General features: G+C 44.2%; 1 protein-coding gene across 2 annotated transcripts; it reads right to left on the bottom strand.

The window, feature by feature from the left end:
* Positions 1 to 22,787: 22,787 nt before the first annotated feature.
* RPIA (ribose 5-phosphate isomerase A) lies at positions 22,788 to 55,252 on the bottom strand. 2 transcript variants are annotated; one of them, XM_061211233.1, is made up of 9 exons: positions 54,952 to 55,252; positions 49,173 to 49,233; positions 46,975 to 47,030; positions 35,164 to 35,223; positions 32,892 to 32,956; positions 31,585 to 31,653; positions 30,718 to 30,859; positions 29,116 to 29,215; positions 22,788 to 23,692 (listed from the first exon to the last, which is right to left on the bottom strand). In XM_061211233.1, the coding sequence occupies exons 1-9, from the start codon at positions 55,222 to 55,224 to the stop codon at positions 23,598 to 23,600; spliced, it is 921 nt and encodes a 306-aa protein (XP_061067216.1). In that variant the 5' UTR covers positions 55,225 to 55,252; the 3' UTR covers positions 22,788 to 23,597. The 2 variants fall into 2 exon arrangements, with proteins under 2 accessions (XP_061067216.1, XP_061067217.1); XM_061211234.1 differs by lacking the exons at positions 46,975 to 47,030; positions 49,173 to 49,233.
* Between the last annotated feature and the right edge of the window lie 16,837 nt (positions 55,253 to 72,089).

Below are 72,089 nucleotides of genomic sequence, written 5' to 3'. Positions count from 1 at the left end.
TCTCAACCTCAACATGGTTTTCTAATATGCATTTTGCTCAGAAATATAGTAACCCCTAATTTTTATGTAAGAAAAAGGAATGCACTTCTTCCAGTTACTGTATTCTGCAGTCAGAGTTAATAAGTAAAATCAAACAAGTTGTGTTTTCCCTAGGCCTATCTGATATGACAGTTGCAAATAAACTTCTCACCCGTGTTGTCAGATTTACGACACACTCCAAAATAATGAGGCACGAATGGTTTGTTCAATGGAACAGTATCAAACTTGTTAACCTCATAAGTCATTAGTTATTTATCTGCAGGTATGTCTGAAAATCAATGAAAACTTGGTTCTATTTTCAGCTGACCTCCAGATATCCCCCAGATATCCCACCTTCCCTAAAAGATCATCTGTGAATAATGAGAAACTCTGCTGATTTTTACCCAGAGTCTACTCTCTTGATTCCCCACATCACTGTGCTCGGTACATACCATCCATCACTTATGTATTTGATTTGTGTAAGACTCAAGGATCTCTGCCTTTATTTCTCATCAAAATATAAGCTCCTAAAAAGGAGGGCCTTCTGTCCATTATAAAGAAACTGGCACTGTTTTGCTCAAAAACTGTGCACCAAAACAATATTTGAGGATCACAATAGTAGCTGGAGAACCAACTGAAAGTCATTCTTTATTTCCATGCTTTGGTTTATGATTCATCTACCATTTATTAAGGACTTGAACTAGAATTTTTGCACCTTCATTTTTATGCAGTTGTATACTTGTTGCAGTGCTTAGCACAAGGCACAGTGCCTTGGTTGCAAAAGCATTTGTTGAATAAATAAATGAGTGAATGAATCATGAATTGTTTACGGTTGATATGTGTTGGGAGAACTATTATAGGGGTTGTTTTTCTGTGTGCGTGGTTGTGTTTGTTTGTTATTTGGATAGACCAACTCACAGGGTGTGACACTATTACCCCAGTTTACAGATGAAGAAACAGAACCGGAAAGATTGAGAGACTTGCCCAAGTGGAAAAGCCATCTCTCAGATACCTGCCCTCTGATTTCAAGCCTGTTCCTCCTTTTTGCTCAACACAGCCACCTGCCTGGAACAACATAATTGGATCTGACCATCCAGGTCCTCCTAAAGAGTCCCGCTGGACTTGGAATCCACTTTCCAAAAGTGAACTTCAGGGACTGGTCTTCCTATTGCTTTGCTATCCTTATATAGCATATCTGCTCTATGCTGCCTTCAGTTCCAATGAATGTAAGTTCCAATTTCATGTAAGGATAGGAGATTGCACCTCCTGGAGCCAGCCATCCAGAAATGAAGTGTCATTTCTCACAATCCCAGATAATCTAATCCAAATCCACCAACACCACACCCTACCCAGCACCATGCCATTCTCTCCACCTCTGTGCACACACGATGGGCACTTTCTCTTTGAGTGGAAAGGAAGTACACTTTTGGGCAGAATGGTTTGACCAGAGGTAAGAAGTCATTGAGTTGACAGGAAAGAACTGCTTATTTGCACCAAATAACTTAGAATCCTGCTCTTTCACAAGTGGAAACGATTGTGTTTCTCACCAGACGGATTTATCAAACAACCTCATTTAGTTTTAAGAATAAATCTTTAAAAAAAATTTTGTGTGTATAAAGTTACTTCCCACATTTACTCTAAAAAGAAATATTGGAGCTATAAAAATTCAAGGATTTATTTAAATTTTGATAACTTTTTACTCTTGAGTGAAGAATGTTTTACAGACAGGAGAAAGACTCTAAAAGAAAGGATAGACTCGCCGAGAAGAATGTCATTTTTACAATGGCCCTAAAAGTTCAGGTCACTGTGAGGAGATATAAGGACATGGAAGTCACAAGTTCTACCCTCAAGAAGTCTGTGTAAAAAATAAAACATAATCCTTGCCCCCCCCCATAATGGGTATAGACATGGGAAAATTAGAATAGTGCCAAATTGAGTACTATCACCCCAAGAAGAGCCAGCTAAAAGTATCATAGTGATTGGGATTTGGTTTGAATTAAACAAGAAGTTTGGATAAAAGAGCTGGAGGTGAATTCACAGACCACTAGGACGGAAGAGAAGCGGCCAGAAAAGTCAGTCTACCCTCTTTATTGTAATAAATGTGGAGACTAAGCCCTTGAGAGATTGACTGACTTATTCAGCACTTTGTATTTGACTAAGTAGATAACTAGTTAACTTCCAATGACTTAGCAGTTGAAGTTGAGCCGAGACTAGAAGCCAGTCTTGAGGCTCTCTGTCCATTTCTCCTTCCTCTAGCAGACTCAGGCAAGGAGGCCTTGAGAAGCTGGCACATAGAGTAAGTGGAAAAGGGCCCCAGGCTTCCCTGTGGTGGCAGGAAAGATTAGAGGGCAACCTGGGCCAGGCTGCTTTGTTAACTTCTGATTCGGGGGGAATGACTGATCCTCAGAGTCACTGGCTCAAAACACCCACATGTTTTCTGGACTGGTTAGATTGGACTAGTTTGCATTGGATGGGCTTGCATAGAGTCGAATCAATTTGACTTAAATCAAATTGAAAGCTGGAAGACTACTGAGGGTCCCAGTTGTATTGTATCTCCTCAGATTCTTCCCCTTAACAAGAACCCTAAAAAAAAAAAGGGTCAGGGTTAGGGTTAGGGTTGGTCAAGCTCTAGCAGAACCAGCCCTAAGTACTCATGACTTGACCTACAGGGCAAGTCACTGCATGAAATCAATGCGTTCCTGAAAGGTCAATATATTTTTAAGGGATATTTATGAGGAATTCTTTTGAAAATAAAGGGTCCATCTGCCAAAATAAAACATAAATTATCCATTTGCCAAGTTGACTGTTGGTATATTGTTTTTTTCTTGAAGAGATATGAGCCTCTATTGGGGCCGACTGATTCATGGAGGAACCAGACATTTTCTAGAGAAGTAGCAGGACAAATCCATGAAGCTCAAAACCAGAGCTCTCAGGGCCTCTCCCTTCTTTTGGATTCAATATCAGGTTGTAGGGAATTTAGGAAGAATTGTAAATGTAATGGAAGAAATGTAAATGGAAGAGGACTCCACAACCTACTGGATTTATACTTTTTTCTCTTTAAAAAAAAATCAAGTCATTCAAGACAGAGATCACATTGAATATCAGAGAGGAAGTCCTACCCCAGAGAAGGATGGAGCCTTCACCCATGCACTGGTACAATATTCAATGCAAGCCATTATTCAGTATGAAGTTATTCAAAATATTTGGTCTATGTCGATTATTAAAAGTGAAAGACTCCTAAAGAGAATGTTTTTGAAACTTATCCATAAGTCCATAACCCTAATACATCTATGATTTTCATTCCTCACATCATATTATTTTCTAATATTTATTTATGTATTTCATTCATTGTGACGGGGTAATTCACATCATTACCACAATTTTGTGTTCAACTTCTTTCACTTGCTGTTTTTCCCAGCACTTCTATTTTTTTTTTTTTTTTTTTAATGGCTGTGTTGGGTCTTCGTTTCTGTGCGAGGGCTTTTTCTAGTTGCGGCAAGCGGGGGCCACTCTTCATCGCGGTGCGCGGGCCTCTCACTATCGCGGCCTCTCCCGTTGCGGAGCACAGGCTCCAGACACGCAGGCTCAGTAGTTGTGGCTCACGGGCCTAGTCGCTCCGCGGCATGTGGGATCTTCCCGGACCAGGGCTCGAACCCGTGTCCCCTGCATTGGCAGGCAGATTCTCAACCACTGCGCCACCAGGGAAGCCCAGCACTTCTATTTTTGACTTAGATATTATATTGATCATTTTGAAAGATACACATCATTCTCTCTTATTGATAGTGCATAATTTTACTTAGCCTTTTCCCTATTGTTGGAAGGCCACAGCCTGTGGCCTTGACTCTTTCTTAGAATGGTCAGCTATGCTGGCACACCACTCTCCTTGAAAACTTGACTCAGAGACCATCACTGTGAGAATCTGCCTGCTCTGCTTGGGGCATCTTATCCCCAGAGCAACAACTGGTCATGTCCTGATTTAAGCTGTTCTCTAATTGTTTCATATGTTTATTTTGTCTCATTAAAATATTGTTAGCTTCTTGAGATCATGGGGCCAAGTCAGTAGCTAGGCCAATCAATAGGTAGCACACATGAGCAGAAAAAATGTAACTTATTATTTGACCCTAAGTGAATAAACATTTTCTGTGTGCCTAATATGTGTCAGACACTTGCTAAGCAGAGCCACATCCTTTTTCCCATTTACTTCCCACAACAACCCCATGAAGGAGGCATTATTATTCCTAAATTACAAAAAATGGAGAATAGGACTCAAAGATTAGTTTGACCATCAGGAAAAAAAGTCAGAGGAGTTTTATAAATATCAATTTCTTAGAGTCTAATCTCTTGGGACTTCCCTGGTGGTGCAGTGGTTAAGAATCCACCTGCCAATGCAGGGGACACAGATTCGAGCCCTGGTCTGGGAAGATCTCACATGCCGCGGAGCAACTAAGCCCGTGCACCACAACTACTGAGCCCACGTGCCACAACTACTGAAGCCGGCGTGCCTAGAGACTGTGCTCTGCAACAAGAGAAGCCACCGCAATGAGAAGCCCACGCACCGCAACGAAGAGTAGCCCCAGCTCACCGCAACTAGAGAAAACCCATGCGCAGCAACAAAGACCCAATGCAACCAAAATAAATAAATAAATAAATTTATATTTTAAAAAAAAGTCTAATCTCTTAAGATTTAGAACTTTTGAAAGGAATCTTTAATTCTTATGCCAGAAAGGAAAAACAGCTGTCATGGAAATAACTCTCCCTGATGTTAAATTAAATCACCTGTTGTTTTATGTGATCCTATATGTATACATGGGGATTTATTCAGTGTTTTAAATGGTGCTTGACACTTGTTTAGAGAGGGTTGCTGATGCAGAACAAATGGGAAGTCAAGGTAGTGGGGTGATGTACTCAAACCAACAAGACTCATTTGTAGGCCCAGCTACTCCTGCTAGAATAATATTGCTGGGAGAATGAAACAAAATAGAGATGGTGAATTCCAAGATCTGAGCTCTCATCAGAAGCACAGACACAGAATATCAGAACTAGGAAGGATCCTCGAGGTTACCTCTATTTTACAAGCGAAGAAATTAGAAACGTCAACTGACAAATGAAAGGTCCCACAGAAGTCAGGAAAATGGCACGATGGAAAACAGATCTTCATCATTTCATTAATCTGAACAGCAGGTGAGGCAAGGGGGTTTCCATGTGGCCACATCACATGAACAAAGGCTTCTATTTTAAGAGCCCAGCCCTGCACCTGCGCTATCCAGCTGGGCTTGGCAAGAGAAGAAATGAAAACAGGCTGTTTTTCACTAGGGGGCTGGCATGAGGGTCCAGCTCGCAGGTTGCTTAAGCCACAGTGGAGGAACCAAATGTTGCTGACGTGTACCCCACAGTGGAACCTTTTCTCCTAAGACTCCCAGTTTCAGTTACTACAGAGCTTTTCCCCATAACACCAAGGGGAAAGTAAGGAAAAGTCAGAGAAAGAGACTGTTTAATACCTTGGCTGATACAGGGGCTCCCCCAACCACTGTGTGCTGATTAAGCAGGAGGAAATGTCATGTCATTGGGAAACAAGAGAAGAGAAACAAGAGAAACAAGAGAAAGGAAACAAGAGAAGGTCCAGCCAGCCATAGTTAGAGGAAGAGAAGTGAAGAGCCAGCACATGTCCAGAAAAAGGAAATCATTCAATCTTGGAATAAATTGCCAAGAAAAGCAGAAAAATATTTTAATCATAGTTTTCTCAGCGTGGTAATAAAAATTCCATGAAAAGATTATGGACTTCAGAACAGGCGGACATGACTTTGAATCCAGCTCTACCATAACTTGGGTGACTGGCCTTGAGCAAGTTAGTGACACTCTCAAAACATCAGTTTCCTCGTCCGTAATTTTAAGATAATAACAGAGCACCTCTTTGAAGGTTACCGTAAGAACAGTGACAACATGAAAGCACCTAGTGCAGAGCCTAGGTAAAAGTAACTACTCTTGTTCTTTTTATCAACCTACACGCACGCATTGCTTTACAACTTTCAAGCTCACACGAGATGCTTCACTGCTGTTTCTTCATTTCGGAACATAAGCAATCAATCCCAGCCTCAGGGCTCCACTAATGATACAGCAGCCACTTTCTAGCGCCCCCCTCCCCGTCTTCTTCTCAAGAAAATGTCATTCAAATTCAAAGGATTCTGTGAATTTTAGTTTAAATCATGTCATTAGACCTCCTTGTTCTATCAAAACTTGATGATATAAAATCTGTTCTGTGTAGTTATCAAAATCCACAAACCCTATTTCTTTCACAAAAGGTGAAAGAGGAAGCATCCAATGGAGGACTAACAAAATCGCCAAAATTTTTTAAGCAACCTCAGAAAATTCCCTGTTAGCTGCCTTACTTAATGCATGGGTTATTCTAGTTAAAGTAAATAGATTTTAAAAGATCATGACTGAGGTGAAATAAAACCAGTAGATCTGGTTTCCTCTCTCTAGTAATTTTATTTCGTTGACAATTCAGAAGTCACTTCAGAATCTCCCCAAAAATTACTGTAGTACTATAAAGGGGCAAAATGTTGGCCAATTAAGAAACTATCTCAGAAAATAGCAAATAAATTTGATTTTATGTATTCATACTTCTGAGTGTGAATTCATACTTCTGAGTGTGCAAGAGCTTTATAAACTACAGAGGGTTTCACAGTTGTAAGGGGTTCCCATGATCATGAATATTGTATGCCTCTGATTGCAGAACTAGGGTATTTTTCTTTTTGTCTGCTCTCCTTTTATAGAAGAGCAAACATCAGGTGCTCGTTACACAGTCTTTAAAACAGTGGACTGGAATCCAAAGATGTGTTGCAGACCCTCCTTAGCACCACTTTGCTAACAATCTAGAGCAAGCCAGTGGGGCCCAGTTTTCCAGTCTGTAGGATGAGCAGGTTGAACTGGGTGTCTGTGAAGTTTCCTTCCACATCTAAGGTGCTATGATTCCTTCATGACAACATGAAGAATTTTTAAGGTCCTTTCTTTGAACATGACTTGCTAAGTATAATATAGAAATAAATACTTTAATATGAAAAAGAGGCTTTGTAGTATTCCTTTTAGCAAGGATTTTTAAAGTTTCAGCAGATGAAAAGGCGTATAATGAGGCACTGCTCTAAGGAAGGTAACTAGCCAAAGAGAAAGTAAGATAACAGCTCCACCAGCGACGGATTGGGCCCACCATGCAGGTTAACCTATGACCCCCCTGATGTGTGGGCCTTGTACCAGGCCTCCAGAGACCTTTAGGAGCTTATCACCTAAAGCAGGCTCTCACCCACGTGGGTGTTGAGAATATGCCTACAGAGTGCAAGAGCGAAGGTAGGAGACTACCCAGATGATATAAACAATGCTGTCAGAAGGAAACAAATTAAATCTAGAAATCCCTGAGTATCCTGGTTTGGGTCCCCTATCCAATGAGTCAACATTGGACAAACTTGCCAAGGCAACTGATCTAATTTCCCCTTCATCTGTGCTGGGGATGCAGATTGAGAGATTTCTACCCTCAAATGGCATGTTTTTAATAAGTGGCCTGGGGCTTCCCTGATGGCGCTGTGGTTAAAAATCCACCTGCCCATGCAGGCGATGCGGGTTTGATCCCTGGTCCGGGAAGATCCCACGTGCTGCGGAGCAGCTAAGCCCATGCGCCACAACTACTGAGCCTGTATTCTAGAGCCCGCGTGCCACAACTACTGAGCCTGTGTGCTGCAACTACTGAAGCCTGTGCACCTCGAGCCTGTGCTCCGCAACAAGAGAAGCCACCACAATGAGAAGCCTGCGCTCCGCAACGAAGAGTAGCCCCCACTCGCCTCAATTAGAGAAAGCCCACGTGCACCAACGAAGACCCAACGCAGCCATAAATAAATAAATAAATAAATAAATAAGTGGCCTAAGATGGCAATAAAACCTAGTAAAACCACACTGGATTTGAATACAGACTTTTGTACTTGGCTCTGGTTCTGCTCCTGTTATGCTGACTGAGTCACTTAGTCCAGATAAAATAAGTCTCAGTATAAAACTGAGGATAAAAACACCTTATGTCCTACACAGTGTTGAATAACGGTCACGCAAACAATGTTTAAGAAAACTCCTGGCAAGCTTATCGTACCCAGTCTTCTGAACAACAGCTCCCAGGGACAGGCACAGAATTCATTTCATAAAAAGCAACATGGTGCCACTTCCTGCCCCACCGGCAACATGAAACAAAACTGTTTTCTCCATGTGTGGTGGGCTCACGGGCGTGCTCTCCTTCCTGCCTCCATGCTGGGTACTTACTTAGTCCTGAATAATTACATGGGTGGGAACAATTTCCCTCAACTCCTTCTCTCTGGAGAGACACCTGTGACCATAGTCAGAAACAGAAAGTCAAAGTCTCCACTTTTTGCTGATAAGGGTTTGTGACCAAAAACTTACAGAATCGGGCTCTCAAAAAAGACCTAATGCCAGACTTGAGGCCTGGAGCTAAGTGGGTTATCTCTGTATTTCTCAGTGAGATAATATCTGTAGAATTTAGTGTGTGAAGCTTAGACATTCACAGTGAACATACAGGTATTTATGTATGTCTAGGTCTTACTTCACCCTCAAGCCAGTTTTTTTGCTGGCTGTACAGGAGAGATACAGATGTGTATAAATAGACTGTAACATAATTCTCCTATGGGTGAAAAATGACACTTGTGAAACACTTAATTGGCATTGTAAATTGGTATGACCTTTTGAAAATAAATTTAGTAACACATATCAGAAGCCACTAAAATCTCATTCCCTTTAACTCAAAAATTTCAAGAAGTCTAAAAACCAAACGTTAGAAAACTCTTACATGCCCAACAATAGGAGAAGTGGCCAAGGAAATTATGGAAAGCCAACTCAGTGAACTAACTTACAGTCATTTGAGAGGAGGCTTCTGAAGTCTGTGCAGCAACATGGAAAACTCAATTAATGAGGCATCTGTAAAGTGTGGAACTCTGTATGCCTTACAATTAGCTTTATGTAAAAATACATGTGCCTACGAACAAAGGCTGGAAAGAAAACGTGGACAAAATGCTAAAACTGTTATATTAAGTTCAAATTTGTGAATTTTCTTCCTTCGAAATTTTTGTTATTAGAATATCATTTTCCAATAAGTAATATTTAGGAACAGGAAAATATTGCCAAGATTGCACAGTGGAAGTCAGAAAGAAATCGTTCTGTTTTCAGATTCAAATAGAACCAATACCTCCTGAGCACCAGCTCTGTGCCAGGTCCTGGGCAGATCATTCCCCAGCTGTGAAGATCCTGCCCCAGCACCCAGGGTAAATAAAGCACTGTTATTTAACCAGACAAACATGAGAGCTTATTGCTTCCTAACAGTTTGGACTAAGTGATTTGAAAGGTTAAATTCTACCAGTTACAGCAAATACTTCTCAGAATCTGAAATTATCCTTTATTGTCAAGTGACACGTGAACTATAAAAATAAATTCAGTCATTCTGGATTGAGAACTGAAAATACTTTAGGTTTAGACAATTGCCTAAAATAAATTACCAAGGGTATGTTTGGGGGCAGATGCATGCTTTAGTCAATTAAGTTGCTTCTCTCTAATTTCTCACATCCATTTGTCTAGTTCCATTCTTGAAAGGACTTAAAAAGGCAGAAATAGGTTAATGAAAAAACACTAAAGGGCATCAAGTATTTTACTGAAAATTTTTCCATTTGATTGTTAAAAAGGTAATCCATGAACTTGGCAAAACACTCATACAGTACAAAAGAAAAATCATGGGAAATAATTCTCTCTCCACCACTCCATATCCCCCAGACTAATAAATTTTTAATAAAATATTTTAGTTCTCAAGTAGGTTTTTTAATAAAAGTGAGCTGAAACCCAAAACTGGAATGTTAGAAAAGACATAACAAGAAGTGAGACCTCGAGGTACATGCTGCATAAACTCTCCTTACAGAGCAAACTAATTTTTGAACTACTTCCAAAACCAATACTTCTAGAATTCTTTTAGAATTTTCCTTACTATAAAAATTCAAGTTATCAAAGTGTTAATTATTTTAATTACAGAAAAGTATTCAAAAAATAAGTTCTAGAATTCAGTCTCTTATTTGGATAAATATTTGGGGTCATTTACTAATTGCCATTATTTATATCTGGTATACAAAAATGACATGATCCATTGAGGTTCCTATGGATAGGGGTATGCAGAAAATATATTTTGCCCCATGAAATGAATTTATAAGTAATGAGAGTGGAGGGATAGATTAGGAATTTGGGATTAACAGATATACACTACTATATATAAAATAAACAGCAAGGGCCTACTGTATACCACAGGGAACTATATTCAATATCTTGTAATAACCTATAATGGAAAAGAATCTGAAAAAGAATATACATATACATATATATATATATGTATAACTGAATCACTGTGCTGTACACCAGAAACACTATACATCAACTATACTTCAATTTTTTAAAAAGGAACAAAAAGAAAAAATTATAATTAATGAGTACTTGCCATAATTAAAAACAAAAATCTACAAGGTTACTTAGAGAAAGATTCCTCTTTTCTCCTCAAAACTTTTAAACATAAATGTAAAAATACTTATGCAGGGCTTCCCTGGTGGCACAGTGGTTGAGAATCTGCCTGCCCATGCAGGGGGCACGAGTTCGAGCCCTGGTCTGGGAAAATCCCACATGCCGCGGAGCAACTAGGTCCGTGAGCCACAACTACTGAGCCTGCGCGTCTGGAGCCTGTGCTCCGCAACAAGAGAGGCCGCGATAGTGAGAGGCCGGCACACCGCGATGAAGAGTGGCCCCCGCTTGCCACAACTAGAGAAAGCCCTCGCACAGAAACGAAGACCCAACACAGCCAAAAATAAATAAATCAATAAATAAATTTAAAAAAAAAAAAGAAAATTATAAAAAAAAATACTTACGCATACGTCTTATATAACAGCAATCAATTTTAGGAAGATGAATGCATTGAGGTGAATTTTATTGTATGTGAATTATATCTCAATAAAAAATAAGAGTGCATTAAATAAAACCCAAGAAAATTGTACTTGAGTGAAAGGAGCTGATCTAAGCCATCAGCCCAGAGGACCAAGCTCTCAGCTCTGCAAAGTACCCCAAGAACTTCCCAGATCAACATTTACAAGCATTATCAGCCTGGATTCATGCTTAATCAGAGACTCAACTTTTCATGCCTAAAATAGTTTACTTTGATGAAACTATGCTTATTTTTCCCAATTAAAATTGCATCTACCAGTAAGGGAAAAGAATTTCAAAAAGAATACATATATATATCTGAATCACTTTGCTGTATACCTGAAACTAACACACTGCAAATCAACTAATACTTCAATTTAAAAAAACAATAAAACTAAAAACAAAATTGCATGTCACCCTCTTAACACTTACTAATTGTATTTTGCTTACGCAATCTCTTTAATTACATGTCACCAAAGCAATCTTCTCCTTAGAGAAGTTTTAACTCATTTCCCAAAACAGAACAGCATAAGGTTGTAAAGCATTCTATACTTATTAAGGGAAAGGAAAGCACCCAAATGAAAGCACACTCTCTCCGTTGGGGAGTAAGAGAGAGGAGGATGCCTGGAAAAGACACACTATCCAGAGTTATATGAAATTATGCTTCCACCTCACTGGACCTCCCTTGGATTTTCCAACAACACACACACACACACACACACACACACACACACACACACACACACAGCCTGGGTGGGACTCCAGGGCCCAGCTCTTACCCCAGAGTTTCTGCACAGGCAGCAGGTTGGCAGCACTCACTGTGGGGGCCCTAGTGGCAGCCCAGGGCGGCTCCTGATGGGGCTGCAGGTGCCTTCAGTATCAGAGACCTACTACATTTTTACAATGTCCACTATTCAAAATTTGACCCCTTCTCCCCCAGGTAAGCTTCCCCACTCCCTAGAGCAATCTCCTGTGACCCCTGGGGACCTGTATATAGGTGTCCAGGGAAGATCATCTGCCTGAAGAGGTCATGGAGTTGCTTCGGGAAGGCAGGAATTCCAGCCCAGCCCAGCCCAGCCTGCACTTCCAGCCATGAGAAAGCTCTGTGTACCCCGGGGTACAGGCAAAGATAAAGGTTAGGTGAACAGAGGTACCTTACTGTCAAGGTACTCATGTTGACCGCAAAAAAAAGTTCTCTGGCCACTCAGTAATGCAGCTCGAACTACTTTTGGCATTTCGCTGGTTAAGCAGCCCAAGCTGGTCTACCAGAATCAGTCAGTTTAGGTGAGATAGTTTGAAGAAACAGCAGAAACTGCAAAATACGGAGGCTTGCACACAGCAGTTTCAGGTCCATACTTAAGGAAACGCCAAGATGGATTCATACAGCATGTACTGTTATAGGACATCTAGGGCTGAGAGTCTAACCAGTGACCACTGGCACCTCCAGGAAAGTCCCTTTAGGCCAAGCATAATCAGTACAGTGGGGCTCAAGATTCAATGGACACATGTGCCAAACACCCCAAAGGGACAATGAAAGCCCCTCAAGTTCCAGGGGTGCTTGTCTTGGCTTTCTCATGAATCTTGGCAATAGCTTGTCTAAAATGGAGGGGCAGCTCTGAGATGGAGGCCTGACAGAGACAAATCTCTTGGGGCCAGGCTAGTCAGCAGAGCAACCTCTCCCCTAGGGTCCCACTCAGCAAGGGCCGCCGGAAACCCCAGCCTGCCAGCCAGCCTGTGTGCGGGGCTGGCGTGCCCCCTGCTGGCTGCCATGAAGAGAGAACATCCAGAGCTAGGAGGACCACTCACTAAAGCCTGGAAATTAATGAAAGAGACCCAGTATCTAAAACGCTGTTGTTTGACTGCATCACATCCATCCTTAGGTACATATTATCTTTGTAAGAATATTTGGCATCTCCCCTGAATATACTCACAATTTTTTTAGTAATATTGTTTGGGTTCTTTAGAAAATACAAAAAAAACATGAAAGTAAAAGTCATATATAATTCCATCAGCAAAATAACTATTAATTTTAACATCATTTAATATGCACAATTTTCATCTAGTGGAGATCATGCTCCATCTACTGTCAGATGCATTTCCTGCCCTTGGCTCCATTGCCGACTGACTTTGGCTGGTTGGCTGATGGGAGGCACTGGCGAAGGTTTAGAGAGTGGGAATTAGGGTTAAACCAAGGCCTTAGTCCCTCTCTGCTTTGGGGAGGAATTTTCCAGCAGTGGCTACATCGCCTCTGTGGTCCTAGCTTCTACCAAGTGCCCAGTTTCTGGGTTCTGGTAACACCACCTCCTCCAGCCCTGGGAGTGCAGTGGCCTGTGGCTGTCACTCATCTCTGAGTTGCTTTAACATAAGGATTGATTCTCTGCCCTTCCATCTCCTGTGAAGCATTTCCCATAATGAGTTCCCTTTGTTTGAAATGCCCAGAGTGGTTTACTTTCCTGACTAGGTCATAACTGACATATGTCACTCACAGCTATAATTTTTGGTTAATTTATCCCTCAATATTATTCTATGAAGTTTTTCTGGTATCTTTCATTCTTTACAAAACTTTCTTAATGGCTGTATAATATCTCATGACATCACACCTTAACTGATTTGTGTCATTCAAATTTCTAATGTTTGCTAGATTATAACATTGGTATGAACATCTTTATACATAAATTTCTATTTACATTTATAAGTATTTGATCAGACTAGATTCCTGGATGCGACTAAAAAGGATTGATTCATTTGAAGATTCTTGGTAAATATTGCCCCAAAATCCCCAGAAAGAAAGATTAGACCAGTTTTCAATCCTACCAGAGGTCTAAAGAGAGCTTGTCTCACCTTGCCCTCTGCAACATTGATTACCTTATTTGCTAATTTTATAAGCAAAAAAATAAAGGCATCTGGTGGTTATTGTTTTATCTTAGATGTGTTTTGTTTTTGTTGTTAGTGAGGTAGAACTTTTTTGTTTTAATTTATTTTATTTTATTTATTTTTGGCTGCATTGAGCCTTCGTTGCTGTGTGTAGGCTTTCCCTAGTTGCAGCGAGCAGGGGCTACTCTTCATTGTGGTGCGCGGACCTCTCACTGCGGTGGCTTCTTTTGTTGCGGAGCACAGGCTCTAGGTGCGTGGGTTTCAGTAGTTGTGGCACACGGGCTCAGTAGTTGTGGCTCATGGGTTCTAGAGCACAGGCTCAGCAGTTGTGGTGCACGGGCTTAGCTGCTCCGCGGCATGTGGGATCTTCCGGGACTAGGGCTCAAACCCGTGTCCCCTGCATTGGCAGGCGGATTCTTAACCACTGCGCCACCAGGGAAGCCCCAGTGAGGTGGAACTTTTTTGGGTGTTTATTAGCCATGTGCTTTTCCTCTTTGGTAAATTATCTATTTTACTATTTTACTGTGCAGTCCTTACTGATTCTCTTATTGATTGGGGTATCAGGCAGACTTCTTAGATGTAAACAACAGAAGTTGGTTCTGGCTAAATTAGGCAGAAATGGGATTTATTTAAAGAGTATAACGCAGCTCTAAAACGGATGGGCAGACTGGAAAATTAGGTTTAGAAAATAGAACCAAGGGTACCTGACACACTGGAAATATGGCCAAGATCTAACCCTAAAATGGTCTGAATAAGACGCTATATTGTTTTTGCTACCCTGAATGTCATTCCTGGCCTTGCTGCCACCCACCACTGGATTCTGGATGCCACCAGCAGAAGAACATTGTGTCTATTTCTCCACCTCCGTGAATCTGGGCTGGCATTTTGACTTGCTTTGAGCAATTAAGTGAGAGAGACATTGTGCAATGTCTGAGAAAGCCTTCCAGCTTCCACAAAAACACTCTTTCTTGGAATCCAGCCACCATGCTGTTAGGAAGCCCAAGATGGCCCATGGAGAGTGAGAGGCCCAGGCATCTCCCAGACATTCCAGCCTCTGCCAAGTTTCCCCAGCTGAAGCCACATACAACGGCGATGAGCCATCCCCAGCAAGCTCCGCTCAATTTGCAGGACCGTGAGCAAATGAATGGTGGTGGTGGTTTTAAGCTACTACACTTTGAGGCGGTTTACTATGCAATAGATAGCTGGGACACTGCCTTAAGGTTCAAGCCTTGGGCAGGAGCAGCCCATTGGTCAAGCCTAAGTCCATGCCCTAGGAGCCAGGGAGCAGGAAGAATGGACATTTCAGCTGTGGTAGAAAGGGAAAGACATGCCTCACATCAAGCTCCCACAGTGAGGAACTCCCCAGATATATATAGGGGGTTCAGATGCTGGAGAAGGGAAAAAAAAAAATCTGTTAAACTCAGTACCTGCCTTTTATCTGCCTCTGCATATCTGCCTTTTATATATTGATCTCCCTCTACAGACATTGATGATTGTGTCTCCTTCCCAAGAATCCTATTTCTTACTTCCACTTTATATCTCATCGTGTTTGGGGGGTTCCTAAACAATGGATCATTTTAACGGAAACACTTTGAAGGTAACTGGATTTAGGAAGTGTCAAAGTTCCTGCCCCCAGGGTAACTAGTGACGCTCAGAAAAAGTACCCACATGATAGACCATTTCCTGGTATCTTGCACAACCCAGACTTGCTGTGTCCTGAAACTGTAAAGAAAACATTCTACCAGCCTTTTAAAAAAAAAACAAACAAAGTCTTCAAATAAACTGGGAAGCCCTTCTGAACATTCTCTATAGACTCATCACTGATTTCTCCCGCCCAGACTCTGCCTTGTTCATCCCACCCTCCTCCCTGCCACCAGCAACGACGGATCATACGTCTCCACTGCCTAAATCCCCCACTGTCAGGATTAAGACCATAATCCATTGCTATGGTGAACATGGCCCTTCAGTAAGTGGTTCCTGCCTTCTCTTCTCTCAGCTCCTCCCCAAAGCCACCATCACTTGTCGCCCATACACAGCTCCTCAAGGTTATCGTACCCACCAGGTCCTCACTAACCCTTGCCTTTGCACATTCTGTTCCCCCTCCATGGAATGCTTCTTTCCACATCACTCTTCCCCCACCCACCACTGCCTACCTGGTGGTCTTTTACTCTTCCCTCAAGATTCAGCAGCTAGAACAACCACTTTAAAAAGTCACTAAAATATAAACAGTAAAAAAGAAAACAAAAAACAGAGGAATTAGAACAGTAGGCTTTAAAATTTATTTAAATCGAAAGAAGGAAGTACAGACAAGGAGATAACAAAAAACATATATTCACACAAAAACTTGTACATCAATGTTCATAGCAGCATTACTCATAAAAAGTGGAAACAATCCAAGTGTCTATCAATTGATGAATAAATAAAATGTGGCATATTCATACAATAGTATTCAGCAATAAAAAAGAATGAAGTATTGATACATGCTATAAGAATGAACAAGAACTGAAAACGTTATGCTAAATAAGACACAACTAGATCATATATTGTATGACTCCATTTATATGAAATTACAGAAGAGGCAAATCTGTAGAGACAAGAAGTGAATTCATGGGACTTCCCTGGTGGTGCAGTGGTTAAGAATCTGCCTGCCAATGCAGGGGACGTGGGTTTGATCCCTGGTCCGGGAAGATTCCACATGCTGCGGAGCAACTAAGCCCGTGCGCCACAACTACTGAGCCTGCGCTCTAGAACCCACGAGCCACAACTACTGAGCCCGTGTGCCACAACTACTGAAGCCCACGCGCCTAGAGCCTGTGCTCTGCAACGGGAGAAGCCATCGCAATGAGAAGCCCGCGCACCACAACGAAGAGTAGCCCCCGCTCGCCGCAACTAGAGAAAGCCCGCGCGCAGCAACGAAGACCCAATGCAGCCAAAAATTAATTAATTAATTAATTTTTTTAAAAAGAGAAGTGAATTCATGGTTGCCTGGGACTGGGGGGTGTGGGTGGGAGGCATTGAGGGGAAATAGGGAGTGACTGCTAATGGACAAGGGGTTTCTCTTTGGGTTGATGGAAATGTTCTAGAATTGTAGCGACAGCTACACAACTCTGTGAATATACTACAAACTGAACTGTACACTTTAAGTGGGTGAATTGTATGGTATGTGAATTATATCTCAATAGAGCTGAAAAAAATTTTTTAAAGATACAACTAAATGACCACCTACCCTATGAGGCTTTCCCTGACTTTCCCAAGCAGAACACACACATATGCTCACACATCTCAATAATCCTATATGGCACTTCATAGGGGCATCTAAAATTATTGTAACAATTTTTTCTTTCAGCAAATTCCAGAACAAAAGTTGGCAAGCCATTTTAAGAAAAATTTTATTATGGAAAATATCACACATTCAAAAGCAGAGGGCAGTGAACCCCCATGTACCTATGACTCAGTTCATGGTTTCCCCATCCAATGCACCCCCTAATTATTTTCAGCAAGCTATTTTGCACATCCCAATGCCCTTCATTGTGAGGCCCAAGGAATCTAGAAAATATAAGTCCACAGCAGTCTAATGAGAATAAAACATTCAAGTGCTTTATGTGCCAATAACTGGTCTAAGCCCTTGGCATGAATTAATTCATTTAATCCTCAAAATTACCCTAAAAGGTAACATTTTTATAGCCATTTTACACTGAGGAAATCAAGGCTTATGAGTGAAATAACTTATCCAAAAGTTAGTAAGTGGAAGAATGGAATTCCAAACCAAGGTTACTATCTTAATCATACTTACCTCTCTCAGAAAAAATAGTATACCTCAACTAAAATAATCATTTAACTCAGAAGCTGAAGGAATGGTATTCTCTTTCCTGGAGTTAAGGCCACTTATAAGGTCAAAAAAGTCATCTGCCTGATGGGAATCCCCTGGTGGTCCAGTGGGTAGGACTCCACACTCCCAATACAGGAGGCCCGGGTTCGATCCCTGATCGGGGAACTAGATCCCACTTGCATGCCACAACCGAGAGTCAACATGCCGCAACTAAGACCCAGCACAACCCAGATACATAGATAGATAGATAGATAGATAGATAAAGAGATGCAAAAAAAAAAAAATTGGGTCAACTGAGTGGAGCCCCCGGGGAGCCCTCTATTTGACTCAATGCTCTGTGGGCTTTAAAAAAAATCTAGGGCCACAGGAGAACCCAGGCTTGCTCCAGGAAATCAAAGGAGGCTTTAAAAAGCCAGAACAAGGACAACACCAGAGTTCCACTTGAATTCTAGAACCTTGTTCTCCAATCCTATAGCCACTATTGAGCACTTGAAATGTGCCTAGTCCAAAATGAGATGTACTGAAGTAAAATATACATGGTATTTTGAAGACTTAGTAAAAGAAAAAAGAATGTAAAATATCAACTATGTGTTAAAATAGTAATATTTTGGATTCGCTGGGTTAAATATTTTATTAAAATTAATTTGTCCTGTTTTGGGGGTTTTTTGTTTGTTTTTTACCTTTTTAGTGTGGCTACTAGAACATTTAAAATAGCATATGTGGCTCACATTTCCACAGGGCAGTGTTGTTCTTGACCATACCTGTACTGCCCTGGGTGCCAGCTCCCTGCGGGCTCTCGCCTTGTGAATGCTTCTTACAAGTTCACAAAGAAACAGGAGGCAGCACCACTGGCACAGGAACATGGGCCAAGTAGAGCTAAACTCAGATCGGAGTTCTAATCTGAACTGAACTCATCAGAGACTGGAGACGGGCCTAACACTCCACTAAGAACAGCTTCTGAAATAAAATGAGGATGCGTGCAACTCTCCTATTTGCAACTCAGGTTGGAATACCCTTGAACCTGGGAACTCCCTCCAATGTATTTCTGTCATCAGGGAGACATTTGGGGGTCTTATTGCCCATGGGCTGAAGCTGACAGAGATGCAGGCAGCCAGGGCTTCCGTTCCCAGAGAAACTGCTTCCTCTCCCACCTTGCTGCTGAGCAGAGATGTTCTCAGGGATGGAGTTTCAACACTGAATCAGTCTGCATAATGCATTGTCCACGGAACACTGGGGTGGCCTTTCCAGAGAAGACCCTTCCCTTCCCCTCTGGATTCCACCTTACCACACTGCCCTCATTAACCATCACATTTCCATCCCTCTCAAAGCATCGTGAAAGATGTTTATTTGCAGAGGTCAACTTGGGCACATTTGAATGCGAGGCTATATTGGAGTGTTTTGCTGTCCTGCAATAAAACCTGGTTACTAAAAAAGCAAAGGCACTGAACCTGTGTCAAAAACATCAACTGATTACTGGGTTAGTGGAGAGTGAAGGCTGATGCAATCCTAAATCTGGCTGCATCAGCTGCTAGGTGGGACAGGAAGTGAGCAAACTTCATGGCACCAATGAAGTCTTTGAAGGCTAGAGTCACATCACAGGGTATCTGTGGCCTGACTCTTCCATCCCAGGGCCCAGGACACAGAAAGTGCTCAGTACCTGTTAACCAAAGGGAAGGGAAGAGCAGCTCATAGAACACTCAGGTCTCCAGACGCTGGGGTCAGAAGATCCTGAGAAAGTAAGTGCAGCCCCTGACAGCTGGGAACTGGCCAGGCTCTATAGCCCAGTCTTGGTGTTGCTAAGAGCTGGCCTGGCACCCCACAGCAAGGCTGTTGTGTTCTCCTGTGCATCATAAACAATTTCACAGAACACCATCAGACAAAGCCACTCTGCGACTGTGACGACAAACATGAGATGACTCCATAATCATTTTATGTCTCCATAAAAGAGACAAAACATGAATATCATCCAAACCACAAACAGGACCAGACATCCCCCTCCCCTGGCTATTTGAGTGACTGCTGCTTCCTTACCAATCCCAGCTTCAGCCTCACTCCGTTCTTCTTACCTTCACAGTGCAATATGCCCCATCACAGAATTCTCCTGCTTCTTGATGACACCCAATCCAGAACAAAGCCCTCCGCCAAAGCCCCAGGCATAAGCCTAAACCCTCTAAGTCCTAACACCCTTGGACAAAGACGCCCCATGGCATGTGACTTCCTTCACTCAGTGGGTCAATCAAACCAATTTTGTTCAACTACATGTTCTGAAGAGTCTTTGGCTACAGGGAACTAACAACCCTTAGCCATAAACATCCTTCCCAGGCTAGCAGTGCCTATAGTTGCCACTGTGCGTATATCTTGGACAGGGGAGAAAGGAAACAAGCATGGGAGGGGAGAAAATCAGTGGTGGCATTAAGGACCAACTCCTACAACGGCGTTCCCACAGCCAACCCTAGGCTGTACAATGTCCTGCTCCTTTCTCCCATCAAAAGAAAGCTCATTAGAAAACAGAAATTTATTAATATTATAGGATTACCCATGAGTCTATACACATACAGACATACACAATAAACCATTCACTAACTTCAGTACTTTAACAAATTACAAATTACTTGTGATTCAAGTTACAAATGATGGATACAACAATTAAGAACACCAACTCTTCAGAGTCCTACGACCACCTGGAATTACGAGCCAGGAAAGTCTGGCCTGCTTTCCAGTGTATGACTCGAACAAGTTACTTAAACTGAGCCTGTTTCCCACTCCGCAAATGAAAAGAACAGACACCACCAAGTTGCTGTGAGACAACAGGCCTAAGGCCCAGGCCAGCACCTGCACACAATAAGTGAGGACAGGTAGGGCTCTGTCACCAGTCACCTGGTACCTTTTCCTACCTCATGGCCCCTCCTCCTTACTGTGGTGACAATTCCTCTGTCAATCTGTCTCGCCCAAAAGGCTGGAAGCATCTGGAGCACAGCAGGTGTCTCGTCTCTGTCCCCACCCTACCCCCCCCCCGGCCCCCAACTATTCCCCACTAAGAACTGGCACGTGATGGGGACTTGTTGATTGAAAAACACTTGATGATTGAAGAGTATCAAAACTTGATGAGCTCTAGCTGAAACCAAAGTAGAATCGATCTGATTCAAATCCAAGTGATTATTTTTCCCCTTTGATGTCTCCCAGAAAGGTGGCAGCTTAACTTGGTTATAAACCTTTCCCAGGGGCTTCCCTGGTGGCGCAGTGGCTGAGAGTCTGCCTGCCAATGCAGGGGACACGGGTTCGAGCCCTGGTCTGGGAAGATCCCACATGCCGCGGAGCAACTGGGCCCGTGTGCCACAACTACTGAGCCTGCGCGTCTGGAGCCCGTGCTCCGCAACAAGAGAGGCTGCAATAGTGAGAGGCCCGCGCACCGCGACGAAGAGTGGACCCCACTTGCCGCAACTAGAGAAAGCCCTCACACAGAAACGAAGACCCAACACAGCCAAAAATAAAATAAAATAAACTTTTCCCAAACACTGGACTTGCAGCTTGCCCTGTGCCCCTCCAACTGTTCACAAGCCTGCAAATTGTGTCTAACAAGATCACATTTACTAACAATTCTATTGAAGAAACTTTAATCCAAATTGACCTCTAGAACAAACTGCTGTATGCGTACCTGAAGCACGGCAGGTGTTTTTTTCTTCTTCGAGAAGAAAAACGTCACATTCACACTTAAGGGAACTGCAGTTGGGTCACAGGCGTGAAGGCGTATGAAACCCTCGGAGGATTTACATGTGCTGTGGAGCGTACAGGCGTTTTTCAGAAGCCCAGTTTAACTTTGTTTACCTTTATCCCTGAATTTAATCCAAGAGCTTTAAAGGATCATTTCAAAAATCAGTTCTATCAAGTTTTCTCAGCTAAGACCTAATGCCCATTTTGTGCAAAAATTACCTATCATCCAGACCAAAATAGTCTTGGAGAAAAATAAAGCACTCCTAACAATAGGTTTCCTAACGATGTGTGAGGCAACTATTTTTTTTTTTTAATTTTTATTTATTTATTTATTTATTTTTGGCTGTGTTGGGTCTTCGTTTCTGTGCGAGGGCTTTCTCTAGTTGCGGCGAGCGGGGGCCACTCTTCGTCGTGGTGCGCGGGCCTCTCACTATCGCAGCCTCTCTTGTTGCGGAGCACGGGCTCCAGATGCGCAGGCTCAGTAGTTGTGGCTCACGGGCCCAGCTGCTCCGCGGCATGTGGGATCCTCCCAGACCAGGGCTCGAACCCGTGCCCCCTGCATTAGCAGGCAGATTCTCAACCACTGCGCCACCAGGGAAGCCCGAGGCAACTATTTTTAAAGAGCACCTTAAGAGCAAAGAAGAGAAGGAATTCAGCAAAGAAAGCCTCGTCAATGCTCAGTCCTGATTGATTGACTTTTATTCTGCAACTTGATTTAGCAGGAATTCCAATGCCACTAAGTTCGGCAGCTATAATCCAAGCTTCAGAACAGGGGCCAAGGCGAGTGAAATGACTGTCTAAGGATCGTGCGAAGTCAGCACGTGGCGGGGGGGTATCAGGGCTCTCAGCACAAACACCTCTGCAACAGGATGGATTCCTGAGTCCCATCTAGAATCATCACTGAGCTGATCACAGCCTTTCCGTTCCCATCTGAGGCTTTCTGGACGGTTCACTGCTCGTTAGGCACACTGTGAAGATGACAGACTGGGAGAATACAGAGAAAAGTCAGGTTACCCATTTTACTGCTTGTCAGCTTCCATGATCAAAAGTGTGACTGGTGTGAAACTTGGGGATAATTTGTGACTTTTGTTCAGCTGTGTTATCCTCTATTAACAAAGAAAACTAATGTCTTATTTGACAGAGGTCTCTGGAATAAAACTGACATCAAGCCCTCTCAGAAATAAAGGTAATATTTGTCTACTCTTTGGCTCAAGATTTCTTGAGTGAATTCCACCCCTTACCAAAGATCCAATGTAAAATGGGTGAGCAAACCTGATTCCTATTTTACTGCAAAACTGACAAAAATTCTATAGTAAAGACAAACAGTCAAAATGGCACCATACTGTTTTATTTCAACCTTCAAACAATATAAAGAGGTAACAACTTCTGATGCCAAACCATGCAAATAACAATAAAGGAACAAAAAAAATATTAACGACGAAAAGACAATCATTTAAAGGTGTTTCACAGCAGTGCTTTGGCAGTACTGGCAAGTACTTCTAGCCAACGGCTTCCAACAAGAGGGGTCTGAATGAACCCCCTGTTCTCAGCAAAAGAGCCCCCACATTTTCCCCCTGGTGGTCTACACACTCTGAGTCACACACACCACACCCCTACACTCACCGGACTTGTGTCATTCACATCTTACAACACGTAACTACACATTGTGTGTCTGTACACAACAAAAACTAAAAATAAAACAGTGTGGTAGAAAAGTAAACAAACTCCAGTGTTTCCAGTAAGGCATCAGGGAATCACTGCTGGCTGGGCCCTTCATTTCACCAGTTTAAAGAAAAGTTTGATTTACATTTCTCAGCAAACCCAATATTCAGAGGCTTCACCATAACCAGCAAGCAGGCTCAAGTTAAAAGTTTAAAAGACAGTCCTCCTTTTTTTTGGTAAATGTTTCATATAAAACATGAAATCAAGTTCTACTTTATAAAAAAACAACTGAGCATTTTTAATAGTAAAAATATATATGTTTATGTTTCTCTTTTTAAAAAGACATTTAATAATAATACTTCAGAAGACCAGATTTAACCCTCAACCCCCCACCCTGCCAAGTGTCCACCTGGCACAGATACATTAAGGCAAAGGCTCCTGGAGAGGGATGTCCGCCTCGGCGGCGGGCTGGGGACACAAGGGGAACACATTCCGCTCCTGCAGGGCCAGTTTAGAAAGGCTTCTCCCTCATGTTCACCGAGCCGTCCTGCATCCCGAAGTAGACTCTCTCCGCCATGTTGATGAACAGGCCCGTGTCCACCACGCCTGCAGGACGAAGGACGGGAGGGAGCATTAAGTTTCAGGTTCCCAAGGCAAGAAGAAAACCAGGATCACAGGGCAGGGTCAGTAGGAGCAACTACCATGAACAGCACTGGACAAAGAAATGACAAGTCTAAAGCCTTCCCTCTCTCATGACAATGAAAAGAGATTCTGATTATTTTTATTTCTTCTTGCAATCCTTTCTCCCCTGCAATCTTGGCCTTCCCTCTATACTCAAATGCGCAAAGCTTTTTCTGGCCTTAGGGCCTTTGCTCACACTGTTGCCTTAGTCTGGACTGGTCATCTTTTCAGAGAGGCCCTCCATGACTACTCTAAGTACTCCCACTCCCAGTTATCCTCAATCCCACTATCAGCCGTAGAAGTTTTCCCCACAAAGGGCTGGAACATACTTGCAATGCATATACCACATCAAAATACATAAACTCTCCAAATCAATAAGACGACAGACAACCTAGTAGAAAAATGGGCAGAAGATTTAAAGAGGGACTTCCCTGGTGGCACAGTGGTTAAGAATCCACCTGCCAATGCAGGGGACACGGGTTCGAGCCCTGGTCCGGGAAGATCCCACATGCCACGGAGCAAAACTAAGCCCAAACGCCTAAGAGCCCGTGCTCCGCAACAAGAGAAGCCCACGCACCACAATGAAGAGCAGCCCCCACTCGCCGCAACTTAGAGAAAGCCCGTGTATAGCAACGAAGACCCAACGCAGCCAAAAATAAATAGAAAATTAATTAATTTATTTATTTATTTAAAAAAAAAAAAAGACTTAAAGAGGTACTTCACAAAAGAGGTTATCCAAAATGGCCAATAAACACAGAAAACAGGGGGCTTCCCTGGTGGCGCAGTGGTTGAGAATCTGCCTGCCAATGCAGGGAACACGGGTTCGAGCCCTGGTCTGGGAAGATCCCACATGCCGTGGAGCAACTGGGCCCGTGAGCCACAACTACTGAGCCTGCGCGTCTGGAGCCTGTGCTCTGCAACAAGAGAGGCCGCGACAGTGAGAGGCCCGCGCACCGCGATGAAGAGTGGCCCCCGCTCGCCGCAACTACAGAAAGCCCTCGCACAGAAACGAAGACCCAACACAGCCAAAAATAAATAAATAAATAAAGTAGTAGTTAAAAAAAAAAAAACATAGAAAATGGTGTTCAAACTAGTCAAAAGAGAATGCAAATTAAAACAAGACACCACAACGCAATCACCAGAATGAGTATAACGCAATTTGACTAGAATGCAAAGACACTCCCACACGCTAACAGTAGGAGTAAATTGGCAAAACCACGTTGGAAAACGTTTGTTGGTACATCTTCTAAAGCTGAACATATTCATACCTTATGATCCAGCAATTCTCCTCTTTGGTATATAAGGTATATATTAGGTATATATATGGCCCTCAAAAGACATGTTTGAGAACATTCACAGCAGCACTTTTACTAATAGCTAAAAACTAGAAACACCCAAATGCCCATAAGAGTAGAATGGATATACAAACCTTTTTTCACACACATAAATATGATGGTATACTGTTCAGTAGTGAGAATTAAGTACAACTGTAAGCAACCTTCGCTGAAAATATTTACGTATATACACATACTACAGTGAGATAATACAGCAATTCCCCTACATGCGAACCTTCAAGTTGCGAACTTTCAAAGATGTGAACGTGCGTTCGCATGTCCAATCACATAAGTTAGATCACGTGTCTGGCGTACATTGTCACGTCCGTGCATCCTCCACAAGTGGCTGTGCTTTTGTGTACTTTACTGTACAGTACTGCATAGAGTACAGTAGTATACTATCTTTATTTCAAGCCCAGGATGTCTGGAAGCAAGCGTAAAAGCAGCAGTGATGTAGCTGGTACTACTGTACTTTTCAAGGTACCGTACTGTAAGATGTTTTCTTGATTTTTTGTTTGCTTTTCATGTATTATTTGTGTGAAAAGTATTATAAACCTATTACAGTACAGTACTATATAGCCGATTGTGTCAGTTGGGTACCTAGGCTAACTTTGTTGGACTTATGAACAAATTGGACTTACAAATGCGCTCTTGGAACAGAACTCGTCCATATGCAGGGGACTTACTATACTGTTCAACTATCGAAAAAAAAAGTTTGGGAATTCCCTGAGGTCCAATGGTTAGGACTCCTAGCTCTCACTGCTGAGGGCACAGGTTCGATCCCCGGTCAGGGAACTAAGATCCCGCATGCCGCACGGCACAACCAAAAATAAATAAATAAAATTAAAATTAAAAAAAAAAGTTTGATGGACCCAGTGTGTAGGGGAAGCAGCACCTGCATACATTGTTGGCAGAAGGGTAAACTGATGCCATCCATGGAGGGCAATTCTGCACCAATAGCAAAATCAGATACACTTATTCTTTGATCTGGTAATTCCCTTCTGGAAAAAAAAAAAAGGAAACAAATATCTGCTAGTGGGGACCTGGTTAAATAAATTATGTGATAGCCACAAAATGGAATGCCATGCAATTATTTTTTTTAAAAAATGAGGAAGCTCTTTTGTGAACCATTACATAATAATCTTCAAGATGGGAAAAAATAGGAAGCAAACCACGTGTCTAGTGTGCTGTCACTTATGTAAAAGGAGATGGGGCGGGGGCTGATTTGCGTTTATGAAAGATCAGCTCAAGAAGGACACACAACTTTGGCAGCGCTGGCTACCTCCAGACAGGGGGAAGGGCAAAGGGATAGAAGATAGAGACTTTTCACTGTTTACTCTTATAATTTTGAACTACGTAAATTCAAAAGGATAAATAAAATTAAAATTTTCAAAGACAGCCCCCAATACATAAACAAATAAAATCATCTACCGGCAATAAAAAGCCATCAGGTAGAGAAAGGAGCTGCTGAAACACAGAGGTCCCCAGCACCACACTGGGCCGCCACGACTGGGGCCTCCCAAAGACATGCCAAGTGGCCACTCAAGACCCATCCTTTTCCAAAATTCTGTAATACAAGGTGACAGCTTCCACCTGATCCAAGAGAAAGCCAAACTGGCTCCAGAAAAGACTTCAAAGAAAGAGCAGAGATGCATGGCAGCAGTCTAAGGTCTGATCTTACAGCAACCTCTCTTCAGATTACTGAGATGCCAGGAGCGACTGACCCGTTCCTACCCCCACCCTCCCAATTAGTGGAAAGGGCAGAGGTGGCTCAATGTGAACATGGGGGAAAGAACCTCTGCTCTGGGTGCAAACAATGGAACACCCAAGGGCGTGACCAGCCATGGACCAGTTTAACTGTCCTTTAAGTGTCCTCACATAAATGAACGTACATGGGACAAGGGCAGGGTGACAGGATAGACAGGGAAACTTGCCCTCTTTTCCTCCCTTGATCATGGTCCAGCAGCAAGTATCTTAAGAGACCAAAGAGGAAGAGAAAAGAGAATGAGAAAGAGAACCAACCGCACTGATGATCCTGGTGGCACTGCACTAAATAATTTAACATCTAGCCTCTCTTTTCGTTTTCTTCATGTTAAGTTCCTAATGAAACTCTGAACTTCTCTAGGATGTAGCGTCTACTTACTAAGGTGGAGAGCAAAGCATGGGAGAAATCTGCTCACCAAGGAGATCTCAATGTCTCAATACACCAAGAAAGGTCTGAACAGGTGCAAGAGAGCTACCTAGTGGGCACTGCAAGAAATCCACCTATAGAGGAACAGCGCCAGCAATGGTGAGCGGTTTCCTGTGCCGTCCCTGGGTTTGTCTGTATTACCATTCGGGGCTAATTCTCCCGTTACTAACAGTGACCTCTATGGCTTCTCTTCCTCCTGTCTTCTTGGCTCTTTAGTTCTTCCACTAAAAAGTTAACACTAAGTAAGGGAATAAGCATAATTCAACCCATCTTCTTTACATAGTAAATCTGGAAAAAGATTGTCAACAGAAGACTAAAATAGTAGACTAAAGTAAGGTTGGAGAATTAGCTCTTTATTACATGTCTATACATTTTTCATTTTATATATTTATATGTATTTCATTCCCAAATAGCATGGGTAAATCAGAATGTAATCTAGCAACTTAATTAAAGATGAAGACAGTATACTTCCTTCCTAGGGATGTACTCATTCAACAAATATTCCCATGTGTGCTGAGCACCATTTTAACTCATTTACTCCTCCCAACAATCCTATGAGGTAGGTACTAACAGCAGCCTCTTTTACAGAGGAAGAAACTGAGGCGCAGAGATTTAACTGACTGCACAAAGGTCATATTGATAGAGCAAGCCTGGGTTTGGACCCTTACCCAGGATGTCTGCTCCAGAATCCACTCCTAGCCACTACAATCTACTAAACTGACTTCATCTGCCCCATTAGCTTGCTCTGGCCCAAGAATACTTCATGTCATGGAATATTCCCAGTTGGAATCTCAGTTGCCCGATATCGTAAGACTGATATGTCTCACATCTGCCTCCTCTTTTTAATCCCCTCGTATGAGCCTTCAGTACCACCTCTGGCCTGGACTCATAACTCACCCAGACACTGCCCACCCAGCCTTCATCCAGGGCCCAGGGCCCTGGCACAAGGTGGACTGCAGACACCCCACTGCCCAAAGGTCCATGTCACACAACCCCCTCCTGACCTGGCTCTCTGGCTCTCGACGAAGGAAGGACTAAGAGTTCAGGGTCTAGAGGCAGACAACCCAGGCTCCCACCTTGGGGATGCAGCCCTTGAGCAAATCATGTACCCTTCCTCGATCCGTGTCTTCCTCTATAACTATCTCATTAAATTGGGGGATCAAACAAGACGTTTTTCAACACTTAGCACAGTGTCTGGATCACTCTACACTAAGGCACAGGTCCAAAGTCACCTCTCCTCCATGAACCTCCCCACGCTTCGCAGAAGAAGCAACTCTAGACTCTTGGTATTCCACATTCCTTCTTATTTGTAGGCACAGCTTCTAGGCGGCCCCACACAGCTTTCCCCAGGTTCACATCAACTCTCCCTGAGGCAGAGCCCACGTTCTATTGACAGGAGAACTCCCTGTAACATGTGTCACAGCACCCTGCCTGTGGCAGGAATCTAATGTGTGGGTGACCTGAGTCATTCTCCCCCAGAGAACATGCCAAAATCAAAGAGGCTGCAGTCAAGCTCCTGAAAGGAAAGGCTCTTCGCAGAGAGGGTGGGCTTATTTCAAGGCAGGCCCCATCTGACACCCCATCAGCTCCAGGCCTACCCCAACTGAATGGGTTGTGAAATGCCAACCAACGAAGCTGCTAGGTGAGCAGTAACTCTTCTCGGAAGGAAAAGGCCAAGGCGTGAAGTTAGGAATTCCAAACACAGCATGAAGGAAATTCTTTCCAACCAAGTCTTGCAAAGCCCACATCCATCCATGGCCAGAGGCAGGGGACAGCTGCGAAGGGCATGGGCGCCTGTGCTCAGTGAACGCCACTCCCATTACCTGGGATCATTTTGATCGTTGTGTTCACTTCACTCCATTTGTGGACCCGGTCAAACTTCCAGTCCAGGATAAAATTCCCATTATCCGTCACCACAGGACCCTAGAAGATAATTCCCCACACTTACAGAGGCCACATAGATACAGGCAGGCAGAGAGGAGCAGGAGAGCGGAGGTGACAACCAAAGACAAGTATCTTAATTAATCCACTCCAACCAGTACCCCTGCCTCATGCTTTCTAGGAGGCAGGAACCTGGGGGTCAGAACTGGAGTCTTGAAGCCATCCAGGCATAGATCTCACAGGAGCCATTAACCTCTGTGAGCCTCAGATTCCTCAACGGCAAAAAAGGGATAATGAAACATTCCTCATCAGGCAGCTTGTGGGTAAGCCACATGGGCAAGCGTTAGCCACAGTGAGGGCTCACTGATTCTTAGCTATTACTAGAGTGAAAAACTACAGCAACAGAACAGACTACCAACATGGCTCAACATTCCCACAGCTTCACGTTAAGAACCATCAGTAATGCAACGTAAGACAGCGCTCCCCCAGACGGGGCAGACCCATCCAAAAGACAGGGAGCAGAGATGGGTCCTGGGGTCAAACAGGCTGGGGGTAGTTTTAGTTAAGTAATCCAGAGTTCCGCAACAGCTTTGAGCACTAGAAAGCGTTTAGCAGCATAAATGTTGACAGAACACTACAGTCAAAGGCAAGGAAATGAGGACTCCTCTGCAAACTGGAGAAGGGGTGGGAGCCCAGTTCAGAACCCCACGAAGGCAAGATGCTGGGCTCTAGTGTGGAGGAACCCCAGCCATGAGAGGGCACCCCAACCATCTCCTCTTGGCTTTTCAGCTACACAGGGAGCCAGAGTCAGAGCTCTGTACAACCGGTATGATTAGGATTATGATTTTGTAAAAGTCACAAAAACACCAGGCAGAAAACATGTCAAAATAAAAGTTCATCGGGGTAGAGTTACAGATAATTTGCTTTCTCTTCTGTACGTTCCAAACTTTTTATATACAGTTCTGTCTGCAACTACAGTTATTTTTTGGAGTATTGCTGTTGCTTTTTTGTTTATTTAAGTGTAAGAAAAAAAAAGTTCTGTGCAACCCACTTTAGAAGCTGAAGAGAAACACGTGGACTAAGTTTCTGGAGTATATTCCTGGGGAGGAATTCACGTCCCCCAAGAAACTCTACTTCATTTAACCACAGAATGAGAAAAGAGAAGGAAAAATAAAATTACGTCATGAAACCTGAATAACTTTCTGCCCCAGGTGGGCCTCCCAAAACCCATTTTTAGCAGCTGTTAGTCAGAGATCCAGGCCTCAGGTACAAAGACCAGAGATAACCTAAGGAGCATAGATCCCGAGGGACAGAAAATACGCCCATCTGTACACAGAATATGCATTGCATTAAGTATAGTCTTATCTACATGAGTTTGAATGTGGAAACTGATAAAGTCAGCGCTCTAAAAGTAAACCAATAGGCTGATTAAAAATAAATAAACAGAAGCCACCTGCCCAGTCTAGGCACAGACCTAATGGAAGCAGGAAGGACACAGCCCTGAGAGCCTGGAATGCCTCCCAGAAACCTCCCTGGCCACTTACTGCCTTGCTGACAGCCATTCGAAGTTCAATCACACCCCCAAACTTCTGGGTCACAGCTCGGCTCACAGGGACATAGGCCATCGGGATGACCTCGATGGGGATTCCCTTGTGCCACTGATCCCCGAGGTGCTTTGAATCCTTCCTGGAAAGAAAGAGTCAGAAAGTACAACAAGTGTAAATAAGCTCAGTGGTACAGACACAGCAACTTCAGGCATGGGGATAAGAATGAGGTAAGAGGACAAGGGAAGCGAGCAGGGCCCAGTGCACGGGGCTTCAAATGCATTGGCTGTGTTTTACCGTTTAAGAAAAGCAGTAGCTTTTGTAAGTAAATAAGACAAAAATGTTAAAACCTGGATGGATATGACTGGCTTGTCATATACAGGTGTGAAGAACATAATCATTTACAGCTGTAATTTTTTTTTTTTTAATTAACATGCTCGCACAAGTGCCTTCTATCAGACTCCCTGAAGGAGAATCTGAGAGCCTGGTCAAAGACTGGCCACACACAAGTCACGTGTGACCCCAGAGGCTGCAGGGGTGCTGGGTCACTGCCCAGGGGCAGGGCTTGTCCTGCTTCTTCTGAGGCTCCTTGTTAGGAGCGAACGAGTGATAAATAAGGACACGCTCTGTTAACAAGGGTGCCGAGCTGTTTCCTGCTCCTTCCAGTGGACACATGAAACAGCAGTACCTAACTTGAGCACGAAAGCAGAGCATAATCCTCCAAGCAGAGCATAATCCTCCATGACACTGGCTACGTCACAGACTATTAGGAAAGCCCCTCCCTCCACCTGTTTCCTCCTCTGCAAAATGAAGCCTGGGGTCCGATCTACCTCCTCAGCGGACAGTTCAGAACACCGAACATCGTACCTGAAATCGGCAATCACGATGAAGCGACTGGCATTGCCAGCCACAATTTTCTCCTGTGTCAGGCAGCCTCTGGGGGATGGGGAAGAAGCAGCAAATGAACACAGGGGTAAGTAAGACAAAAACTGAATTTGGGAACTAAGGTCAGATACGGGAAACCAAAATCCACTCAATTCTGGCACTTAAAGAGAAATTTAATTTTTAATTCTTAAAGGAACACCCCCCCCTCAACTCCATCATCCTGTGCAATGGACTGACTTGTGTCTCCCTGCCCCTCCCAAAAAATTCAACTGTTGAAGCCCTAACCCTCAATGTGACTATACTTGGAAGATGGGGTTTCTAAGGAAGTAATTATGGTTCAATGAGATCATTAAAGTGTGACCCTGGTCTGATAGGATGGATATCCTTTTAAGAAGACACCAGAAAGCTCTCTTACTCTCTCTCCCTCCGCCACAGGAGGCTGCACTGAGAAGGCCGCCATCTGCAAGCCCAGGGCTTCCAGAACTGTGAGAAATAAATTTTTCCATTTAAGTCACTAAGTCTAAGGTTTTTGTTATGGCAGCCCAAGCTAAGCCATGCTGTTTCCAGTAAATGGACTAGGGAAACACAGCCTGTGTCTGGGAGAAATGGTTCCCAGTCGGGCAGCGGGCATAATCCCATCTAAGATGCATCTGCCAGGAAGCACTGTGCCTGGGGAGAAGCCATCTGAGCATGGCATGAGGCGGAGCTTCTGCAACTGGAGAAGTAAGGACAAGCTTTGAACAACCTGCCCTATCTGCAATTTGACAGCCAGGGTTATAAAGTGGAGAGAGCACAGTGAGATTTCAAGCAAATTTTGTGTCACTCCATAGTCTGCTTGATTATAAGAACCAGGAGACCAGGACTTCACCTCCTTCAACTCACCACTTCCTAACCCCCCAAAATCAACACCTAAGAAACACCCAATAAATGTTTTCCAAATGAATGAATACATACATCACTAACTGCTCAGAGCCCACAGACCCAGTAATCTAGTCCTGGTAATATGTTTGCTTTAGCCTGTACAGTTTTTAAAGCTGGAATCAGTAGAAGGCAGCAAAGAGAACCCATTAAGATGAATAATTTCATTGAAGAGGCCCAGGTTCCTGTCACCAGATTGCTACTAACAACCAGAAATGCCAGGCTGGTTCTACAGCCTTATGCTTTCCACATCCGAGTAGAAAGACAAACTCACGTACATCACAGCGGCAATGTGTTTATTCTGTATTCCACTTTGCTTTGCTAAGGATTAACTGGCAGATGCTCTGCAAAAAAATCCCCACAACACTCACCCACCACCCTTGATGAGATTGAGATCAGCATCTACTTCATCAGCACCATCGATGGCAAGGTCAATCTGTGTTGAGGGTAAGGAAAGATATAAAAACCACTAAGCTTGAACATGCAATAGCTCATCAGGTCCCAGCAGCCCTATTAGCCAGGCACAGTTTTTCCTATTTAGCCAGTCAGGAAACTGAGGCTCTGAGAGGTTAAGCTATTCCACTAAGGTCACCAGGAAACAAATAGGGGAACCACACCTGGGGCCAACTCTTATCCACCACTTTACACTCCCTTTACTCATTGATGGGCTTCTCTGTGGATGAGCTGGAATGATTGAGAGCATGCAATCTCAACGTGAGTAACTTCACCTCCAAGTACAGAAGGAGGTATACAGTATACCTGTGAGATTAAAATTTCATTGGGGGTGGGCATTAATGGAAAAAAGGCTGAGAAACACTGATTCAGAAGTCTCCGTACTAATGTGGCAAAAATACTGGCATGCTGACACACATCTGATGCAATACAGAACTGGAAATTTTCTGAGGTACCCCCACTATGACCCACCAAAGCACCTGTCTGGGCCTGCCCACTCCCTTTACAGGAAGCTCCACTGCCAGGCCCAAAAGCAGTCAAGGAGGGAATAGGTTCATTCATGTTTCAAAATTTGAAATCAAGAAAGAGATGCACTTCTTGTCACTCCTGGCACTCTGCAGAGACAATGTGGGAGCCTCAAGTATGGTTTTTAAAACAGTAGTATAAAACCTCAGGGTGCAAACTCAGTTCAAGCCGCAGTTAGAAGCTGCTTGGCACAGGGCCTACAAAGCTTCAACGGGGCGTCCTCCCTTCCACCCTTTCACAAGGATGGAGTTACAGCCTGCAATGCTCCTCCCCACTCTGCACCACGGCAGCTCTCTGGGGCCTGGAAGGCGGCAACCTTTTCTGTCTGGGTTTCATGCCCACCTTCAGCCCAAACCACTCTCCCCACAGCGCTGAACAGCTGATTCAGCCTGTGCCCTGGCTTTACCCACAGATATCTCCGAACAAGCCCTTCCCATGGTACTTACTAACCCATCTGTGGCCCACATGTCCCATGACACAGTGGATTAGTAGACCACCATCAAGTCTGCTTTCAAGCTGCCGTAATCCCACCTCACTCTTCCAATCCAGCCTTGCCCTCTCCTTCTCCCTCTCCCCCTCCCCCTGCTGCGCACAAACCCATTCCACTCACTCGGTCCTAGACATGCCAGCCAGTCTCAGCACTGCACACGTGCCAGCCCGGAACCGCTCCCATGGTTCCCATCTACCCCTCTCTGGAATGCTCTCTCCTGCCCTTGCCACCTAGCCTTCACAGCTCTGCTCAAACTTTACCTCTTCCCACAACACCCTTCTAAGCAGCATCCTCTAGAGCCAGAAGCACCTGGATTCACTTTCAGGCTCTGCCACTTACAAACAGCATGGCCTTAGGCAAATGCCTTGCCCTCTCTGCCTTTCTCATATCTGTAAAATGAGATAACAACGGTACCCACCCTCAAGACTACTGGAGCTTAAATACAGTTGACCCTTGAACAACATGGGTTGGAACTACACAGGTCCACTTATACAGATTGTTTTCCACTAAATACGTACTACAGTACTACATGACCCACGGTTGGTTGAATCCACAGATGCTGAACCGCAGATACAGAGGGCCAACTACGGGACTTGAGCATCTGTGGATTCTGGTATTCGCAGTGGGTCCTGGAGCCGTTCCCCCACAGATACCCAGGGATGACTGTGGTTTAATACAGGCCCAGCACTTAGCATAGTAACTGGCACACAGTCAGGGCTCAGTAAATGCCAGCTGTGAGCATGTGCCTCACTTTCATTAACTTCAGTCTCCTCTAGATTGCCTGTGTGTTTAATCATCTTTACCATAAAACTTCATTTTAATCTGTCTTCAAAGACCCATGGCTGCCTCAGATGATGCTTCTTATCTCCACTTAGTGATAAGTTCTGAGGGCCGCCCTGCTCATATACGTCTGTGTGAGGGCTGCAGGAAGCCCTGGGTCCCTGAGCCCTCTTGGTTAAACCACAGGGAATGTCCTAGAAATTAACAAGCTCTTCTCTTCTGACCTCAGCCAGGATTAATATTCAAAGTCCTAGGAGAAAAGTTAGTATGACTAACTGACTTTTCTCCTAGACTCAACAAGATATCCAGAGCCCATGAACAAGTGACAGCTATTTAAAAAAAAAAAAAAAAAAAAGAAAGGAGACCAAAAAACCCAGCAGCCTCTCTCTACTTACCTCTGGGTGTCGGTCCAGGTCACTGAGAGTTAAGCCATACTGCAGGATGAGCTGACGGGCCTGTGGAGGACAGGGAAAAGCACCCATAATCATTTACTCTTAGTGACGGCGAGGATCCTCAGAATCCTCTTGGATTTAAGTGTCAGACACTGAGTCCCACCAAGGCTCCCTCTCAAATCCAACCTGGTCCACCACGAGGTAGGAGATTTAGCCCCATGAACAGCAAAGGTTAATTCATTCCAGAAGCTGGAAGAAGGTAAACAGCACATAGCGAACACTGCTCCAGTGCTAGGCTACGAGCTCCTCCTCAGTGACCTGTTACTTAAGATAATGTCATGGGGGACTTCCCTGGTGGCGCAGTGGTTAAGAATCCACCTGCCAATGCAGGGGACAAGGGTTAGATCCCTGGTCCGGGAAGATCCCACATGGCGCAGAGCAACTAAGCCCGTGCGCCACAACTACTGAGCCTGCGCTCTAGAGCCCGCGAGCCACAACTACTGAGCCTGCGTGCCACAACTACTGAAGCCCTCCTGCCTAGAGCCCGTGCTCCTCAACAAGAGAAGCCACTGCAATAAGCCCGCGCACCGCAACGAAGAGTAGCCCCTGCTCGCCACAACTAGAGAAAGCCCGTGCGCAGCAACGAAGACCCAACGCAGCCAAAAATAAGTAAGTAAGTAAATAAATAAATAAAGGTAACGTCATGGCCTCCTAAAGTCTCTGGTAATACAGTACCAGTAGTTCCCTCTCCCTCCATCACCCCCCCCCCCGCCCACGGGCCATTCAAGGTTTCACTTTCCACGGTTTCAGTTACCCAGGGGCAACCTTGATCCAAAAACATTAAATGGAACATTCCAGAAACAAACAATTCACAACTTTTAAACTGCACGCCATTTTGAGTAGCATGATGAAATCTCTCGTCATCTACTCCGTCCAGCCCTCATCCCTTTGTCCAGCGTACCCTATTTGTCATTTAAAAGCCATCTCAGTTATCAGATTGACCGTCACAGTACCACAGTGCTTGTGTATCAAGTAACCCTTACTTTACCTAATACAGGTATACCTCATTTTATTGTGCTTCACTTTACTGCACTTTGCAGGTACTGCATTTGTTACAAGTTGAAGGCTGTGGCAACCCTGACTCCAAGGAGTCTAGGGGTACAATTTCTCCAATAGCATTTGCTCACTTTGTGTCTCTGTGTCACATTTTGGTAATTCTCGCAATACTTCAAACTTTTTCATTATTGTTATTATATTTGTTACTGTGATCTGTGATCAATGATCTTTGATGTTACTACTGTAATTGTTTTGGCATTTTTTAGCAATAAAGTCTATTTATTTATTTATTTATTCATTCATTCATTCATTTATTTATAGCTGCGTTGCGTCTTCATTGCTGTGCGCGGGCTTTCTCTAGTTGCAGAGAACGGGGGCTACTCTTCGTTGTGGTGCGCGGGCTTCTCATTGCGGTGGCTTCTCTTGTTGCGAAGCACAGGCTCTAGGTGTGCAGGCTTCAGTAGTTGTGGCGCACGGGCCCAGCTGCTTCACGGCATGTGGGATCCTCCTGGACCAGGGCTCGCACTTTTGTCCCCTGCATTGGCAGGCGGATTCCTAACCACTGCGTCACCAGGGAAGTCCCTAGCAATAAAGTATTTTTTAATTAAGGTATGTACATTGCTTTTTTAGACATAATACTATTGCACATTTACTAGACTACGATGCAGTATAAACATAACTTCCATATGCACTGGGAAACCAAAAAATTCATGTGACTCGCTTTGTATCATACTCACTTTATTATGGTGGAATGGAACCAAACCTGCAATATCTCCAAGGTAATGGTCCCAAAGTGCAATAGTGATGCTGGCAATTCAGATATGCCAAAGACAAGACATAAAGTGCTTTCTTTAAGTGAAAAAGCGAAAGTTCTCAATTTAGTAAATTAAGAAAAAAAAGTTATATGCTGAGGCTGCTAAGATCTATGGTAAGAATGAATTTTCCATCCATGAAGTTAAAAAAAGAAAAAGAAATTTGTGCTAATTTTGCTGTTGCATCTCAAACTGCAAAAGTTACAAGACTACAGTGCATAAGTGCCTCGTTAAGATGGAAAAGGCATTAAATTTGTACAGTAGGATATTTTGAGAGAAAGAAAAACCATATTCATGTAACTTTTATAACGGTGTATTGTTATAATTGTCCTATGTTATTATTAGTTGTTGTTAATCTCTCACTGTGCCTAATTTATCAACTAAACTTTATCATAGGTATGGCTGTATAGGAAAAAACATAGTGTATACAGGGTTCAGTACTATCTGTGGTTTCAGGCATCCACTGGGGGTCTTGGAACATATTCCCCATGGATAAGGGGGAACTAACATTTTTAAAAATTTCCTAAACTAAGAGCCAAATCTACAAAATATTAGAAACGTCTCTAAAAAAATCTAACAGTATGAAAAAAGACTGAGGAAGATCACTACAAATTGATACATAGTGATTTCCAGGCTACACTGTTGAATAAAAATAAGCAAAAGAATACATACACTCAGAAGAATATGTAAAGGCAGGACCTCCGGAATGGCTAGGCGAGAGCACCTGAGAGCACCAGACTGGGAAAGATTTAGGATGTTTGTGGGAAAAGTCAGCACCACCGACTCTACGGACATGCCTTTCACACAGGCTGACTGAAGGGGAGCCCGGAGCAGAATTTGTTGCTGGAATAAATACACCGTGAACCTTTGAGTCTGACCACTCAAGTTCAAGTGATAAGGATCTGTGTTCATGCCACTGTTTACAATACGCAGAGGAACTAAAGGATGGAAAACTTTTTTTCAAAAGCCATGTCTTGAAAATATTTTCTGCTTAAAGTCAAAAGCACCTGAGATGTAGGATCCGAAGGTCTCGGTTCTAATCTTAAATGAACCAGCCACATGACCCCTGGCAAGTTTTCTCATCTATAAAAAGATGCAGATGGATAATGACCAATGTCAATCTTCAAATCCAAAATCCTAAGACTCTAACAATAAAATACAAAGACCCTGGGGGTTTGCAATATATGGGACCTATTTGGATCCTGATTCAAACAAACTATAAAAAATATGTTTAAAGGATAAGACAATAGGGGAAATTTGAATCCTGGATTTTTATTTGATCCTATTAAAGGTTATTGTTTGATTTTTTTTAGTATGGTTGAGATGTTTAAAAGTCACCCTACTTTTCAGAGAGACATAATAAAATACATACAATGAAATCATACTCTGCCTGGGATTTGTTTCAAAATAACAAAGGTGAAGGAGAATGAGATACAGATGAAACAAAATTGGCCATGAATTGATAATTGTGGAAACTGGGTGATGGGTAGGTGGAAGTTCATTACATTATTCTTCATCCTTTTTGAAGTTTGAAATTTTCCGCAATAAAAAGCCAAAATAAAATGCTGACTGAAAAAAGTTCAAAAGAAAAAAACCCATGATTTTGCTCCTATTAAAGAGAAATATATAATGAAGGGAGAAAACAACAATAAAAATGGTATTTTTGGATTATTTCTCAGTTCCTAGGTTTCTCCAAACGTAACATTGGAGAAACCATACTAATTCCAGACCCTAAGGCTATAAAAACATTTGGAACGTCTGGAAGATGAACCCCCAAAGTCCCCCACGCCTCTTGGTATTCATGCCTTTGGGGAATCCCTGCCCACAACGTCCCAAGGCTGTTCTGTGTTACCAGTGGCACACAGCAGAGGCGATAGCAAGACACTTCTGAGATTAGTTTATAAAGCAGGGGGGGGCGAGCTCCCACAAGATCCTTCCCTCCCTCCCTCCTTCCCGCTCACCCTCGCTCTCTTATCACATACACTGGGGGAAACCAGCTGCCAAGTCCTGAAGACATGGCGACAGCCCTGGGGACAGGCCCCTACGCCACAGGCTGTGAAGAATTAAGGCCCACAATACCCACACGATGGAGTTGGAAGCAGATCCTCCAAGCACAGCTGAGAGGCCTATAGCCCTGGCCAAGAGCTTAACTGCAACCTCCCCGGAGACCCGAGGCCAGAGCCACCCAGGTAACCGCTCCAGATTCCTGACCCTTGGAAACTAGGAGCTAATAAATGTTTGGTTTAAACTGCTAAGTTTGGGAGTAATTTGTTCCAGCAAAGATATCTAATACAGATGGTGTTGGAATAATGCTATGACCTACATAAAGTTCAGTGTGATATTCTATCATGCAAATAAAACTGTGTTATATACTACGGTTCCTGTTAATTTTATGTACTACTTTAGAAACAATACTAAACTGCATTCAAACGTATTACATGAAAACTGGGTGTCAGGAAACTGTTCTATCATGATGCCTATAGGGAAAAATCCTGTATAAATATATCATTTTAATTTAACATTTAAGTTTAAAGACTGCCTGCACCACTTGCCAGCGTTACTCTTTCATGAGGATGTCCGGTTTGTCCATCTAGATTGTAATCAGAGAGAACATCTCACATACACTTTTCACCCTATAGCAGTTAGGGTCAATTAAGCCAATAGTTGAGTGAATAATTATTTTGAGTTCAGTCAAGTTACCTAGTGCAAACTCCTGTTTTAAGAAAGAAATGGATGCCCAGAGAGGTCCCAGTGCTAAGTTAGGGACAGGGCGAGGACCAGAAATACAGTCTCCTGCTCTCCTGCCCTGTCTAGGGACTAGGAAGGAAATCAGAAGATAAGGCAAACAAAGGGAATGTAGAAGAAAAAGGAAAGGAGAGGACGGCCTCTGCTTATAAATGGAATTGAAGTCATCTTACATAATAATACCATGCTATTAATAACGTTTTTAACAATGACAATTTTAACAATAACAACGTTTTTAACAATAACGTTTTTAACAATGACATTACTCCCAAAGCAGCATGTTTAACAATGACAATTTATAAGCCTCTGCTTATAAATGGAATTGAAGTCATCTTACATAATGATAGTATGCTATTAATAACGTTTTTAACAATGACAATTTTAAAAGGAGTTCTTTGGCATTCCCTCTTCTACCTGAAATGCCCTGCCTCCTCCCAAACTCCAGCCCCTCACGCCCGGCTTTCCAGGAAGCCCCCAATCCCCTGGGCGAGGAGTGGGCTCTCCTTCCGCCAAAAGGCACGTTACCTCCACTTCTTCTCTACCATATATTTGTAAAAAACGACGCACATAAATGTAGCATTTATTCATCCCACAGGCAGCACACTGGGCACGAGCAACGCTGAGAAACACCCGCTGCGCACAAGGAGCCTCGCACCCCTTTGAAAAGGTAACCCCTCGGTGATCACTATGCTGACCGAAATCTGCCTCTTCACCACCACCACCAGCTGCCCGTCTCAATACCTGTCCAGAGTCCGCACACGAAAGGAGCCCAGCAGATACGTTTGTCTATGTTATGTGGCTGGGAGGTCGCCCCAACCTCCTCCACAAGCCCCGTGTCCTCCCAGACAATAAGCAGTAACGTAAGGACAGGATCTGTTCTCCCTTTAGATCGTCTGTATCGCCCTTCACAACGTGGAGGACCCTGTACAATGACCTCAAAGGGCCCACTGGGGTGGGACCCTTAAGCCCTGCTTCCATCAGCAGGTCCTCCAACCCTCCCTTCTCCGCATCTTTGACCGGACTCCCCACAAGACCCCTGCGAATGGCCCTGCACACAGAGAGAAGTCACCATCACAGGTGGCAGGAGCTTCGTCCTCCCTGAGTGTTACGGGTTATACTGCGTTCCCCTAAGAAGAAAGGTATGTTGGAGTCCTAACTCCTAGTAACTCTGACTGTGACCTTATTTTGAGATTGGACCTTTACAGAGGTAATCAAGTCAGAATGTCATGAGGGTGAGCCCTAATCCAATAGGACTGGTGTCCTATTGACAGATAGAAGGGCAATTTGTACACACAGACAGAGGCACACCGGGAGAACGCCAGGCGAGCATGAAGGCAGAGAGCAAGGATATGTGCCTACAAGCCAAGCAATGCCAAAGATTGCCAGCAGACCACCAGAAGCTAGGAGAAAGACAAAACAGATTCTCCTTCATAGCCTCTGAAGCAATCAACGTCTAGTCTCCAGAAATGAGAGGCAACAAATTTCTGTTTTTCAAGCGCTCAATTTGTGGTTCCTTGTTATGGCAGCCCTGGGAAACGAATCCACTGAATCCAACCCTACAGCCCCACTGTGGAGATACGGACCCATCACTGGCTCAGCCGGTAGTAATGCAGACACAGGTGGTCAACTGAGGTCACTACCTGCTAGACACCAGACACTCCAGGCTCACGAGCTAAGGGGCTCCTGAGGGTGTAGAGCAACAGCTGTCTCTTCCAGCTCTTAAAAGTGCGGGGAGCAGGAAAGCTAATGATTAGCTTGTACTTTTGGAAAAAAAGACAGGAAGCAATGCCTTCTCATTGCAATCCCACAGCTGGTGCCCCAAATGCCTCATGTGATCAAGGACAGTGGCATGTGGCAGGTTAGCAGTCCTGTTTTTCATCAATTTCACAATAATACCGGAAAACGTTGCATTTCCCCTTCTATCAGCTAACAGAGGTAGACTGAAAGCCAGCATGGACAAACACTGTTTTTCTGCCTAGACCAGATCTGGCTTTTAAATCCTTTTTTTTTAATTTTCTCTCCCAAAAGCTTTTAACTTTAAAGGGAAAATCTACAAAAATCCTTTAAACACCTATGGGTTTACTTGTTTAAAAGGCAGAACATGAAATATTTTGATTTCCTTTCAATCATTTCAGGAAGATTGCAGCTGGCTAAACTTAACACAAAATAAGTTTGGGTTTGACGGGGCGGGGGGGGGGGGTGTGCGGGGGACAAAACATTAACTCTGAACAAGCGAACTTTTTAAAGTCCTGTGAACTGTGACTGACTTCTCTACCTGATCAGCTGGAATTGGCTAGCATTTTCCAGTCTGGGTACTGTTATTACTAACCACCACAACATATAGGTGGGCCGGGAGGATGCTACCTTAAAAACACAGCTCAAACTTCCAATTAAAGATAGCAATTGAACACCTGTATTTAGCTCAGCTCCTTCCCTAAACCTCTCTCCATCTATAATACAATAAAGGAATTTTTCTCAATGGCAAAAAGAGGAAAAACCAAAAAGAGGAAAAACCAGCAACCAACTTCTAAAAGCTAGATCACTGATGGACAATGGTACATGGCAGAAATGAGAAAGAGAAATCCTAAGCCAGTATCCTAAACCAGTACTGGAAAAAGCTAAGAAGCGACCAAATAAACGGCACAGAACCTCCCAAAAGGTTCAAGGACTCAGCGGCCCTGTGAACTTCAGAAAACAGACACAACGGTGGGAGTGAAAAAGGGAAGACGGGTTGAAAGCCTATTTGAGAACCTGTTATAGCTCCTCATCTTTCTCCACTACTCCCAAAGCAGCATGTTTATTCTCTGGAGGTCAAACAGCAGGTCTCAGGACTGGGCTGCCAGGCACAGCTGAAGATGGGGGTACTACATCAGCAAGCTTTTGCTGTGTAGCAGCTACCCCAAGACTCAGAGGCGTAAAAGAGCCTCTCATCCTCCAGAAGAGTGTCAAGGCCTGTTCACATGGCAGCAGAATGGTTTCAGCAGCAAAAGGGCCAAGCCACAAAGCAAAAGCACTCACTGTTCAAGCCACTGATGGCCTGCCATTTGGTCACATCCCATTGGCAAAACAAGTCACACGATCAGGCCCAGAGCCAAAGAAATACTGCAAAATGTAGCAGGCACTTCTTCCCCATCTACCACAGGCACTACACTGAAAACAGGGGTTATGTCCCAAATAATGACAGACGTCTTCTAGCCCTCTTCTCTTACTTGGCTCCCAGGCAGCCATGCATACCCCTCCTAAAAGGGCACTGGGCAGTCTTCTCTGGGAAACCTGACCAGCCAGAGGAAAAAAAAAAATGATCTGACACTAGGAGTTCCCCAATGATCTGTCTGCCAGGAGTGCTCTTGGCAGAGAGCAAGGACCACCCTCACCCTGAGAGCTGGTTTCCAGTCAGCTTCTTAGTCCACTAGTCTTCAAAATGAGCTGGAATTTAAAAAAAAAAAAAAAAAGAACAAAGCATTCTAACAGTATTTGACTGTGTTGGTTGTTACATGACTATGTCAAAACTCAGAATTATATGCTAAAAAGAGTAAATTTGGGGGCTTCCCTAGTGGCGCAGTGGTTAAGAATCCACCTGCCAATGCAGGGGACACAGGTTCGAGCCCTGGTCCGGGAAGATCCCACATGCCGTGGAGCAACTAAGCCCGTGTGCCACAACTACTGAGCCTGCGTTCTAGAGCCCACGAGCCACAACTACTGAAGCCCGCGTGCCACAACTACTGAAGCCTGTGCGCCTAGAACCTGCGCTCTGCAGCAAGAGAAGTCACCGCAATGAGAAGCTTGCGCACCACAACGAAGAGTAGCTCCTGCACACAGCAACTAGAGAAAGCCCGCACGCAGCAACAAAAACCCAACTCAGCCATATATAAATAAATAAATAAATAAATTTTTATAGATATTAAAAAAAAGAGTAAATTTTCTATGTAAATTATACCTCCAACAAACTGTAAAAAAAAAAACTTTGAGAAAAGAGATATAGGAGAAGAAATCCTAAAACAAAAACAAAAGTATTAACATCCTCAGGGAGCTAAGAGAAGAAATAGAAAAAAACTGCACCCATAAAACAAAAACAAACAAAAAAACTTTTCAGAGAACAATAAAAAAAAGAGTTATTTGAAATTAAATACATGAGAGCAAAGAAAGCTCAATAGAAGGGTTAGAAAAAGGTAAAACTGAAAAGACAAAAGGACAAAACAGGCCACAAGCACCAAGGACATTAACAAGTACCCTAAAAGGAAAGACCAGAGAAAACAGAGAAAAGAAAATTAAAGGAATAATAGGGGGAAAAAATCCCCAAAATTGAAGAGTGTGAATTTGTAGAATGACATGTCCCAGCAAGCGCCCAGCATAGTGGACAAAAATAAACCCACACCAAGACACAGCATGGTGAAATTTCAGAACACTGGAGACAAAGAAAAGATAATACAAGGGTGTAAGAGTTCAGAGAGAATGAAAAATAGGTTTTATACAAAGGATCAAGAATCAGAATGGCAGCAAGCTCCTCAACAGCAAATTGAAAGCCAGAAGAGGGAATTCCCTGGCAGTCCAGTGGTTAGGGCTCCGTGCTTCCACTGCAGGGGGCACAGGTTCCATCCCTGGTCGGGGAACTAAGATCCCACAGGCTGTGCAGTACAGCCAAAAAAAAAAAAAGCCAGAAGATACAACAGAGTACTAAGAAGTGATTTAGCACAGAATTCTCTACCCAGGGCACTTCCCTGGTGGCGCAGTGGTTAAGACTCCACGCTCCCAATTCAGGGGGCCCAGGTTCAATCCCTGCTCAGGGAACTAGATCCCACATGCGTGCCGCAACTAAGAGTTCGCATGCCACAACTAAGGAGCCCGCCTGCCACCACAACTAAGACCCGGAGCAATCAAATAAATAAATAATAAATTTTTTTAAAAAAAAATAATTCTCTATCCAAATAACTGACTTCCAGAGGGGCTAAAGACATTTTCAGACATCCAAAGTGCCGACAAGTGTGCATCCCGTGCACTTGGGTAGCTACCTAAAGGATGTGATTCACCGAAACTGAAGGAAACGAAACCAAAGGGTATGGGGGAGTAGTGAGGAGGAACAGGATGATCCAAAAGAGGAGACAGAAAAGGAAAGTTCCTGACCGCAAAGGGAGATCCCAAGACAACAGCCGAGGGCAGCTGCTACCAACCAGAGTACCAAGAAGATGAAGCTGACGGGAATAGAATATCCACTGGGCCAGAACGAGGTGAGGTTTTCCATCCAGGTAAGAGTTTGGGGTTGAATTAGTAAGGAGTACACAGACAACCAAGGAAGTGGAAAAAACAAAGGCATCATTTACTTAACTTTCAGGAAAACAAAATAATGAGCAGGTAAGGAGGCGTAATCATAGCTGACTGCACAGTTCAGCTGTAGCTTGGACACCACAATTCTGTAAACACTGAGTGAGGCCTCACCAAAACGTAGCTGTACTGAAGACTAGGAGAAGGGTATCTGACCTGCGAGAGCAAGGAGGGAAGAGATAACCGAATGCTCGTCTTCCCTGCATCCATTCAGCATGGAATTATTACCTCAAGTTGAAAAAAAAAAATTTAATGGCAAGAAAAGCATGTAGTCTCCAGACTTTGGAGCAAATACCCAATCAGCTAAAAGAGTTTTAAAGGTATGTCCATCTAAAGAGCAAGAAATGGTGGTGGTCAGGAGTGGGGGAGGGTGTGAAGGGAGTTTCTTATTTTTTAATAAAATGACTTGAATTATTTGATTTTTCAATCTATGTGTATGGATAACTTTAATTAAAAATAAGCACCAATATCAAATAATTTTATTAAACAAGAAATAAAAATACTAGATGATCAAGTCACTTGGAAAAATCAGACACTTAGCTTTTTCAAGGGCAAGGCAACCCATCACAGCCCCTCTGACTTTAAGAGCATCTCCTCAGAACGTGAGGATTTCAAAAGCAAGAAAGTCCAGGTGAAACCACTCCTTTTCTAGCCTGAAGCAGGAATTATGGTATTGTCTTCAGTTCCCTGGGTGTCCGGGCAGCTTGTCAGAGCCTCCAAGAGATTTAACTTCAAAACAGCTCGGACAGCGTGCACTATCCTAACTTCCTATCCTGCCTACCTGGAATCCCTCCTCCACTCCCTACTCTGACAGGTTGGGGCACACACCTGACACATCCTGCCTCCAGGACTGAGAGTTTCTGAAGACCTAGCTGTCCAAAACCGTGTCCACAACATCACAGGAGCACAAATCACCAGCAATGCCAACCTTTAACCCCAATTCACAGGATCCCCACGATGAAGCCAAAGAGAGACGACACACCTACCCTCCCCACGACAGCCAGGTGAGGGATGGGGCTCTATCTAGGCACCTCTCTTCCCTCCTTTCCTGAAGTCTACTATTCCCTTATCTCTCCCTGTATTTAACCGGCTCCATTGCTTTCCTGCATCAGCCCCTACTATTTTATGGTGAAACAGCATTAGACATGAACTCAAACTACTGCACTTGCATTTCTAACGCATCACTTAATGCCCTTTAACCTCAGTTTTTTCATCTATAAATGGAGATAATATTCCTTGAGGACGGAGACCTTGTGGTTATCTCTACATACTCCATGGTGCCTAATACAAGATATACTAAAATATTCACGTCTAAAACCATGCTTCCGGGCGCCCCTGGTGGCGCAGTGGTTAAGAATCCGCCTGCCAATGCAGGGGACACGGGTTCGATCCCTGGTCCGGGAAGATCCCACATGCCGCAGAGGAGCTGGGCCCATGTGCCACAGCTGCTGAGCCTGCGCTCTAGAGCCCGCGAGCCACAACTACTGAGCCCACGTGCCACAACTACTGAAGCTCGCACGCCTGGAGCCCATGCTACGAAACAAGAGAAGCCACCGCAATGAGAAGCCTGTGTACCGCAGCGAAGAGTAACCCCAGCTTGCTGCAACTACGGAAAGCCCACGCAGAGCAACAAAGACCCAACTCAGCCAAAAATAAATAAATAAAGCCAAAAAAAAAAAAGTAAAGGGAAAAATGCTTTACATTTTAAAAAAAAAACCATGCTTCCGAGGAGCAATCTCCAGTCAATCAACTGCTCTCCTGCTCCTGGCTCTCTCACCCAGAACAACCCTGGTACACAACCCAGAGCCACACCCCTATATCCTCAGGGACCCAGAAGATTCAGCGGCAACTGCCAAGATGCAGAATGGAAAGCAGGACATACCTGGAAGGAAGTGGGAATACAGACGAGGTTCAGATTCTCTTGTTTCACTCTCTCAGCTGTGGAGACAAAAGCCGCGTTGGTGGTTTTTCTCTCTCCTCACCTTATTTTCCTTGTCGTACTCACATTTGCTCAAATCCAACAGAAAAGGTCCAACCCCGCCCCCCACTGAAACGTCCCTTTCATTCTATGTCCTCACCCTTGCTGAAAAGTTGGTAAACAGCCTCCACATGTCACTAGACAGGGACAAAAAAGCCTAAGGAGGTAAGTATTAACCACAAAAAGAGCAACGTCAGGGTTTGCTAGTATGTGAGTGGCAATATTCAAAGAATTTTGTACACATGAACTCTTTTAATCCAGTAACCCAAAGATAACTTACAATTACTATTCCCACTTTACAGATGAGGAAACCGAGGCACAGAGAGGCAAAGTAACTGGTACGCAGTTAACAAATGGCAGAACTGGGATCTGATCCCAGGCAGTCTAGTGCCAGTCTTAACTACTTCCCTATATAGGCTTTTACAGAGAGAAGCTAGAATTTGACTTTTACAGTTAGTAAAAAAATATAATCATTTATAGACCCCAGAGGGTGGTTAAAGAGGGTTTATTTATTCACTTTGGATTTGTACCTTTCGGGAAAACTTGATTTAAACAAAAAGAAAAGTCTTGGGAATTCCCTGGCGGTCCAGTGGTTAGGACTCGGCGCTTTCACTACCGGGGCATGGGTTCAACCCCCTGGTCAGGGAACTAAGATCCCACAAGCCGCATGGTGCGGCCAAAAAAAAAACAAAAACCAAAAAGGAAAGTCTTAAGGGATGCAGACAAAGAACGTCTCCTGTCATTTCAGTGAACAAAGGATGTCGCAGCCATCAAGCCCTCAGCCACTGCAGCTGCCCCCAGGCGGTGCACCCGAGAGGATGGAAAAAACAGGATACTGGCTCTAGATTAAGGTGCACATCAAAGGAATAATTTCATTAAGCCCAGACCCTTGCATCTTCCCATACATAGGAAAGCACTACATTCATTAACTTGAGATGTCTGGTTTTACTTTAATTAACGGTAACCTTTTGATGTTCGACTGCTCGGGGTTTTTTGGCAAAAACTCCTATGTATCCTGGCTCCTCAACAGTCCCTCAGAGCTATCTGGGAGGCTGTATCCCAGGCTTAAGTCCTCAGTAACACCCCCAAATAAAACATAATTCTTGGGGAATTCTCTGGCGGTCCAATGGTTTAGGACTCCGCGCTTCCACTGCAGGGGGTGCAGGTTTGATCCCTGGTCGGGGAACTAAGATCCCACAAGCAACACAGCATGGCCAAAAAAAAAAAAAAAAAAAAAAAAACACACACACAAAACATAATTCTCATCTTCGAGGCTGTGCATTTTTTTTCAGTCAACAGGGAAAAACTGTCTTATTAAAAATTCCAAGTCTCCTTAATCACTGGGTGTGCACCTTGGGAGACTCAGATGCCACTATTATGAAATCCACAGTAATCCCTGTGCCCTCAAATCCTTCACATACTCAATGCTGAGGCAGAAGGGTGTGCAACACTGAGGCTTTCAGAAGCCATCACACCCGCACCACAATCGTTCTTTAAAGACAAAGCATTCCTGGGCTTTGTCCCCTGAGCACAGCCCCTTGGCACCTACCAGAGGAGATCCACATTCAGGCAAGCCTCTCCTCTGGGCTCTGTTCTCACAAACAAGAGCAGGGCGGTCAAACCTGTCCAGCAGCCACCGGGGTTGATAATTCTTGAGCCTCTCCTGAGCCCAGAGACACCCAAATCAGAATGAAGTCAGCATCTGCAGAGCCAGCCACCAACTGCAGGGTCACGGACAGGCCAAGCCTGCGCTGGCCCGGCCGACCTCGATTTGTTTGCTTGAGAAACCGCGGGCTTTAGAGGGTTTGCCTGCCTCAGGATCCATGAGGCCACGCACACACACCCCTGATGACAATTAAGATTCTGCGGAGACCTCACCCTAAGTCAGCTCCTCACCCAGCTCAGCAGAGTAAACAAAGCCAGGGCAACCCCAAATTTGGGTGAAGAGGCCCAAGAACCCCACTCAGAGGAGCGCAGAAACACTCACCTGACCACAGGCTCCGCAATGCTGGTGCCAAGCTGCGCGCTGCTTCCTCCCTCTCCTCCATGTCCCCACCCCCATCACCCCACACAAACACCCAGGAGTCAGCCTGAGAACGTACCTATTCGCTGCACAGCGTGGACAATTGTAGAACCACTCCCAATTCCCAGCACTTGGTTATTCTGCAAAAAAAAAGGAGGCAGGAAATCCAAAACTTATTAATACCATGCTTTACGCCCTTCTCCAGCCCACTTCCTAGAGCTATAAAATTATTAGGAACCGCAATTCACCAACTTGGGTGCAAGGTACTGTGCCCACAGAAACATAATCACTGAACCTCAAAGCTGTACTTTGTCCTGGTGCCCAGTGGCAATTTATCAGCAGAGCCCTCCTCCTTTCATCCCTGACAATGACATCACCATTTCCTCCTGTGAAAAGATAAACTGAAGCCTATTAAAAATTTTAAGCATTTATTTCAGCAAAAATCAATTTGAATTGGGCAGCACTCAGTCTAGCAGGCAGAAGGGAGCTCTGAGGAGCTGTACAAAATTAAGACTTTTATAGCAAGAAGCAAGCGGGGACAAGGAAGTTATATTGGGCAAAAAAGCAAGCTGGTTATTGTAAGGTTAGTTCCCTTTAGGGGACGGCAGGGGTCTACCAGGCAGATGACCTCAATAGTGCTGATCAGGTGATTCCTGATTGACTGAGCTAAGATTCCATACTAAGATTCCATTTCTGGGAGAGCCAAGAGTGTAATTAGGTATTGTTTGGTGATGGGGGGCTTGGCATAAGCGACTCCATTTTGGGTCTGTTGTCTCATTTTTAACACTCCCTACCTCCTATCAGCACAAAAGATTTGGCTTATTTACAACGTAGAGCAACTTAAGTCAGCCTCACAGAAATGGCCTGCAGATGAACGCTGAACGATTTTTGGCCATCCCCAGGAGCACGATCAGAAAGGAAAGACCCTAGGAGAAAAACAGAGCCTAGCTGAACGTTAAGAGCAGAAAACAGAGGTTTCTGGCTTCCGCGACTTTTCACACAAGTTTAACATCTAAAAGAAGGGACTGACCACAGTCCCCATCAAGTTGGTGGCATCACAGCGAACCTCAGAGACACATCAAGCCTACCATCCAGAGCGCCAGCCAAAGTCAACAGAAGAGAGTCTGAAGCAACCTTGAATAGCAAATCACATCAACTCTGTCTGACTGATCCCAAGGGGTCCTCATTTTGCACAAGCCTGCTTCAGAGAAAATGGGGAGAGGGTGAAGGCTTAGGTGGGAACATGAGAAATAGTCTTCATCTGCCATATAGGAAGCCACTCCTTGAGTACAACAGAGAAGAAACAGGCATCATACTACTGAGCCTATCATCTTAAGAAAAGGGGGAAGGTACCTCAGAGTAGACCAGGGGCAGAGGAGGGGCCCAGCCAAGGTCAGTTAGACCACAAACAGCAAAACAAGGTCAGAGTACAAACAGTCAGGAACTAATGTGAAGCTTGGTTCCTAAGCAACTTCCTGGGAGTAATCTCCTGCCTGCTTAGAGCAAAACAGCTACAAGCCAAAGCTTAATATCATTTGTTAAGCACCTACCGAGAAGATTCATAAATGTTAATATAAGTCAAATCTCACAACAACCCCTTGTGACCTCAAGGCCCTTAGCCCCGCTTTAGAGATGAATTCAACACCCTAAGGAAAAATTTAAGACTTCGAAATGAGCAAGAGATTATTAGACATACTTTCAATGAAATGCTGGACTCTGCAGGTAGTATCTGATCCTACAGGGGTGTGTGCCTTTGCTCAAAGTTTCAAAGTCACCAAATAACACCAAGGGGCCTTAAAACAGAGCTTGTGCTAGGTCACGATTTCACCTGTGATGATGCCCTCAAGAAGGCAATGCATCCAACAGCCATTTAGCTACTTGGGCAAACCTCAATAGCAAGGTCTTCAAGACCAGTAAATGTTACATCACAACACAAAATAGCTGAATATCAGAAAATGTACAAACCTTCAAGTAACGAGGAAATGTCTTGACTAGGTAGGCTCAACCTGACCTTCCCACCCAACCTGAAGCTGAGAGCTCTAGCTATACAGTAATTCAACTGTCAGATTCCTCATTACCATACTCTGCCATATACTCATGTCACCCAGCAGGCAGGTGGCACACAGATGAACTTGGGTGAGTCACACAAGCTCTGTGCAAGTTTCCTCCCTTGGCTTTTGCAAGAGGCCAGGAATTGCACAGGCCTGCCAGGCCCAAAGCTCTTCAACCCTGTGGTCCTGCTACCTTGCAATCAGATGACTGGCCAAGAATCAGTGTACCAGCCAAAGCCAAACAGAGGTGCCCCAACAGCAGAAGGCTGCCAGGCAGGCTCTGCTGGAGGAGCAGGCTTCTCCTGATGGCAATACTTGACAACAGGCCATACGTGCAACATCACAGCTCGGGTCACCTTGTCCAGTAGGGTAACCGCTTCTGTTGACCAACTGGAACCACTGCCCACCAACTTCTTCAAGCTAAGCCAGCCAAAAAGCTAAGCCCAGGCTCCAAAGAAAACAAAGGAGGCTAGGGACCTTCAGGAGAGCATGGCCCTGCATGGTGACCCATCCTGCAACAGACACACCTGAGTCCCGGGTGGCTACCCAAAGGCTTCAGCTGAGAACTCTCCAAGTTTTCCACCCACCCAGAAATGCAAGTAGTCACCAATGGACCAGGAACACCAATGGGCTAGGGAGACTCACCCCACAACCTCCATGTTTGTGTCCACACTGCACACAACTCATCAAGCATTTACTGGGAAGGCCCCACTGTGACCAACACTGAATGAAAGTAAGGTTAACTACTCTCCAGAAGCTTACCCTTCAGGGAACTGGGAGACACACATACACATAACTAGACCATAAAGACACCTAAGAGGCATAAGGCACCTAAGAGGTATGGAGTGCTACAGAATTAAAGGGGAGAACTGCTTCCCCTACAAGGCTAAGGAAAAACTGAAAGGAAGAATGGCCTTTGAACCAAACCCTGAAGGACATATACGATTTTAATAGGCAAAAGCAGCAGACAAGAAAAAGCACTCTTGGTCAAGGGTTGTGATATTAAAACACACACTCTATGCCAGCAGTCTGTCCTTTCCAATGTTCTGGTACCTGGGAGAGAAGGGAGCAGAGAAGGAAACAAGACTGTGGGCTTAAGGACAGAACCAGAGCCTCTTATCTGTGTATCCCCTCCACCTGCCTCAGTACTGGTTTACAGTAGATGCTCCTGATGTGTCTTATGGAGGTTAGGATGAGGCCACCTGAGGGGCACAGTGACAAGAGTAGATTAAAGCTTCAGAAGAGGATAATGCACCACTTGGGTGGTCGACAGAGGGGACAAGATAAGGGCAACTGCAATCTTCTGGCCACGAGGAGAGCCTAAACCAGGAAAGTTGGCAGGTCAATAGGAAGGGTCAGTTCTAAGAACATTCCAAAGGTGGAACCAACAGGACCTCGCACACAGCCTAGCTTGATAAACTTACACAAGTGAGTATGAAACGGAGCAGGAACCTATGCGGTCCTCCCGTACAAATCCTTTCCGTGTCCTTCGTTTCTTGCTTGTAGGAAATAGGCTTCTTTCAGCCTCCTTGACCTCCCCTGAGTTCCAAAGGGCAGATTCAAACAGTTGCTAATCAGGGAAGGGAGGGACTGTAGAAACAAGGCAGGAGCAGTCAAGAAACAATGGTGCTGCGACAGGCAAGGTCCTGGTTCCTTCTCAAGGAATATACAAAACAATACAACTCTGAGTTCTTCTACAGGAACTAAGGCCCCACCCAGGTGGAAGATGGTAAATTCAGGCTGGGCGCAAGACTTCGGGCTAAACATCACCCAGTTACCTCACCATCAACCAATCAGAAGAAAGTCTGCACTCAGTGGAAGGTAAGACTCTGAAGCCCCCCCCCTCCCCAAATGATTAACTGCGATTAACTTCCCCTTTCTCCCCAGGAGTTGATTCTTGGAGTCTGCCTTCTCCCCAGGTTGCCGGCCTCCAGAATAAAGTAACCTTTTCTTTCCAACCAACACTTGTCTTTGGAGGGGTGAGCAGCCAAACCTGAGTTGTGTAACAAGTAAACAATTTCAAGACACAAAGTGCTAAAGGAAAACTTGGCCTTAGATGGAAAAAAGGATACCCCCTGGAGAGAGCCTTGACAATTAGGTACCGGACTATGCTCAATAAACCTGTGGCTTTGAATTAAGTTATCCTGTCTGCAAAGTATCCAGGACCAGCCTCTCCTCCTCCCTTTAGCCACATTTCTGACCAACACACCCAACTACCTACACACAGTAGGCACTCAACAAATACCTGCAATGAATGAATCGAAGTTACAAAGAAGAAAATACAAAATTCAAGTAGTGTTGGCATCTCAGAAAAGAAGTTTGCAAAGGAAAGTGGGTGTAACTGAGATGGGGGTGAGGTGCCCCCAAAAGGCCTATGGAGATCTCCCCAGGATTGCCTGGTAACTTCATGCAATAATGTGGCCAGAATCCAGTGTTTTGCGGCTCTGGCCTAAGGTGGGAGCTTGCAAATTGTAATTTAACCAAATACATAATAATAAAACAATGGTTAGAGAAGAGCATGCCACCAAATAGGAATGTAAATAGGTTAATAGGAAATCTAATATATGGGTCTTTTCTAATTGTATAGATCTCATTTATCCATTACATTTACCCATTACGATTCACTTTATCCAGGCATTTTGAAATTTCAGCTTACCGTCCCAATTTTGCAGCTGAGGCACGTGAATCCCAAAAGGAGAGCCAGATTACACATTTTACATTATCTCTGTGAATCCCCATAGAAAATCCTATTGCTAACCACACTATTAAACCAGAACAGAGCAGCTGTGTAACTGGTGGAAGGGAACTGGAACGGAAGTCACTCGGTTTGGGTCCTGGAGGATCCTTGGTCATTCCTCCTACAGAACACGCAGAGCCAAAGGTTACCACACTCGCCCCTCCCACTTAGCCAGGCGGTGGGAGCATCAAACATCTATCTAGGCAAAATAACTTTGTACACGAAAGCATTACCAAACGTAAAGAATAAAGAACCATCACTAGAGAAAAGGGAATCTGATACCACTTTCCAGGAATCAGAAAAGAAAGATTAAAAGCCAATAAAGTCAAGGAAACTCCACCTAAGGGCAGAGATACTCCACTTGGCTGCCGGTATTACAAGTAAGATAATTGACTGCTGGCAGCGAATGCTCTCGGGTTAAAAGACTCCACCCAAGAGGACCACACCCGCAACAGAGCAAACAAGTAGGGCCACGACCTCGCCAAGTAAGAGCTAAACATCTCCACATCCCAACCTTAAAGACGGTCCTCCAGACTTCAAGCGTCCACCCGAGCCCTGTCAAAAGGAGGTTTAAAGCCTGGGTTTCTCCTTTGGCTCAGTCTCCTCTTCCCTCCAGCGAGTACACTCAGGAGCGGGTGCGCGCCCAGCTAAGCACTTTCTTGGAGTAAAACTTCAAAACACTTTTAAAATCAGCTCCCCACCGACTTCCCAGGGCAGTGAAGCGAGTGAAGACCTCTCGCAGTCCCAGTCTCTTATTTGTTGAAAAGGAAGCCACACGCTAAGTCCCTACTAACCCCACTCCAAACAACAGACGCACACCACCAGGCTCCACTTTGCAAACTTAGCTGGCCTGACAAGCAGTCTTTAGATAGCACAACTTTAGGGGCCGCGACCCCAACCGATTCCACATCTAAAAGGCCTTGAAGGAACAGGTCTCAAGGCGGGTAAAATGCGTACCCCCTCCCCTCTCACGCAGCCCCCTCCCTGCCAGGAACTAGGCGCACCCGGCAGTGCCCAGAGCACGACCCCATCAGGCCGAGCACGGACGCCCCACGTCCTGAGCTGCTCACCCTCACGTGGTTCTCCACGGCCGCGCGGCCCGCCAGCTTCTTGGCCTCCTCGGCCTTGGACATCGTGGAGGGGGCCGGGCAGACGCTGTTAGCGTCCCCGCCAGCTGTACTTGCGCTGCCAGCGCCGAACTGCGCGCGTCCCGGCAACTGCACGTGGGAACCCGGAACGCCCCAGCTGTTCCCGCCTCCGCCAGAGGCCGCGCCCCCGGCCCGCCCGGGCAGCGGGGCCAGGACCCGCCCGTAGAGGGTGCTGAAGGGCCCGGGTCGCTGCATCCCGCCGCCCCGCTCCAGCCTCCGCCACGGTCCCGCCCCCGGCTCTGCCGGAAGTCTGGTAGCTGACGTACTAGGTCCGCGTCCGCTGCAGCGCGGGCCTTCCTGGGAAATGTAGTTCTATGGCTTCAGTGGCCTGAAGCCGTGCCCCAGCCTGGACTACCAGCCCCATAATGCTCCGCGACCGGGTTCGCAAATCTCGGCGACAGGCATTGGCGCAACGGCTTGTACCGCCCAAGTAGCCCCGGTGGGGTCAATCCTGGAGATTTTTCTCTTTGCCCCAGCATCTGAGAAGGGAGTGTTAGATCTGACCCTGTTGTTTTTTTCTAGAAGTAAGAACGTGGCGGTGGACGAAGCCTGAGGGCAGTCGCTCTTCTGGAGATGTCCTTTTGGGAGTGACTTCTCTAGACTGACGCCACAGGGAAACGCACCTGGGGGCTCCGGCTCCCACTTTAGTCCATCCTTAGGCCCCCCCCGCCCCCCACCGCAGGCCCAAGGCTACAAATTAGAACGCCCAGCCTTAGATGTTGTTCTGCACTGGGCAGCGTTGGATGGCACGGTTTCCCTCCAGATGGAGCCTGGCTGGGAACGTACGTGTGACCTGTAGAAACCCTGCAATACTTGATGACTTAAAAAGGGCTTTCACTGAACCTAACAGCTTTCTCTTTTCTTCTCTACCTGTAAAGTGTCTTGCTGTAGGTGTGGACGAAAAAAAACGCACGATGTAAGAGCAGTGACTTTCAGTTTTAATCTGGGACCTTGCTAGGGATTCTAGCCTGAGAGATAACCTCTCAGCTACGTGGAACTATTACGAAGAGATAGGGGAGGGGCCAGTATATATATACATATGTATACGTATACATATGAATTTTTGATCTAGGAAATGTAGTTAAGCATACATCTTGGTAAAAGATGACTGCTAATCATTAAAAATATATATATTGAATATATCTCAAGTTAATGATTTTAGTGCTTTCCCAAATATGGGAAGATCCAAGAATCTAGGCTCACTGAAATTCTTCCTTAGATATGCATCTTAACTATCTAGGGGCCATGTATCCAAAACACAAAATGCTTCATGGTGTTTTTCTTCATCCTGAATTCCCCTCAGGGTGCACTGTTGGTGGGGCAACTGCAGGATTGAGACTTAGCCCTTCGTGTAACTGGATGATGAGTGAGACTCTTTGTCCTTTTGTTTGTTTGTTTACAGAGGGAATAGGGAGGGTCAGAGAATTCTTATTGTCCCCATTTTACAGGTGAGAAAGCTATTGCTAACACCAGCCATATAAACTACTTAGAGGTCTTTAAAAAGCACTAGCCTTTGTGCTACTCCTCCATGTTGGTGGAATCCATTCTGTCTGCCATGAATTCATCTCCTTCAAAGTCACTTCAGGTCTTCTCCCTCTTCTGTGTGCAAGGCACCGGTAAAAGTTATGTTATCGCCCTGGTCACCTGGATTCTCTTTGCCATGACCCCTGAGGCTGTCAGCCCCTGGACCTTCTGAAAGGAAAATCAAAATGGAGTCGGTAAGAGAGTTCTCTAAAATGGAGTCAGGAGGCCTTTGGGGAAGTGTGATTTATGCACATCTAAGCTGACCACTTTCTGTCTTAAAGCAGGCATTCAGAACATCTGCCAGAAGCTCAGGATACTTATCAGACCCTTACCCTAAAATAACTCCAGACAGCCTATCTACTTATTGGGACCCTTACCCTAAAATAACTCGTGACAGCCTATTCTTTCAGGACAAATATTTTCTTACCTGCATTCAGAGTCAATTACAATTCTTGCTAGACAACTCTAATAACCTTGTGGTTTTGTCCGTATAAGCTCCTGGCTCTTTCTCTTCCCCAGAACACTCTTGAGTTTTACCTGAATCTGTGTCTCCCGAATTGCAATTCTTAAGACCCCAAATAAAGCTCTTTCTGCTTGACAGCCTCGATACTGATCCCACTACAATCGCCCACCAATAGTTCAACCACCTCCACCTTGGCCTGCAGGAGGAAAAGTTATTTGAGGTGATACTCGAATCCTACGTTTTAGGCAGAATTTGGAAATTAGCGCAAAGTTCTGGCTAAGATGCAGGAAAAAAGAAAAATACGTGGATCCTCACTACAGTTGGTCTCTACAAGCTTGTGGCCTCTCCTGCATCCTCTTGGGGGCAGTCTCCCCCCCTTCAGATTTCTCCATCAAAAGGTTACTGGAGCAAATATCAGTGCCAATCTCTGCTTTACCCACCTCACTCCCCACCGCCCCCAGCTGCCCACAGTCTCCAGCATTTGAACTGGGGCTTCCCACCATCTTGATTGCTCTGCCTGTCTGTCTGCCCCTCTCTGCACTGCCAGCTCCATCTTATTATTTAGACTCAGCTGAAATCCACCTCCTCGGAGAAGTCCTCCTGACTACCCTATCGAAATTGGGTTCCCACCCACCCATCCTCTATCGCTTTACCAGTGTTTCCTTTCATTCATAGAACTTTCCTTGATTATTTGTTTACTTGGTTTTGTATTTGTTTGTCATCTGTCCTCTCTAGAAAATAATATTCTGGGAGTTCCCTGGCAGTCCAGTGGTTAGGACTTCGGCACTTTCACTGCCATGGCCCTGGGTTCAATCCCTGGTCAGGGAACTAAGATCCTGCAAGCCGTGTGGCGTGGCCAGTAATAATAATAATAATAATATTTCTGAGAAGAAGGAATTTGCTTTTTTTCCTCTACAGTATCCTCCGTGTGTCTGACATGTAGATGGTCCGTAACAAATACCTAAAGCATGACTGGATAACAGAGACATTTCATGCCTAACCCCACACTTCACCTTCAGCTGTATAGAATTTCAATTCCTGCACACATGCTCTTCCCTCCATGTCTTGGAAAACACTATACTCTTCTCTCAGATGTTCCTAAGGTCTCCACTCCTGTACACGTTACTCTGTAACCCTGAACCCCACTGCTACCGGGGTTGGCTGCCCTTCTGTGCTTCCACTCACCTCTACCCTCTCTGTGATGGTCCACCTTGCTCTATTCACGTGACTGTCTCTCTCAAAAGATTGTGAAACTATCTGTGTCTCTTGATAGCACAGACAGTCTATTCTTCATAGAATGGACAGTGCCTGGCTCAATATTTTGGGAGTAAGCAGTGTTCTAAAAGGTCCACCTGTCTGTGCCTCTGTTTTTTTGTTTTTTTCTTTCTTGTCTCTCTTCTCTCCATCTTGCAATCATTTCTCATTCCTGCCTTCACTTTTAACCCTTCTCCTTAGGTCTGCCAATGGTACCCAGCGACTCTCATGGCCAATCTGAAATTCCACTGGCAGCTCTTGGGGCTGAAGATTATGCTGACCCTTAGAATAGTTTGAGTATTATGTTCCTATGATGCTTTGCATTTGCATATGTATTAATAACAGTGCCAGGCACCATGCTAAATGCTTTGCGGATGTTATCACATTTAATTTTAACAACTCCAAGAAGTGGGTACTCTTATCCCCATTGTTCAGATAAGACATGAAAGAAGTCCTGACTGACCCAAGGTCACACTGCTCATAGGTGAAGCTGGGAGGCAAACCTTCAGGGAGTCTAGGATCAAACTTTGATCTAACAGAATCACCTAGATGGATATGTATTAATTGCCTTCCCACACACAATATAGCCCTAAGCTTTGTATAAACCACACAGGTAATGTTTTTTTCTCTTTCAAGTCACAAGTAATAGCAACGGACCTTAAGACAAAATAGTTAATAAGGGAAAAAAGGAAGGAAAAACTCTATAAATGAAGAAGTAGTAACTGAAGGGAAGTCCAAGTTTTGGCTGCTGGACCACTTTCAGGGTCTCACAGAGGGGAGATCAATCTATGTTATAATCTTAACAAACCACTAAAAATTCTATTTCTTTCTAGATTACTCGCACTGGAAAGAACCACATGGGGCTCATTTTCCCCTCTTTCATGGGCCCTAATATCCTTGGAAAAGACTTTTCAGGGACAGAATGAAGGATCACAGAGCCCATTTTCCAGCACTATTATTGACGGTGAGAGGGAGGGCCTTGAGCACCTCACCTCCTTGATGGCTCCAGTGTGGTCCAGTCTGAGAGGAAACAAGGCACTTTGGCCACTCCCTCAATCCCAGGATGTAGGCTCCCCCAGGGAGATACACAGCCAGCATGCTGCCTGCCTGGGCTTCAGTAAAGCAAGAAAAACCCTCTCCCTCCCCACTTCCCCACCTCCCTTCTCCCTCTCTTTTTCTTCAGTGTGTTCTTTTGGAAGGGGGCTCCCAGGGAAGACTGTACAGATGCTGGAATGGACTTGAGGATCCTGACAGAGACTGGCGTGGGGCTAGCTCAAATACACCTCAGGCTAGAGTTCGGATTCCCCTAGTTTTATTCAGGAGTTACACTAATTTAGAAATAGGTACTCAAGCTCACATCCTCTTAACATCCAACTCTCACAACCTTAGAATGGGCCTTTGGAGCCTCAACCTGTGGCCTGACTTCCTTCATCCCCTTTCCACAAGAACAGGTTCACTGTCTACTAATAATTTTGACTGAGATTTAAAGCCTTGGAAGAGAATGAGACCTTGTTATTTCTGATGGTCTAGTGATCAAAATGAGCCGTGGTTAACATATCAGTGTTCTGACCTTGCTAGACACTTAGCAGTAGAAGGAAGCATAGAGCAGTCCATTTACCAAAAGCAAGTCTTCCTTCTGGTTGACCACATGGTCAAAAAATGTGTATAGGACAATTTCTTACTGCTGTGTGAAACCATTCCTTGCGTAAGGATCAAGCTGCCTTTTGAAATCTTTACAGCAATGGTTGTCAACTCGGTGAGTGATTTTGTGCCCCCCACCAGGGGACATTTGGCAATATCTGGAGACATTTTTAATTGTCACGACTGGCGGCTGCTACCGGGCAGAGGCCAGAGATGCTGCTAAACGTTCTACGTGCACTGACAGCCACCGAGAATTTTCCCACCCAAAGTGTCAGTAGTGCTGAGATTGAAAAACTCACCTTAAAGCATCCTCAAGTGGAAATTCACAGGTGGGTCTTCTACCCCAGGCAGTTTGTTTCACCTGCTTCATCTACACCCAGAACTTCCACGTGATCGGCCTTCTCCAGTTCATCCTATCGCCAAACGTCTCCCCACCTCCTATCACCACCACCCCTGTTGGTTGTTTCCTCTTCCCCAGAGTGCCCTCAGGAGTTCACCTCTTCTCTTTGGTCAAGGTCGTCGCTCAGTTCCATTGTTTTTTTGCCTCTGGATGGAGCTGGAAGAGGCTTCACATCCCTGCGAGTTGAGGAGGGGTAGGAGGACATGAAGGAACACAGGCTTTGCCTGGCGGGCATGGGAGGTGGGCGGAAACATCCACAAGAAGGTCCATCCTTTTCACACTGTCAGAGGGATCAGCTCTGGCCCTAACGCCTGCACTGTTACCCCAAGAGCCTGTGTCTGTTCAGCCTTGAGCAGCATCAGCCTGACTTACCAGGTACCCGGCCCCAAAGAAAGGAAGGATTTGTGTCCTTCTTCAAGAAGGAGGCTGGGGACTTCCTTGGCGGTTCAGTGGTTAAGACTTTGCCTTCCAATGCAGAGGGTGCGGGTTCGATCCCTAGTCGGGGAGCTAAGATCCCCCATGCCTTGCAGCCAAAAAAACCAAAACATAAAACAGAAGCAATATTGCAACAAATTCAATAAAGACTTTAAAAATGGTCCACATTTTTAAATGTGGTCCAGCAGGTCCAAAATAACCTGTTCTGCCACTTCAATGTATAAATGAGTCCTCCAGAGGAATCAGGGGCACTTTCTAAGGCTGGACCACACGTTTTAGCCATGGACCTTCACTGTCCCCAGGTTCCTGCCCACTCCCAGGCCTTCCCTGATCATTTAATAAAGTACCACTGCCCCAATTCTCAGCCCTCCAATCCCCACCTCGTGCCCACCAGATCATCCTATTCTGCTGTAACATCATCTCATTAAGTAATCTGTTTCTTTGTGTGTTGCCTGTATCCCCTATTTGTAGAATATAAGCAGAAAACCTGTCTCTCTTATTCACTGCTGGATACATGCACTTGCAGAATGAATGAATCCACAGCCCCTGGCTCCTCCTTCCCCTCATCCTCCAACTCCCCACCTTCAGCCTCACTCTACCTCAGGCCTGCTGTGGAATAACCTCCCTCTTTATCAGCTTACAAGAATGTTTAAGAGTGTAAGAAATAGTTTTACCAAGAAATTATGATAAAACAATGGACCAAGATACCTCCATCCCAAATGTTTCTCCTGCATCTCTGGAGCTGTTTGCTATGTATGAAGCACACTGTAGGCACTACTGCACAGTGTCTCTGATGTTTTTTACAGTAACTGTTTCCTTGCTGATTTCCCTGACTCAAGGCCCAACCAGAGCTCAGAGGGGAGGGGCTTCTGGTAGAGACTGCTGGGCCTTGGTGTCACCACACATGTGCGCGGTTCAAGCAGGAGCCGAACAGACCTGCGGTCAGCCACTTCGGTTCTCCCCACTAGAAAAGCAGGACACCATGTCTTGAACACCATTTAGAGTGGCCTGACATACGTTCTATTAATGAAAAAGGAAGCTGCAGGAAATGAGCACTGTTTTTATTATTACCGGGAGAATAAAAGCAAAAACGAGTTACTAGCTTTCTGAACATGTTTTTCTTAAGTTGGTTAGAAAGTCCATGCTCTCCCAAGCTTCAATTTTTTCTAAATTATAATCTAAATATTTATTGGGTTTATGAATAACATGTTTTGATTATAACTTTTAAAAATAGACTTTATTTTTTAAAGCAGTTTTACATTCATAGTAAAATTGAGTAGAAAGTAAGATTTTCCACATACTCCCTGCCCCCGCACATGCATTGCTTTCCCCCATTATCAACGTGGTAATAAATATATGGTAATCCCGCACCAGACTAATATATTTATTACCATGGATGAAACTACATTGACACATCATTATCACCCAGAATCCATAGCTTGCATTACAGTTCACTCTTTTTTTTTTTTTAATATAGATTTATTTTATTTATTTATTTATTGGCTGCGTTGCGTCTTCCGTGGCTGTGCGCCGGCTTTCTCTAGTCGCCGAGGGCTTCTCATTGCGGTGGCTTCTCATTGCGGTGGCTTCTCTTGTTGCGGAGCACAGGCTCCAGGCACGCAGGCTTCAGTAGTTGTGGCGCAAGGGCTTAGTTGCTCCGCAGCATGTGAGATCTTCCCGGACCAGGGCTGGAACCCGTGTCCCCTGCATTGGCAGGCGGATTCTTAACCACTGCGCCACCAGGGAAGCCCTTACGGCTGACTCTTGATGTTGCACATTCTATGGATCTGGACAAATGTATAATGACATGTATTCACCGTTGTAGTATCATATAGAATAGTTTCACTGCCCTAAAACCCTCCGTGCTCTGCCTATTCATCCCTCCTTCCCCCCATCCCTGGCAACCACTGATCTTTTGACTGTCTCCATAGTTTTGCCTTTTCCAGAATGTCAAATAGCTGAAATCATATACTATGTAGTCATTTCAGATTGGCTTCTTTCACTTAGGAATATGCATTTAAGTTTCATTCATGTCTTTTCATGGTTGGAGAGCTCATTTCTTTTCACACTGAATAATATTCCATTGTTGGGATGGACCACAGTTTATCCATTTTACCTACTGAAGGACATCTTAGCTGATTTCAGGTTTTGGCAATTATGAATAAAGAGGCTCTAAACATCCAAATGAAGGTTTCTGAATGGATATAAGTTTTCAGCTTCTTTGGGTAACTACCAAGGAGTGTGATTGCTGGATCATATGGTAAGAGGAGGTTTGCTTTTGTAAGAAATTGCCAAACTGTCTTCCAAAGTGCACATACCATCTTGCATTCCTACCAGCAGTGGTTGAGAGTTTCTTTTGCTCCACATCCTCGCCAGCATTTGGAGTTGTCAGTATCATGGATTTAGGCCATTCTAATAGGTGTGTAGTGGTATTTCATTATTGTTTTAATTTGCATGTCCCTGTTGACATATGTTTTGGAGGATCTTTTCACATGCGTATTTGCCATCTGTATATCTTCCTTGGTGCAGTGTCTTTTAAGGTCTCAGACCCATTTTCTAAATCAGATTGTTTGTGTTATTATTGTTCAGTTTTAAGAGTTCTTCATGTATTTTGGATGATAACAGTTCTAACAGTTCCCTTTTTCTTTTTGGCCGAGCCTAGCGACGTTCGGGATCTTAGTTCCCCGACCAGGGATGAGCCATGCCTCTGCAACAGAAGCGCGGACTGCTAACCACTGGACTGCCAGGGAATTCCCAATAGTTCTTTATCTGATATGTCTTTTGCAAATATTTTTTGCTGGTCTGAGGTTTGTCTGCTAATTCTGACAGTGCCTTTCACAGAGCAGAAAATTTTAATTTTAATGAAATCCAGCTTATCAGTTCTTTCTTTCATGGCTTGTTCCTTTTGGTGTTGCATCTAAAAAGTCATCGCCAAACACAAGGTTACTTAGATTTTCTCCTATGTTATCTTCTAGGAGTTTTATAGTTTTGCATTTCATATTTAGGTCTGTGGTCCATTTTGAGTTACTTTTTGTGAAGGGTGTAAGGTCTACACCTAGATTAATTTTTTTGCACGTGATGTCCAGTTTTCCAGAACCCTCAGACCTCAGGGCCCCAGAAACCTGTGTTTGTTCCCCCTGGTTAACAGGTATACTTCCTGCTAGTAGGCAACAAAAGCTAGGCTCAGGCTTTTTGGGAACTCAAAGCTTCCACTTTTTAGTGACGGAATACGGCTGGTGGATTTCTTAAGTAAGTTTTTCCTATTTTATGTATTTCCTATTATCCCAGTATGTTTGAGGTTACCTTGTATTATCCCCTTATATATTCACCTGGGGCCAAAAATATAGGCAGCACTGCACCTTACATATTTTATGAATGCCTTTAATTTTTACCCCAGAAGTCTTTGATATAAATGAGTTTAGGGGAATTTCCTGGCAGTCCAGTGTTTAGGACTCCATGATTCCACGGCAGGTGTCACGGGTTAGATCCCCGGTCGGGGAACTAAGATCCCGCAAGCCACAAGGCACAGCCAAAACATAATACTGATAATAAAATAAATGAGTTTATCTCAAAGCCACAGTGTGAGAAGATGGTGAGAAGTCACCCTCTGTTCATTCAAATTATGCTCACTGGCTAGACTGGCCCATGCAATGTGCACCAGATGATAGACCTGCCAGCAATGTCGGGGACTGCGCATTCCCTAGCCCCCTACCCATTTAAACACAATTTTCTTCCCATTATCAAGTCAATTTTTTCCTCGCCTTAAAGAAATCTCCCCTTCTTTGTTCCCACAGAGAACACAGGTCTTTTCTTTCCCTTTTTCTTCTAGAATCTACTCGGCTTCAGCGGAAGGTTTCCATTCAGTTGCCTCGCATATTCCCTCAGCAAATATTTATGGAGCAATTCCTACGTGCTGCATGCTGCTGCAGTACCAGGAATACAGCAATGGGCCACGCAGACCAACGCCTGTCATTCTGAAGCTCTCAGGGGAGTCTGGGTTCCTGCCTCCATTGCCAAGGCCGGGGCATATCTTCCAATGGAAATGATTCCATTTCCTCAGCACCTCAAAGGTAGATGATGCTGTTAAAAGAGAATTCTCCAAAAAAGATGAAGTATGACTCTGATACAGGGTTTTTTGGTTTTGCTTTTTGCCTACTTTCTTTCTTTTTTTTTACAGTGTGGGGAATATAGTCATTATTTTTTTAAATTTTTGAATGTTTTTCTTGAGGTATAGTTCATTTATAATGTGTTTCAAGTTTACAGCAAAGTGATTTGGTTATACATACATATATTTGTATTTATATATATATATATATATATATATATATATATTCTTTTTCAGATTCTTTTCCATTATAAGTTATTACAAGATACTGAGCAGAGTTCCCTGTGCTATACAGTAGATCCTTGTTCATTATCTATTTTACATGTAGTAGTGTGTATATGTTAATCCCAAACTCCTATTTTATCTCGCCTCCCCCACCTACACACACTTTTTTTAAAAAATGGTTTGCCTCTTTTTTTTTTTTAATTTAATTTATTTATTTGGGGCTGCGTTGGGTCTTCGTTGCTGGGCGTGGGCTTTTCTCTAGTTGCGGTGAGCGGGAGCTACTCTTCATTGCGGTGCGCGGGCTTCTCATTGCGGTGGCTTCTCTTGTTGCAGAGCACTGGCTCTAGGCTCACGGGCTTCAATAGTTGTGGCTCGCAGGCTCTAGAGCGCAGGCTCAGTAGTTGTGGCGCACGGGCTTAGTTACTCCATGGCATGTGAGATCTTCCCAGACCAGGGATTGAACCCGTGTCCCCTGCAATGGCAGGTGGATTCTTAACCACTGTGCCACCAGGGAAGCCTTACACACATTTTTTTAAGATGACCACATGTGAATGATTTTATTTAACTCAGTAGCAAGGAGAGTATTGAGGGATTATAACCAGTGTAAAGGAGAATTTTTTTTTTTTAATATACAGCAGGTTCTTATTCGTTATCCATTTTATACATATTAGTGTATATATGTCAATCCCAATCTAAAGGAGAAATTTTTTTTAAATCACAAAATTAAATAGAGTAAAGGAATGTTGAATAGAATGTGCTGATGGAGGAAAACACACTTGTTCCACAGTACAACAGGGATGCCCACGGAACCTCTAGGAGATGGAGCACATTTTGCATGTCTATAAACAAGAATAATTATAATTTTGTGTTGCTGTTGGTTACCTATAATTTACAGACCTGCAAATAGCTTTTATAGAATCAGATAACTTGGAGGGGTGTCCTCTCCAATCTAGATGATACACAGTTTTCCACTGAAGCACAAAATCTTCCCTATGATGCCAAGGTCTAGGCTCCCATGCGTCCCATCTCTCTAAAGCTACAGGGAGCTGGCACGGGGTTCTCAGACTCAGCACTATGGACATTTTGAACCAGATAATTCTTTATCGTGGGGGACTGCAGTATCCCTGGCCTTCACCCACTAGGTGTCAGTAGCACCCTTGCAGTACACCCTGCAGTTGTGATGACCGACAGTGACTCCAGATATTGCCAGGTGTCCAGTGGTGGGTAAAACTGTCCCTGGTGGAGAACCACTGAGCTGGTGATACAGGCACACATGAATACTGCAGCACCAACCCCAGCACCAACTAAAAAGCACAAGTAATCCTAGAACAATTATTTTTTGTTCTCCTTCTGCAAAAATTTCTCAAACACCAATTCATGTCCACAGTTGCATTTCTCTACAATAGCTCTAGTCCTAGTGTCCAAGTCTTAGGATCTTATGAACACTGGAGTAGCCACAGACTTGCCCTCTCGCCTGGGCCACAAAAGCAAATGCAAAAACAGCTGTAATTCTCAGTTCAGTTTTCTCCAATCTTCTTCCCCTCCCTCATCCTCTCTACCTCTCTCCACCCCACCCCTGCCTTCCACTGCTCTGAGAAGAGTCTCAGCCAAAGTGCTAGGGAACCGTTGACCAAAACTACCCACCTTGGCCAGGCACGATAATAATAACTGATTGCATGAGTTGTCACAACAGGAGGTCCCACTATAGAACACGGTGCTGCCATGGAAAACTAACCTGGAGAATTCAGGAGGGGCTGAAAGGAGGGAGGAGACACCAGCCCATAATATGTCCTGCCAACCTCTCAGAAACCCGCACGCTGGAATCCATCTTGGCTGAGAGATGTGCCTGCCACCAGGAAGGACCCTGAGTCAGACCAAATATGGGCACAAGCAAGATGCTTGGCCAGAGACAACCCGGAAGGCTAACGCCACCACCATAAACCCTGAGACTGTGAGCCACGTGGCAGAGCAGTTCTGGATTCTCTTACCCTGCTGCTCTCCACCCGGGCACCCCTTCCTAATAAAGTCTTTTGCTTTATCAGTACATGTGTCTCCTCGGACAATTCATTTCCAAATGTTAGACAAGAGCCCACTCTTGGGCCCTGGAAGAGGTCTCCCTTCCAGTAGCAAAACCAATTCCACCTTTCACCCAGCCCACAGCAAGGACCACATTCTATTGATACATAGCAACTCTGAAAAAATATTCATGAAGACAGTCCTTACTCTTATTCTATCTAATGTACTAATATATTCTTTCTTTCTTTTTTTTTAAACACTAGGTGAGACCTACTAAGCTGATTTCACAACCCCTAGTGAATGGAGAACAGCAGTTTAAAATATACACTTTTGGCACCTCTGTAATTCAGTATCAGAGAAGGAGAGAGATCCCTGGAGGAAGGATGTATTTAGTGAAGCTCATTATACAGTAAAGAACAGACGGTGGAGTTGGGAGGAAGAAAAGCCTTGCAGGTCTCAGTTGAAAGCAAATCTGGTTGAGGTCCCTTCATGAGGCTGCCCCACCTTGGTAATTTCCAAACCCCCAGCATCTCTCTAAGACTTATTATTGGGACTGAGTTGTATTTATGACAGAGGCTTCTGGGGAAAGGTTGATATCCTTTGGTTGAGGAACCCAGAGTCCCTCACTAAGGCAAACATACCTTATTAGCCCCAGGGACCTTGCCTCCCACCCCTCCCTGCCAACCTAATGGAGTAACAGTTGAACGTGATGTCTGAAAAGGATACCTTTTGCCCAGGACAAGTAGGTTTCAGTGTCCAGTATCAAACCTCTTTTCCCCTGGATCTGCATTGGTTCTTACTGGCCTTGACTTACTGGCCTCCCAGGGAGGTGTTCAAGTTAGGGAATCTTTCAACTTCTGGGCAACAGAAAACCCAGCTCAGACTGGCCCCAGCCACAAAGCAATTGATTGGTTCCCAAAACCAAATAATTCACGGCTCAGCTTGATTTCGATTTCAAAGGATGTGATAATAAGCCAGTCTCAGGCTGACTTTCTCTAGGTTGGCTCCAGCCTCAGATGGACTTTGCCCTCATATCTCAAGACGGCTACCAGAAACTTCAGGTGTGTGTCCCAGACCCTCTAAGCAAAAGTCCTCAGCTTTAATTAGACCAATTTAAGGATATGCCCACTCAGAACCAATTGTGGGGCGGGGTGTGGAAATGGATTTTGTTTAGTCTGAGTCCAAATTCTTTAGGAGCTAGAGTTATCTTCCTCAGAAGCCTATGAACTGTGGAGAGGAGTGGAATAAAAATTATGGTGGAAGACGGGTAAACGACAAGGTCCTACTGTATATCACAGAGAACTGTATTCAATATCCTGTGATAAACCATAATGGAAAAGAATTTTGAAAAGAACATATTGGGTTAGCCAGAAAGTTCGATCGTAAGAGCTTGTGGAAAAACCCACACGAACTTTTTGGCCAGTCCAATATATATATATATATATTTATATATTTATATATAAATATTTATTATTTATATATAAATATTTATTATATTTATTATATATTTATATGTATACATATATCTGAATCACTTTGCTGTACAGCAGAAATTAACACAACATTGTAAATCAACTATACTTCACTAAAATAAATTTTTAAAAATTAGGGTTGAAGAAAGAAATGGATGCTAGGAACTTGAAAACAGCACATGGCTGCCATGCATGGGAGTACAAAGATTATCAATCTTTTGCTTTGTATCCACTGAGCTTAGGCTTATTGTATATGTGTGTTCATAGTAGGCTGTTCCAAATTCTTTTTGGAAACAGGTGGAGTTATAAATACATGAGACAGTCAATCAAATATTGGAATGGGTTGGCATCTCTCACATACACAGGTGGCATCTCTCGCATACACATCTACCATCTGCTAGTGTCAGGGATATGATCAGTGAGTGAGCAAGTGGCAAAGGGAAAAAAATAGCTGGAATTGATTCACTTCCTTATAAAGCAGAAACTAACACACCATTGTAAAGCAATTATACTCCAATAAAGATGTTAAAAAAAATAGCTGGAATTAAAATATTTTTGTAGCCAATTTCCATTCTGGATATTTTATACAAAACAAAGGAAAGTTGATTTGCAATGCTTTTTGAATTAAATATTATCATAGACCCACACCAGGGATGTCTCTATTTCCCTGCAGATGATAGATTTAAGCAACCAATGAGCAAGAACCATTGCAATGAATGAATGAACAAATTCTGAGCTAGGATTTTAAAATAGTCCTCTCTCTCTCACTCTAGTCAGTTAATTACTTTTACCTACAGGTCCTACCTCCTTTATAACTCTCAGACCCGGCCCCTTTCCCTATGTCCGAGGGGACCTTCCTGTTCCAGCATCTATCAATTCTAGATTACTGCAACAGCTTCGTAGCTTCTCTCCTTCCTCATCCTCAACTCCCTTCTGCAGTCATCAGAGCAATTTTTAAAAAACAAATCTGATCATATTATCCCTGTTTAAATCTTGATGGCTCCCCATCGCTTTCAAGATGAGTTCCAAACGTCTTAAGGCATGCCAGGGCTTCCCAGGAGCTGACCTTGACCTTTTCCTTCAGCATCCTCCTCTCTCACTAGCACCCTCACTGCCTAAGCACCAATCATAGCCAGCCAACAGAGTTCCCCGGTGTACCCCTCCCCTCCCCACCCCCGCTTCATCCTCTTCTGGCTAACACCTCGTCATCCTCTAAGACCTGGCTCAGGCCTCACTTCCTGAATAAACTCATCATAGTACTTTTCACACTGATATACATGTGTTTGCCCACTAAAGGGCAAGCTCCTTGCAGAGCCTAGAGCCTGCATCTTTTCTGTCTGTGTCCACAGGGCTTTACAGTGTCCCAAGGTAAGTGCTCAGTATGTGGTTCCTGGATGATGAATAGACAAAATCAGCATGTTAAGATTATGGTACAAAAAAAAAAAAAAGATTATGGTACAACCCAGAAATTGTATAATAGCTTACAGTTTATGAAAATATGATTTAACATATACAACATATCTGATTTAACTTATAACATCATATAGAAACTGAATGATGGGATGGGAAGAATAAAATATTGAGTTAGAACACACCACTATGTATAAAATAGATAAACAACAAGGACCTACTGTAGAGCACAGGGAACCATATTCAATATCTTATAATAGCCTATAATGGAAAAGAATCTATCTATCTACCTATCCATCTATCTATCTATCTAAAATGGAATCACTTTGCTCTTTGCTGTACACCTGAAACATTGTAGATCAAGTATACTTCAATTTAAAAAAAAACTGAGTTTCAAGAATCGATTTTTAGTCCTGTCTTTGTCACTAACAGGTAGAGGCTGCCTGCATTTCTTGGCTGATGGCTCCTTCCTACATCACTCCAACATCTTGGTTTTGTGGTCACATTTCCTACTACCCACTCTGATCTCCTCGACTCCTGTTATTAGGAGCCTTGTGATTACACCTGACCCACATGGATAATCTAGGATAATCGCCTCCTCTCAAGAACCTTAATTTAATCACATCAGCAAAAATCTCTCTTGTGATACTGAGGCAGGAGGTAGATGGGCTCCAGGCTGAACAGTTGGAGTTTGTCGCCTGTGGAGAGATACTCCAAGATGAAGAGGAGGAGGAGGAGCTAAGCCCTACCCAGATAAGAGACCACATATTTCTCATTCTCAAGGTCAAGGAGACCTTCCCGACTATACAGGCGCAGAAAGGCTCCTTGGAGGTCAAAAAGGGAGTGATGTTCAACCTACCCATAGGCCTCTTCACTAGAATCCATCTTGGCTAAGAGATACGCACGCACACGTGGGAGGACCCTGAGATAAACCAAATACGGACTCAGAACCAGGCAAAGCAAGATGATTAGCCAGAGGAAACCTGGAAGGAATGCCCCATAAAAGTGATTCAAACTACCACCAGGGCGCAGCTCTCTCTCTGAGCCCGCCCACGCGTCTACCCACACGTACTCTTTTTCCTCCTAATAAACATTTTAACTTGTTTCACTACCTTCCGTTTCTTTGTGGAAATTCATTTTCTGCAAAGCTGTATGGGCCAGGGCCTTGTCACTGGCCCCTGGTCTAGTGGCTAGGACTCAGCGCTCTCACTGCCGTGGCCTGACTTCAGTCTCTGGCGGGGAACGGAAATCCTGCTTCAAGCAGCTGCAAGCCGAGGCCACCCGAGATCAATAAAAGGATACAAGGTAACATTCACAGGTTCCAGATATTAAGATTTGGACATCTTTGAGGGGCTGTTATTCAACCTACCGCAAATAACCATAAGAAAACAACGGCAAACATCACTGTAAACCTCACACTTTTAGATTACTGAAAGAAAAACCCCTTTTGCCTCTCTGCTCCACTATTACTCTCAATCCTTAAAAAAAAATTTTTTTTAATTTATTTATTTTATTTATTTATTTTTGGCTACGTTGGGTTTTTGTTGCTGTGCACGGGCTTTCTCTAGTTGTGGCCAGCAGGGGCTACTCTTTGTTCCGGTGTGAGGGCTTCTCATTGTGGTGGCTTCTCTTGTTGTGGCTCGCGGGCTCTAGAGCGCAGGCTCAGTAGTTGTGGTGCACAGGCTTAGTTGCTCTGCGGAATGTGGGACCTTCCAGAACCAGGGCTCGAGCCCGTGTCCCCTGCATTAGCAGGTGGATTCTTAACCACTGTGCCACCAGGGAAGCCCAATTGGGGAAGTTTTAAGCTAAGAGAACATGTGTATTCATGAAGGGGTTTGAGTGGTAGAGAATTCAGCACAGAATTTGGCCAAAGGTTGACAGAGTCCAAGCTTTAGTTGATTGATGTCACAAGGGTCAGAAAAAGTCAGCATCATCATTCCATCCTCCCACCTAGGTGGGGGGCTGAGCTCCTGCAGAACTCAAAGATAAGCATCAGATTGTGATGTATATCCCTTGAGGAGGAGCTAGGACTCTTATCGCTGAACTATTGTTTCTTGACTGCTTTTCCTTTGTTCCTGTGTTCCCTCACTTCCCCTAAGACCATCATTACTGAGA

This window comes from Eubalaena glacialis, chromosome 14 (genome assembly GCF_028564815.1).
Source record: "Eubalaena glacialis isolate mEubGla1 chromosome 14, mEubGla1.1.hap2.+ XY, whole genome shotgun sequence".
Taxonomy (NCBI): Eukaryota; Metazoa; Chordata; class Mammalia; order Artiodactyla; family Balaenidae; genus Eubalaena; species Eubalaena glacialis.
This window is presented reverse-complemented; position numbering and strand designations above follow the sequence as displayed.

Excerpts from the sequence above, each read along its gene's own strand:
- RPIA (XM_061211233.1), bottom strand. The coding sequence starts at position 55,224 with ATGCAGCGACCCGGGCCCTTCAGCACCCTCTACGGGCGGGTCCTGGCC. Across the intron at positions 49,234-54,951 it reads CCGTGGAGAACCACGTGAGG|AATAACCAAGTGCTGGGAAT; the intron begins GTGAGCAGCTCA and ends TTTTTTTTGCAG. Across the intron at positions 35,224-46,974 it reads GTATTCCCACTTCCTTCCAG|GCCCGTCAGCTCATCCTGCA; the intron begins GTATGTCCTGCT and ends TGTCCTCCACAG.